General features: G+C 32.7%; 3 protein-coding genes across 5 annotated transcripts; all 3 read left to right on the top strand.

Moving 5' to 3' along the window:
- Positions 1-29,829: 29,829 nt before the first annotated feature.
- On the top strand, positions 29,830-31,429 carry LOC142234977 (lipase 3-like). Its single transcript, XM_075306184.1, has 3 exons — positions 29,830-29,984; positions 30,064-30,798; positions 30,879-31,429. The coding sequence occupies exons 1-3, from the start codon at positions 29,913-29,915 to the stop codon at positions 31,314-31,316; spliced, it is 1,245 nt and encodes a 414-aa protein (XP_075162299.1). The 5' UTR covers positions 29,830-29,912; the 3' UTR covers positions 31,317-31,429.
- Positions 31,430-39,129: 7,700 nt separating this feature from the next.
- On the top strand, positions 39,130-40,561 carry LOC142236308 (lipase 3-like). Its single transcript, XM_075307570.1, has 3 exons — positions 39,130-39,270; positions 39,333-40,058; positions 40,122-40,561. Exons 1-3 carry the CDS (start codon positions 39,181-39,183, stop codon positions 40,557-40,559), a joined length of 1,254 nt encoding a protein of 417 aa, XP_075163685.1. The 5' UTR covers positions 39,130-39,180; the 3' UTR covers positions 40,560-40,561.
- Positions 40,562-46,622: 6,061 nt separating this feature from the next.
- LOC142233053 (lipase 3-like) lies at positions 46,623-67,626 on the top strand. Of its 3 annotated transcripts, none has more exons than XM_075303838.1 (3): positions 46,623-46,778; positions 46,845-47,570; positions 54,630-55,077. In XM_075303838.1, exons 1-3 carry the CDS (start codon positions 46,692-46,694, stop codon positions 55,065-55,067), a joined length of 1,251 nt encoding a protein of 416 aa, XP_075159953.1. In that variant the 5' UTR covers positions 46,623-46,691; the 3' UTR covers positions 55,068-55,077. The 3 variants fall into 3 exon arrangements, with proteins under 3 accessions (XP_075159953.1, XP_075159952.1, XP_075159951.1); XM_075303837.1 differs by lacking the exons at positions 46,845-47,570; positions 54,630-55,077 and adding exons at positions 59,522-60,247; positions 67,179-67,626 and having other exon boundaries at positions 46,666-46,778; XM_075303836.1 differs by lacking the exons at positions 46,623-46,778; positions 46,845-47,570; positions 54,630-55,077 and adding exons at positions 59,290-59,447; positions 59,522-60,247; positions 67,179-67,626.
- Positions 67,627-72,089: the final 4,463 nt, after the last annotated feature.

Here is a 72,089-nt window from a genome sequence, read left to right as displayed (position 1 = left end):
GACGATCGGACTTAAACTGCGAAATGTACTTTGCGCACAAAAATACATGAACAGACAGACAGACAGACGGACGGACAGCCAGACAGACAGCCAGACAGACAGACGGACATCGCTAAATCGACTCAGAATTTAATTCTAAGACGATCGGTATACTAAACGATGGTTCTCAGACTTTTCCTTCTTGGCGTTACATACAAATTCACAAACTTATTATACCCCGTACCACAGTAGTGGTGAAGGGTATAAATATGGGAAACATTTAAAACTGAAGCAATTTGTAGGAAACTTTATGATTAGAGTCATTTTTACAACTTTTTGACAAAGCAGTGGCGATTTTACTAGGAAAATGTTGGTATTTTGACCATTATTGTCGAAATCAGAAAACAATTATATATGGGAGCTATATCTAAATCTGAACCGATTTCTATCAAATTTGGCACACATGACTATATTACTAATTGTACTCCTAATGCAAAATTTCAACCAAATTGGGCCCAAACTCTGGCTTCTGGGACCAAATAAGTCCATATCGGGCGAAAAATATATATGGAAGCTATATCTAAATCTGAACCGATTTTAGTAAAATTTGGCACACATGACTATACTACCAATTGTACTCCTTGTGCAAAATTTCAAGCAAATCGGGATAAAACTCTGGCTGCTGGGTCCATATTAGTGTATATCGGGCGAAAGATATATATGGGAGCTATATCTAAATCTGAACCGATTTCTTTCAAAATCAATAGCGTTCTATTCTGACCCAAATTAGAAACATGTGCCAAATTTGAAGGCGATTGGACTTAAATTGCGACCTAGACTTTGATCACAAAAATGTGTTCACAGACAGACGGACGGACGGACGGATGGACAGATGGACGGATGGACGGACGGACAGACGGACATGGTTATATCGACTCAGGGACCCACCCTGAGCATTATTGCCAAAGACAACATGTGTCTATCTCGTCTCCTTCTGGGTGTTACATACAAATGCACAAACTTATTATACCCTGTACCACAGTAGTGGTGATGGGTATAAATATGGGAAACATTTAAAACTGAAGCAATTTGTAGGAAACTTCGCAAAAATTTATTTATGATTTATCGCTCGATATATATGTATTAGTAGTTTAGGAAAATTAGAGTCATTTTTACAACTTTTTGACAAAGCAGTGGCGATTTTACAAGGAAAATGTTGGTATTTTGACAATTTTTGTCGAAATCAGAAAACAATTATATATGGGAGCTATATCTAAATCTAACCCGATTTCAACCAAATTCGGCACGCATAGCTACAATGCTAATTCTACTCTCTGTGCAAATTTTCAATTAAATCGGAGTAAAAGATTGGCCACTGTGGTCATATGAGTATAAATCGGGCGAACGATATATATGGGAGCTATATCTAAATCTGAACCGCTTTCAACCAAATTTGGCACGCATAGTTACAATGCTAATTCTACCCCCTGTGCAAAATTTCAACTAAATCGGAGCAAAAAATTGGCCTCTGTGGTCATATGAGTGTAAATCGGTCGAAAGCTATATATGGGAGCTATATCTAAATCTGAACCGATTTCAACAAAATTTGGCACACTTGACTGCGATACTAATTGTACTCCTAGTGCAAAATTTCAACCAAATTGGGGTAAAACTCTGGCTTCTGGGACCGCATTAGTCCATATCGGGCGAAAGATATATATGGGAGCTATATCTAAATCTGAACCGATTTCAATAAAATTTGGCACACTTGACTATAGTACTAATTGTTCTTCTTGTGCAAAATTTTAAGAAAATTAGGGAAAACTCTGGCTTCTGGGGCCATATAAGTCCATATCGGGCGAAATATATACACGCAAAAAAATAATTCTTTCCTCACAAACGAAATTTTAGACAAGCAAAGCTCGTTTCTCATTTGCTTTTCGCTGTAAGGAAGTGTATTTGGAAGAAAAGTATATACTTTTTGTGATAAACGTTTATTCTTTTCCAGGATGTAAAAACAATTTCATAAAGACAAACTCAAAAAAAAAAAAAACATTGTTTTCTTGCTAATTGCATTTTCCCTCACATCTTTCTCACATCCACGAGGTTTTTTAGTTCTTAACACCTTTTTCTTGTAATACAAACAATGTAGAAGAAATTATACGATTTTATAAATTTTTAAAATTTTTTTACCTTTCGCCTGGACGGAGAATCGAACCGCGGACCATGCACTTTGTAAGCCAACACACTAACCACTGAGCTATGTACCTGTTATGGTCATCAATAGATAAATATCCATATAAGTTATATTTATATAGCATAGCTTGCGGCGCCCACGAACCGAATAAACAAAGTTTATTTAACAGAAACAAACATTTAGTTTGGCACCGTGGAGCAGTGGTTGCTACGTCCGACTTGCATGCCAAGGGTCGTGGGTTCGATCCCTGCTACGGCCAAAGTTTTTTTTTTTTTATACCCTCCATCATAGGATGGGGGTATATTAACTTTGTCATTCCGTTTGTAACACATCGAAATATTGCTCTAAGACCCCATAAAGTATATATATTCTGGGTCGTGGTGAAATTCTGAGTCGATCTAAGCATGTCCGTCCGTCCGTCCGTCCGTCCGTCCGTCCGTCTGTTGAAATCACGCTAACTTCCGAACGAAACAAGCTATCGACTTGAAACTTGGCACAAGTAGTTGTTATCGATGTAGGTCGGATGGTATTGAAAATGGGCCATATCGGTACACTTTTACGTATAGCCCCCATATAAAGGGACCCTCAGATTTGGCTTGTAGAGCCTCTAACAGAAGCATATTTCATCCGATCCGGCTGAAATTTGGTATATGGTGTTGGTATATGGTCTCTAACAACCATGCAAAAATTGGTCCACATCGGTCCATAATTATATATAGCCCCCATATAAACCGATCCCCAGATTTGGCTTGCGGAGCCTAAAAGAGAAGCAAATTTCATCCGATCCGGCTGAAATTTGGTACATGGTGTTGGTATATGGTCTTTAATAACCGTGCAAAAATTGGTCCACATCGGTCCATAATTATATACAGCGCCCATATAGACCGATCCCCAGATTTGGGTTGCGGAGCCTCAAAGAGAAACAAATTTCATCCGATCCGCCTGAAATTTGGTACATGAAATTGGTATATGGTCTCTAACAACCATGCAAAAATTGGTCCACATCGGTTCATAATTATATATAGCCCCCATATAAACCGATCCCCAGATTTGGCTTGCGAAGTCTCCAAGAGAAGCAAATTTCATCCAATCCGGTTCTAATTTGGAACATGGTGTTAGTATATGATCTTTAGCAACCGTGCCAGAATTGGTCCATATCGGTCCATAATTATATATAGCCCCCATACAAAACGTTCTCCAGATTTGACCTCCGGAGCCTCTTGGAGGAGCAAAATTCATCGGATCCGGTTCAAATTAGGAACGTGGTGTTAGTATATGGTCGCTAACAACCATACCAAAATTGGTCCAATCACACAAAAATTGGTCCATATCGGTTCATAATCATGGTTGCCACTAGAGCCAAAAATAATCTACCAAAATTTTATTTCTATAGAAAGTTTTGTCAAAATTTTATTTCTAGAGAAAATTTTATTAAAATTTTATTCGGTTCATAATAAAATTTTCATCATTGTCAAAATTTTATTTCTATAGAAAATTTTGTTCAAATTTTATTCGGTTCATAGTCATGGTTACCACTCGAACCAAAAATAATCTACCAAGATTTTATTTCTATAGAAAATTTTGTCAAAAGTTTATTTCTATAGAAAATTTTGTTAAAACTTTATTTCTGTAGACATTTTTGTCAAAATTTTCTTTCTATAGAAAATTTTGTCAAAATTTTTATTTCTATAGAAAATTTTGTGAAAATTTTATTTCTGTAGAAAATGTTGTCAAAATTTTATGTCTACTTTGTCAAACTGAATTATATACGTATTGGATCGATCTTTTTTTATTTAATATATACCACGTATGGACTTACATACAATTTAGAAGATGGTGTTAGGAGGTTTTAAGATACCTTGCCATCGGCAAGCGTTACCGCAACTTAAGTAATTCGATTGTGGATGGCAGTGTTTACAAAAAGTTTCTACGCAATCCATGATGGAGGGTACATAAGCTTCGGCCTGGCCGAACTTACGGCCGTATATACTTGTTTTTTTTTTACATATATTCCAGATATGTTCGGAAGATTCCGAAAAAAATGTTCAACATTACATTGTACTATATTAAATTTTGAACTGTAAAATGTGTCTTATTAAAGACCTAAAGTCAGAAAAGAACAGTGTTTGATATAAACGAAATGGACTGTGTTGTTGTTTCAAAAATAACTCTTTTTATTGAAAAAATAAAAATTTTGTAACAAACGAATTTTTTTGGTGATAAAAGTATAAAATTTTCGAAGCAATTCAAAAAACTCTGACAAAAGAAAAATGTTTTCGGTACACGTTTTCCAAACGTTTTTTTTCTGTTCGTGTAGTGAATAGCACCAAGGTTAGGCTTCCCTGAAAATTCTTGAAACTTTCCTTCAAGTGTGGGGCAAGGAAGGTTGCCTCTTCGTTCATAACCTTCCCCCACTGCCTTTATAAATTTCAAGAAAACTTAAGAATTGTTGTGGTTTTTAGCAGTTTTAGAGGAGGACCTCCTCCCCGACTAAATACCGAAAAGTGATGTAGCGTATCATTTGTAAACGTCCCAGAAAATGTCAAGCAAATTATAAGCCTAAAAGGGCGGCCTCTCTTCCGTCCAAATATCACAAAATCAGGTATCAACTACTAATATCGTAACCTCTCCCCAGTCCTCTGTTAATTTCAAGTAACTCGGTAAAAGTTTAATTGTTTCTCTGTATGTACTTAAGAGAAGCGGATGTCTCCCTATGCCCTATGCCCAATGTAGCGGATTTTTGTCTAGATGCCAACCCCAACATTCAATGAAAATTTCAAGCAAATGGCATAATTTTGTTCCAAGTTTCAAAAAGTAGGGCAAGGGGGAGGTCCCCCTCCCCATCCACATATGAAGTCATCGGGTACCCCATATTAATTCCATAACCTCACCACATATTCTCTGTAAATCTCAGATAATTTAGAGAAATTTAGTTTTTTCACTGTACTTAAAAAAAAAGTCTAACAAAGGGGAGGCCCCCTCCGCCACAAAATATCGAAATAAAAAGTAGCGGATCGTTGTCTAGATGCCAACCCCAATCTTCAATGAAAATTTCAAGCAAATCGGTCAACTTTGGTCCAATTTTCAAAAAGTCCGACGAAGGGGAGGTCCCCCTCCGCGCCAAGGTGTCAAAAAATGAGGTACCATATTTTCACCACATGAACGCCCCCTACGATCTCTGAAAGTTTCAAGTAAATCAGTTCAGCCGTTTCGGAGCCAACTCGGAACATACAAACAAACAAACAAATATACAAACATAAATTATTTTTTTATTTTTTTGAAACTTTTATTTATCCATTACAGGGACGAAATGTATGTTTTTAGAATATAATAATAAAAAAAAAAAAAAATATTTCCATATTCCTCTATAATAATCTGCACTTGGAAAGGGCACGTATCCAAGGAGTGGACAAGTTCATTACTGATTGGTGATAATCAACCCTAAAAAGATTTTTGGTGTTCGGTCGAAACAGAGATTGATTCCATGATCCTTTGTATGCAAGACTTATGGCGATTTCGATTGGGAAAAAAGGTGCAACATTCTCGAAATTGATTGCAAAATATCAAGGACACTATCTTAGATTTTGGATCCGGTATCCCTTACAATATTGTGAATTAACAATAACTTTGGATTGACAATATCATTTGGGCGAAGAAACAATGAGGGAAAAAGTAGTGTAACACCAAGGCAACATATTTTTTGCGAAACGAAAACGCCCATAATGAACTAAAATATAATTAAATTGTCTTTAGTGTAATATAGAGTCCAATTTTTTTGAGTATTCTGATTTCATTAAAAACTCCAGAGTTTCTTCCTTTCTGGCGATGACTTTCCCATCTCCCGCATAAGTGTACCACTGAAAAATAATAAAATTCGACCTTGAATTACTAAAATTTATTTTTTACCCCATTGTACATTATTGATAATGATAATGATAACGCCAATTAATCTCGTTTATATGCAGATTTATTTATATCAATCAATTGCTCAGCGACCTTAAATTACTTGATTGAAAAGTGGCTAAAAGTAGATTCAAAGTGGTCTGTGAAATTTATAATTTCTACCGGTATACAGGGCAGCAATTAAAAATAACTTGACATGAAACCATTTGATCCACTTAGGTTTAATAGCTGATGAGATAATTTCATTATTACCAGTCATAAAATGTAATTGCTACAACAAAAACAAAATCATAAATAAATTAATTAATAAAGTATACGAGTTGTTTTCATATTTATACGTTGTACTAATTGGTGTCTCAAAACTTGATAGGGTGAAATTATATCGTCTGTCAGATTAATGGCTACACTACAGAAAAAAAGTAAACTATATTGTGGAAAAAATGAACTATCTCGTGCGAAAATTAAACTAAATTGTATATCAAATTTTGAGATTCATTAAATTAACGAAAATTTTTTGCCATTTTTGGATTTTTAACTACCCTATACGAAATGCAAAAATTAACTAAAAATATTGAAAAAAATCTTAGGTGCCAGGTCATTTCCATTTTAACCATAAATACGTATAAAGAAAATTTTGACAAAATTTTCTGTAGAAAAAAAGTTTTGACAAAATTTTCTATAGAAAACAAATTTTGATAAAATTTTCCATAAAAATAAAATTTAAAAAAAAAATCTATAGAAATAAAATTTTGACAAAATTTTCTATAGAAAAATTTTTGACATAATTTTGTATAGAAATTAAATTTTGACAGAAATTAAATTTTGACATAATTTTCTATAGAAATAAAATGTTAACAAAATTTTCTATAGAAACGAAATTTTGAAAAATTTTTCTATAAAAATAAAATTTGGAAAACATTTTCTATAGAAGTAAGATTTTGAAAAAAAAATTCTATAGAAATAACATTTTGTCAAAATTTTCTATAGAAATAAAATTTTGACAAAATTTTCTGTAGAAATAAAATTTTGACAAAATTTTCTATAGAAGTAAAATTTTGACAAAATTTCTATAGAAGTAAAATTTTGACAAAATTTTCTATAGAAGTAAATTTTTGACAAAATTTTCTATAGAAGTAAAATTTTGACAAAATTTTCTATAGAAGTAAAATTTTGACAAAATTTTCTATAGAAATGAAATTTTGAAAAAAAAAAAATCATTTCAATTAAAAAGTAATTGGATCAATTGATTTCGTGATTGAATCCAAAAATTATTATTATTTTTTTGTGTTAGTTTGATTGAAAAAGAAGCATATACGGCCGTAAGTTCGGCCAGGCCGAAGCTTATGTACCCTCCACCATGGATTGCGTAGAAACTTCTTCTAAACACTGCCATCCACAATCGAATTACTTGGGTTGCGGTAATGCTTGCCGATGGCAGGGTATCTTAAAACCTCCTAACACTGCCTTCTAAATTGTATGTAAGTCCATACGTGGTATACACGCAAAGAAAAAAAAAAACGTTTGGAAAACGTGTACCGAAAACGTTTTTCTTTTGTTAGAGTTTTTTGAATTGCTTCGAAAAGTATACACTTTTATCACCAAATTATCAAAAATCGTTTGTTACAAAATGTTTATTTTTTTAATAAAAAAAGTTATTTTTGAACCAACAACACAGTCCATTTCGTTTATATCAAACACTGTTCTTTTCTGACTTTAGGTTTTTAATAAGACACACTTTACCGCTCATAGTAAAAATTGTATATAGTAGAACGTAATGTTGAACATTTTTGCGGAATCTTCCGACCATATCTGGAATATATGTAAAAAAAAAAACTTTGGTCGGAGCAGGGATCGAACCCACGACCCTTGGCATGCAAGTCGGACGTAGCAACCACTGCTCCACGGCGCCCAACTAAATGTATTTTTCTGTTAAATAAACTTTGTTTAATCGGCTCGTGGGCGCCGCAAGCTATGCTATATAAATATAACTTATATGGGTAATTGTCTATTGATGACAATAACGGCTACATACAGTATGTCAAGAAAGTGTTTTTACAATAGGATAAAAATTATGTTTTGTTCCAAAATTAAATATAATGAAATTTTAAAAAATATTTTATTATGTATTTTGCAAAGTATACATACGTACACAGCATTGCTGCAAAAAAATAAAATATTTAATATTTCAATTTATCTGGAATTTGAAATATTTGGCAATGTCAAAAAACTTCCTTGACATACTGTAGCTCAGTGGATAGTGTATTGGCTTACAAATTGCATGGTCCACGGTTCGATTCTCCGTCCAGGCGAAAGGTAAAAAAATTTTAAAAAATTATAAAATCGTATAATTTCTTCGACATTGTTTGTATTGCAGAAAAAGGTGCTAAGAACTAAAAACTTCGTGGAAGTAAGAAAAATGTGAGGGAAAATGCAATTAGCCAGAAAAAATTTTTTTTGAGTTAGTCTTTATGAAATTGTTTTTACATCCTGGAAAAGAATAAACGTTTATCACAAAAAGTATATACTTTTCTTCCAAATACACTTCCTTTCAACGAAAAGCAAATGAGAAACGAACTTTGTTTGTCTAAAATTTCGTTTGGGAGGAAAGAATTATTTTTTTGCGTGTATATTAAATTAAACAAGTACATAAAGCAGTAAGTGCGGCCGGTCCGAATCTTAAATACCCACCACCATGAATCAAATATTATAGTTTCCTGGGAAAATTTCAGGGGGATTTGGTGACAAGCAGATCAAGTCAACCAGTACACTTCCCGAAGATAAATTCAAAGATTTTTACCTATGAAGACTAGATCAGATTCTGGATTTATAAGAACCATATTTGTTTGAGTTTTAGAGGAATCATAAACATCGTGTGCAAGAAAATGAAATAACGCCTTTATTTAAAATCTAACATCTGTAGCTTTTTACCACCATTATTTAAATGATTACCAGAAGTAAAATCTGGAAACTATAATACAGTTTCAAGCAATTTTCATTATCAGTGCACGTGGACTGATATTCACTATATTCGGTACACCTCTTTATGTTCCTAAAATACTTCTAGATTTAAAATTTCATGCAAATTTGATAAAAACTACACGCAAAGAAAAAAAAAAACGTTTGGAAAACGTGTACCGAAAACGTTTTTCTTTTGTTAGAGTTTTTTGAATTGCTTCGAAAATTTTAAACTTTTATCACCAAAAAAATTCGTTTGTTACAAAATTTTTATTTTTTCAATAAAAAAAAGTTATTTTTGAAACAACAACACAGTCCATTTCGTTTATATCAAACACTGTTCTTTTCTGACTTTAGGTCTTTAATAAGACACATTTTACAGTTCAAAATTTAATATACTACAATGTAATGTTGAACATTTTTTCGGAATATTCCGAACATATCTGGAATATATGTAAAAAAAAAATTTGGCCGAAGCAGGGATCGATCCCACGACCCTTGACATGCAAGTCGGACGTAGCAACCACTGCTCCACGGTCCCAAACTAAATGTTTGTTTCTGTTAAATAAACTTTGTTTATTCGGTTCGTGGGCGCCGCAAGCTATGCTATATAAATATAACTTATATGGATATTTATCTATTGATGACCATAACAGGTACATAGCTCAGTGGTTAGTGTGTTGGCTTACAAAGTGCATGGTCCGCGGTTCGATTCTCCGTCCAGGCGAAAGGTAAAAAAATTTTAAAAATTTATAAAATCGTATAATTTCTTCTACATTGTTTGTATTACAAGAAAAAGGTGTTAAGAACTAAAAAACCTCGTGGATGTGAGAAAGATGTGAGGGAAAATGCAATTAGCAAGAAAACAATGTTTTTTTTTTTTGAGTTTGTCTTTATGAAATTGTTTTTACATCCTGGAAAAGAATAAACGTTTATCACAAAAAGTATATACTTTTCTTCCAAATACACTTCCTTACAGCGAAAAGCAAATGAGAAACGAACTTTGCTTGTCTAAAATTTCGTTTGGGAGTAAAGAATTATTTTTTTGCGTGTATGGTTTCTAAAAGCCTAAGAAGTAAAATCCGGAGATCGGTCTATATGGGGGCTATATAAAAACGTGGTCCGATATCCGGCTATAGCAAAACACGGACCGATACTCACCATTTTCGGCACACCTCTTTATTGTTCTAAAATACCTCTAGATTTCCAATTGCAGGCAAATTGGATAAAAACTACGGATTCTATAAGCCCAAGACCCCAAATCGGGAGATCGGTCTATATGGGGGATGTAGCAAAACCTGGACCGATACTCACCATTTTTAGCACACCTCTTTATTGTTTTAAAATACCTCTAGATTTTCAAATTTCTACCAAATTTGATAATAACTATGGATTCTAAAAGCCCAAGAACTAAAATCGGGAAATCGGTCTATATGGGGGCTATACCTAAACATCAACCGAAAGTCACCATTTTTGGCACACCTCTTTATGGTGCTAAAATACCTCTAGATTTCCCAATTTCAGGCGAATTGGATAGAAGCTATCGATTCTAGAAGCCCTAGAAATATAATCGGGTGATCGGTCTATACGGGGGCTATATAAAAACATGGACGGATACTCACCATTTTTGGTACACCTCTTTGTGGTCATAAAATACCTCTAGATTTCAAATTTCAGGCAAATTGGATAGACACTAAGGTTTTTATAAGCCCACGACCACAAATCGGTAGGTCGGTTTATATGAGGACTATATCAAAACTTGGTCCGATATAAAGACGAGTTTGTGCGAAATTTCAGCACGATTGCTTTATAATTGAAGACTGTAGCGTGATTACAACAGACAGACAGCCAGAGAGACAGACGGACATGGCTATATCGTTTTAGAATTTCTCCCTGATCAAGAATATATATACTTTATATAGTCGGAAATCGATATTTCGATGTGTTACAAACGGAATGACAAACTTATTACACCCCCGTCACCATTCTATGGTGGTGGGTATAAAAAGACCGATTAAATGCGTATATAATTCAGTTTGACAAAATTTTCTATAGAAATACAATTTTGACAAAATTCTTTATAGAAATAAAATTTTTACAAAATTTTCTATAGAAATAATATTTTGACAAAATTTACTGTAGAAATAAAATTTTGACAAAATTTTCTATAGAAATTAATTTTAACAAATTTTCTATAAAAATAAAATTTTAACAAAAATTTTCTATAGAAATAAAATTTTGACATAACTTTCTATAGAAATAAAAATTTGACAAAATTTTCTATAGAAATAAAATTTTGGTAGATTATTTTTGGCTCGAGTGGCAACCATTATTATGAACCGATATGGACCAATTTTTGTGTGATTGGGGATCGGCTATATATAACAAATGACTGAATAGTCTAAGTGAGCCTGAAACTTAATCGGACAGCCACTTAACCTAACTATAGACCGATATGGACCAATTTTGGTATGGTTGTTAGCGGCCATATACTAACACCATGTTCCAAGTTGCAACCGGATCGGATGAATTGTGCTGCTCCAAGAGGCTCCGGAGGTCAAATCTGGAGAACGGTTTATATGGGGGCTATATATAATTATGAACCGATATGGACCAATTATGGCATGGTTGTTAAAGACCATATACTAATACCATGTTCCAAATTGCAACCGGATCGGATGAAATTTGCTTCCCTTAGAGGCTCCGCAAGCCAAATCTGGGGATCGGTTTATATAGGGGCTATATATAATTATGGACCGATGTGGACCAATTTTTGCATGGTTGTTAGATACCATATACCAACACCATGTACCAAATTTCAGGCGGATCGGATGAAATATGCCTCTCTTAGAGGCTCCGCAAGTCAAATCTGGGGGTCCGTTTATATGGGGGCTATACGTAAAAGTGGACCGATATGGCCCATTTGCAATACCATCCGACCTACATCAATAACAACTACTTGTGCCAAGTTTCAAGTCGATAGCTTGTTTCGTTCGGAAGTTAGAGTGATTTCAACAGACGGACGGACGGACATGCTCAGATCGACTCAGAATTTCACCACGACCCAGAATATATATACTTTATGGGGTCTTAGAGCAATATATTGCGATGTGTTACAAACGGAATGACGAAGTTAATATACCCCCCCATCCTATGGTGGAGGGTATAATTATTGTAACAATTGATTTTTTTCAATTAAGGCGTACTATTTTCAATAAATTTCTTAATTGACTTTGTGTTTTCATTTTGATTAAAAAATTGATTGTGTCAATTGATTTTATTATTGAAAATATAAAAAAATCCAAACATGTTTTAACTTATTTTTTTACACTTACGAGCTCAAACATTTTCAATTATTTACATAATTGAATTAATGTGTCTACTTTGATTAAAAATTTAATTGCATCAATTATTTTTTTAATTAAAAATTTAAAAATTGGCCATCGATTAGCTCAATGACTTAATGCTTCTAGCTTGGTGAAAATATTTGATTGTATCAAGTATCATTTTAATTTTAAATTGTTTGGTGATATTTTTTCTGTGTAGAGCTACCATATAAATCGATCAGATTTGCCTTAGTCCTCTTCACACAAAAAACAAATTTTCTGATTCAATCATGAAATTAATTGATCCAATTAATATTTTAATTGAAATGTCTTCTATCATTGAAATTATAGTATAAATTAAAAAATTAATTGATGATTAATTAAAGAATTAATTGATACTATTAATTTTTGTGATTGATTTTTGTTTCAATTAAAAAAATTGTTGGTAAATTAAATTTTTAATTAAATATTTTTTAAAACTCAATTAAAATGTTAATAGGAAAAAATTTCGTGAAATTTTGTTCTGTGTAACAACCATGAAAAAAAATGTTTCCTTATCCATAATTACACATAGCCTCCATATAAACCGATCCCCTGTTTTGACCTATGGAGCCTCTTGCAAGAGCAAATTTCATTCGCACCGGTTGAAAATTCTGTACGTGATATTTTCCTATGGCCTCTAACAACGCTTTAAATTTCTCCATATCAGTTCATAATTATATATTGCCTTTAATTCAAATCGATCTTCGAACTTGAGTGTAGAAATTCTTTAGTTGCGATCCTCATTACGCAGTCAATATTATGTAGAGAAACTGTCTGTCAACATCAATAAGCAGCGTTAACATTTAATTGCTAATTAAGTGCTCATAATTTTTATTGGCAAAAAACAACAAAAAAATCTACAACAACATCGTTGTCGTGATATATTCATAACAGCTAAAACTCAAATAAACTATAAACAAATAAAGGTGAAGTAGCTCTACTCTGTTCATGTCATTAGCAGCTACTGAATGAATTTCTGTGCTGCAACACCGCAAAAAATAAACAAGTATATACGGCCGTAAGTTCGGCCAGGCCGAAGCTTATGTACCCTCCATCATGGATTGCGTAGAAACTTCTTCTAAACACTGCCATCCACAATCGAATTACTTAAGTTGCGGTAACGCTTGCCGATGGCAAGGTATCTTAAAACCTCCTAACACCATCTTCTAAATTGTATGTAAGTCCATACGTGGTATATATTAAATCAAAAAAGATAATTATGAACCGAATAAAATTTGAACAAAATTTTCTATAGAAATAAAATTTTGACAAAATTTTCTATAGAAATAAAATTTTGACAAAATTTTCTATAGAAATAAAATGTTGAAAATGATGAAAATTTTATTATGAACCGAATAAAATTTTAACAAAATTTTCTCTAGAAATAAAATTTTGACAACATTTTCTATAGAAATAAAATTTTGACAAAATTTTCTATAGAAATAAAATTTTGGTAGATTATTTTTGGCCCTAGTGGCAACCATGATTATGAACCGATATGGACCAATTTTTGTGTGATTGGACCAATTTTGGTATGGTTGTTAGCGACCATATACTAACACCACGTTCCTACTTTGAACCGGATCGGATGAATTTTGCTCCTCCAAGAGGCTCCGGAGGTCAAATCTGGAGAACGTTTTATATGGGAGCTATATATAATTAATGACCGTTATGGACCATGTTCCAAAAATTACAACCTGATTGGATGAAATTTGCTTCTCTTGGAGACTTCGCAAGCCAAATCTGGGGATCGGTTTATATGGGGGCTATATATAATTATGAACCGATGTGGACCAATTTTTGCACGGTTGTTAGAGACCATATACCAATATCATGTACCAAATTTCAGGCGGATCGGATAAAATTTGCTTCTCTTTGAGGCTCCGCAACCCAAATCTGGTGATCGGTTTATATGGGGGCTATATATAATTATGGACCGATGTGGACCAATTTTTGCACGGTTGTTAGAGACCATATACCAATATCATGTACCAAATTTCAGGCGGATCGGATAAAATTTGCTTCTCTTTGAGGCTCCGCAACCCAAATCTGGGGATCGGTTTATATGGGCGCTATATATAATTATGAACCGATGTGGACCAATTTTTGCACGGTTGTTAGAGACCATATACCAATACCATGTACCAAATTTCAGCCGGATCGGATGCAATTTGCTTCTCTTTGAGGCTCCGCAAGCCAAAATCTGGGGATCGGTTTATATGGGGGCTATATATAATTATGGACCACTGTGGACCAATTTTTGCATGATTGTTAGAGACCATATACCAACACCATATACCAAATTTCAGCCGGATCGGATGAAATATGCTTCTTTTAGAGGTTCCACAAGCCAAATCTGAGGGTCCCTTTATATGGGGGCTATACGTAAAAGTGGACCGATATGGCCCATTTTCAATACCATCCGACCTACATCGCTAACAACTACTTGTGCCAAGTTTCAAGTCGATAGCTTGTTTCGTTCGGAAGTTAGCGTGATTTCAACAGACGGACGGACGGACGGACATGCTTAGATCGACTCAGAATTTCACCACGACCCAGCAATATTTCGATGTGTTACAAACGGAATGACAAAGTTAATATACCCCCATCCTATGATGGAGGGTATAATAATATACCCCCATCCTATGATGGAGGGTATAACAAGTATATACGACCGTAAGTTCGGCCAGGCCGAATCTTATGTACCCTCCACCATGGATTGCATAGAAACTTCTACTAAAGACGGTCATCCACAATTAAATTACTTGGGTTTCGGCCAATGGCAAGGCATTTTAAAACTTCTTAACATCATCTACTAAATTGTAAGTTAGTCTGTGCGGGACATATATTAGACAAAAGAAAGGTCGATTAAATACGTATATATTCAGTTCTTGACCTGTATATAGGGAAGAAATAATTACGAACCGATATGAAATTTTTTGTGGTAATTATAAAATTATGAACCAATAATGGCAGATTTTGTACTGTTTGGTAGATTGGTAGAATTCTTGATGTTTTGGAAGATTTTGCAAAATATCCCGCACAAACTATGAAATACTTCATAAATTTTCTATAGAAATAACATTTTGACAAAATTTTCTACAGAAATAAAATGTTGACAACATTTTCTATAGAAATAAAATTTTGACAAAATTTTCTATAGAAATAAAATTTTGATAAAATGTTGTATAGAAATTATATTTTGACAAAATTTCGTAAAGACATAAAATGTTGACAAAATCTTCTATAAAAATAAAATTTTGACAAAATTTTCTATTGCAATAAAATTTTGTTAGATAATTTCTGGCTCAAGTGGCAATCGTGATTTTTCTGTGATTGGTTAGGTTAGGTTAGGTGGCAGCCCGATGTATCAGGCTCACTTAGACTATTCAGTGCATTGTGATACCACATTGGTGAACTTCTCTCTTATCACTGAGTGCTGCCCGATTCGATGTTAAGCTCAATGACAAGGGACCTCCTTTTTATAGCCGGGACCGAACGGCGTTCCACCTTGCAGTGAAACCACTTAGAGAAACTTTGAAACCCTCAAAAATGTCACCAGCACTACTGAGGTGGGATAATCCACCGCTGAAAAACTTTTTGGTGTTCGGTCGAAGCAGGAATCGAACCCACGACCTTGTGTATGCAAGGCGGGCATGATAACCATTGCACCACGATGGCTCCCTTTCTGTGATTGGGGATCGGTTTATTTGGGGGCTATATATAATATAGATAGATACGGATCAATTTTGGCATGGTTGTTATCGGCCATACACTTGCGAAATATACCAAATTTCAACCGGGTCGGATGAATTTAGCTCCTTCAAAAGGCTCCGGAGGTCAAATCTGGGGATCGGTATATATGGGGGCTATATAATTATGAACCGATATGGACCAATTTTTGCATGGTTGTTAGAGACCATATAAAGGGTGATTCTTTTGAGGTTAGGATTTTCATGCATTAGTATTTGACAGATCACGTGGGATTTCAGACATGGTGTCAAAGAGAAAGATGCTCAGTATGCTTTGACATTTCATCATGAATAGACTTACTAACGAGGAACGCTTGCAAATCATTGAATTTTATTACCAAAATCAGTGTTCGGTTCGAAATGTGTTTCGCGCTTTACGTCCGATTTATGGTCTACATAATCGACCAAGTGAGCAAACAATTAATGCGATTGTGACCAAGTTTCGCACTCAGTTTACTTTATTGGACATTAAACCAACCACACGAATGCGTACAGTGCGTACAGAAGAGAATATTGCGTCTGTTTCTGAGAGTGTTGCTGAAGACCGTGAAATGTCGATTCGTCGCCGTTCGCAGCAATTGGGTTTGTGTTATTCGACAACATGGAAGATTTTACGCAAAGATCTTGGTGTAAAACCGTATAAAATACAGCTCGTGCAAGAACTGAAGCCGAACGATCTGCCACAACGTCGAATTTTCAGTGAATGGGCCCTAGAAAAGTTGGCAGAAAATCCGCTTTTTTATCGACAAATTTTGTTCAGCGATGAGGCTCATTTCTGGTTGAATGGCTACGTAAATAAGCAAAATTGCCGCATTTGGAGTGAAGAGCAACCAGAAGCCGTTCAAGAACTGCCCATGCATCCCGAAAAATGCACTGTTTGGTGTGGTTTGTACGCTGGTGGAATCATTGGACCGTATTTTTTCAAAGATGCTGTTGGACGCAACGTTACGGTGAATGGCGATCGCTATCGTTCGATGCTAACAAACTTTTTGTTGCCAAAAATGGAAGAACTGAACTTGGTTGACATGTGGTTTCAACAAGATGGCGCTACATGCCACACAGCTCGCGATTCTATGGCCATTTTGAGGGAAAACTTCGGAGAACAATTCATCTCAAGAAATGGACCGGTAAGTTGGCCACCAAGATCATGCGATTTGACGCCTTTAGACTATTTTTTGTGGGGCTACGTCAAGTCTAAAGTCTACACAAATAAGCCAGCAACTATTCCAGCTTTGGAAGACAACATTTCCGAAGAAATTCGGGCTATTCCGGCCGAAATGCTCGAAAAAGTTGCCCAAAATTGGACTTTCCGAATGGACCACCTAAGACGCAGCCGCGGTCAACATTTAAATGAAATTATCTTCAAAAAGTAAATGTCATGGACCAATCTAACGTTTCAAATAAAGAACCGATGAGATTTTGCAAATTTTATGCGTTTTTTTTTTTTTTTAAAGTTATCAAGCTCTTAACAAATCACCCTTTACTAGTGCAGTGTATCAAATTTTCACCGGATCGGATGAATTTTGATCCTCCAAGAGGCTACGGAGGTCAAATATGGGGAATGGTTTATATAAGGGCTATATATAATTATGGACCGATATGGACCAATTCTGGCATGCTCGTTAGAGACCATGTACCAAATTACAGCCGGATAGGATGAAATATGCTTCTCTTTGAGGCTCCGCAAGCAAATTCTGGAGATCGGTTTATATCGGGGGATATATATAATTATGGACCGATGTGAACCAATGTTTGCACGGTTGTTACAGACCATGTTGGCATACCATGTACCAAATTACAGCCGGATCGGATGAAATATGCTTCTCTTAGATGCTCCGCAAGCCAAATCTGGGGACCCGTTTATATGGGGGCTATACGTAAAAGTCATCCGAAATGGCCCATTTGCAATACCATCCGACCTACATCAATAACAACTGCATGTGCCAAGTTTCAAGTCGATAGCTTGTTTCGTTCAGAAGTTAGCGTGATTTCAACAGATGGACGGACATACTTAGATCGATGTGTTACAAACCTATGGTGGAGGGTATAAAAAAATCATTCGTCTTTGTGGTGATGGTAAACATAAATAATTTTTATACCCTGCGCCACACTGTGGAACAGGGTATTATAAGTTAGTGCATATGTTTGTAACACCCAGAAGGAGACGAGATAGACACATGGTGTCTTTGCAAATAATGCTCAGGGTGTGTCCCTGATTCGATATAACCATGTCCGTCTGTCCGTCCGTCCGTACCTCGCAATTTAAGTCCAATCGCCTTCAAATTTGGCACATGTTCCTAACTTGGGCCAGAATAGAACCCTATTGATTTTGGAGGAAATCGCTTCAGATTTAGATATAGCTCCCATATATATCTTTCGCCCGATATGCACTAATATAGACCCAGCAGCCAGAGTTTTCTACCGATTTGCTTGAAATTTTCTACAAACATAACACTTAGTCGTATAGTCAAGTGTGCAAAATTTGATTGAAATCGGTCCAGATTTAGTATAGCTCCCATATATATCTTTCGCCCGATATGGACTTATATGGCACCAGAAGCCAGATTTTTGGCCGAATTTGGTTTGCACTAGGAGTACAATTAGTAGTATAGTCAAGTGTGCAAAATTTGATTGAAATCGGTTACGGGGAGCCACCGTGGTGCAATGGTTAGCATGCCCGCTTTGCATACACAAGGTCGTGGGTGCGATTCCTGCTACGACCGAACACCAAAAAGTTTTTCGGCGGTGGATTATCCCACCTCAGTAATGCTGGTGACATTTCTGAGGGTTTCAAAGCTTCTCTAAGTGGTTTCACTGGAATGTGGAACTCCGTTCGGACTCGGCTATAAAAAGGAGGTCCCTTGTCATTGAGCTTAACATGGAATCGGGCAGCACTCAGTGATAAGAGAGAAGTTCACCACTGTGGTATCACAATGGACTGAATAGTCTAAGTGAGCCTGATACATCGGGCTACCACATAACCTAACCTAACCTAGATATAGCTCTCATATATATCTTTCGCCCGATATGCACGACCCAGAAGCCAGAGTTTTATCCCGATTAGCTTGAAATTTTGCAGAAGGAGTACAATTGGTAGTATAGTCATGTGTGCCAAATTTGATTGAAATCGGTTCAGATTTAGATATAGCTTCCATATAAATTTTGCGCCCGATATGGACTTATATGGCCCCAGAAGCCAGAGTTTTGGCCCAATTTGGTTAAAATTTTGCACTAGGAGTACAATTAGTAATTAATAGTATGTGTGCCAAATTTGATTGAAACCGGTTCAGATTTAGATGTAGCTCCCATATATATGTTTTTCTGATTTCGACAAAAAAAAAATGGTAAAAATTCCAACATTTTCCTTGTAAAATCGCCACTGCTTAGTCGAAAAGTTGTAAAAATGACTCTAATTTTCCTAAACTTCTAATACATATATATCGAGCGATAAATCATAAATAAACTTTTGCGAAGTTTCCTTAAAATTGCTTCAGAGTTAAATGTTTCCCATATTTATGCCCTGCGCCACACTGTGGAACAGGGTATTATAAGTTAGTGCATATGTTTGTAACACCCAGAAGGAGACGAGATAGACACATGGTGTCTTTGGCAATAATGCTCAGGGTGGGTCCCTGAGTCGATATAACGATGTCCGTCCGTCCGTCCATCCGTCCGGTTCAGATTTAGATATAGCTCCTATATATATCTTTCGCCCGATATGAACTTATATGGCCCCAGAAGCCAGATTTTTTGCCGAATTTGGTTGAAATTTTGCACTAGTAGTACAATTAGTAGTATAGTCAAGAGTGCAAAATTTTATTGAAATCGGTTCAGATTAAATATAGCTCCCATATATATCTTTCGCCCGATATGGACTAATATGGTCCTAAAAGTTAGAGTTTTGGCCCAATTTGGTTGAAATTTTGCACAGGGAGTAGTTTTAGCATTGTAGCTATGCGTGCCAAATTCGGTTGAAATCGATTCAGATTTAGATATAGCTCCCATATATATCTTTCGCCGATATGCACTTATATGGACCCAGAAGCCAGAGTTTTATCCCGATTAGCTTGAAATTTTGCACGAGGAGTACAATTGGTAGTATAGTCATGTGTGCCAAATTTGATTGAAATCGGTTCAGATTTAGATATAGCTTCCATATATATTTTTCGCCCGATATGGACTTATATGTCCCCAGAAGCCAGAGTTTTAGCCCAATTTGGTTGAAATTTTGCACTAGGAGTACAATTAGTAATATAGTCATGTGTGCCAAAGTTTATTGAAATCGGTTCAGATTTAGATATAGCTCCCATATATATGTTTTTCTGATGTCGACAAAAATGGTCAAAATACCAACATTGTCCTTGTTAAATCGCCACTGCTTAGTCGAAAAGTTGTAAAAATTACTCTAATTTTCCTAAACATCTAATACATATATATAGAGCGATAAATCATAAATAAACTTTTGCGAAGTTTCCTTAAAATTGCTTCAGATTTAAATGTTTACTATATTTTTTTTTACTAAAATTGTGTTCCACCCTAGTGCATTAGCCAACTTAAATTTTGAGTCTATAGAGTTTGTAAAAAACCATGAAATTCTGTCCAAATCGAGTGATATTTAAATGTATGTATTTGGGACAAACCTTTATGAGTTTCCGGACTCTGCCCCAGGGAAATCAACAATAATTGATTGCTCGTGGTGAAATGAGCACGGAAGACGGTGAACGCAGTGGACGCCCGAAAGAGGTGGTTACCGACGAAAACATCAAAAAAATCCACAAAATGATTTTGAATGACCGTAAAATGAAGTTGATCGAGATAGCAGAGGCCTTAAAGATATTTGGATATGCGGAAGCTCTGTGCAAAATGGTTGCCGCGCGAGCTCACATTTGACCAAAAACAACAACGTGTTGATGATTCTGAGCGGTGTTTGCAGCTGTTAACTCGTAATACACCCGAGTTTTTCCGTCGATATATGACAATGGATGAAACATGGCTCCATCACTACACTCCTGAGTCCAATCGACAGTCGGCTGAGTGGACAGCGACCGGTGAACCGTCTCCGAAGCGTGGAAAGACGCAAAAGTCCGCTGGCAAAGTAATGGCCTCTGTTTTTTGGGATGCGCATGGAATAATTTTTATCGATTATCTTGAGAAGGGAAAAACTATCAACAGTGACTATTATATGGCGTTATTGGAGCATTTGACGGTCGAAATCGCGGCAAAACGGCCCCATATGAAGAAGAAAAAAGTGTTGTTCCACCAAGACAACGCACCGTGCCACAAGTCATTGCGAACGATGGCAAAAAATCATGAATTGGGCTTCGAATTGCTTCCCCACCCACCGTATTCTCCAGATCTGACCCCCAGCGACTTTTTCTTGTTCTCAGACCTCAAAAGGATGCTCGCAGGGAAACAATTTGGCTGCAACGAAGAGGTGATCGCCGAAACTGAGGCCTATTTTGAGGCAAAACCGAAGGAGTACTACCAAAATGGTATCAAAAAATTGGAAGGTCGTTGTAATCATTGTATCGCTCTTGAAGGGAACTATGTTGGATAATAAAAACGAATTTTGACAAAAAAATGTGTTTTTCTTTGTTAGACCGGGGACTTATCAGCCAACCTGTTATGGTGGAAGGTATAAAAAAATCATTCGTCTTTGTGGTGATGGTAAATATAAATAATTTTTATAATATAATATTATAATTTTTATTGAACCTTAGAAAGCATTAGAAATCATAACAAAATTAAAAATTATTTCTTTGGCCAAATATTACCAAATTTTTTAATTCACATCCAAAACTCTAAATTCGGATCACACCTTAGGAAGTGACGCAAATTCAGTGCAACGGTTATTGAAATGGTGGACATCCGTTAAATTCATCGCTTCTGCGCCAACTTTGCCCTACGTCCGGATCCAAAAAGGACATTTCCACAACTTTTTCATATTACTTCTCTGGGTGTGGGGGCTATACATATATAATTTTGGGTCGCTATGGACCAATCATCGATTGATTGTTAGAGGCCCTAGACTCTATCACCATGTATCAAATTTCAACTCGATCGGATTTTAACAGACGAACGGACATCGCTACACGCAAAGAAAAAAAACGTTTGGAAAACGTGGACCGAAAACGTTTTTCTTTCGTTAGAGTTTTTTGAATTGCTTCGAAAATTTTAAACTTTTATCACCAACAAAATTCGTTTGTTACAAAATTTTTATTTTTTCAATAAAAAAAGTTATTTTTGAAATAACAGCACAGTCCATTTCGTTTATATCAAACACTGTTCTTTTCTGACTTTAGGTCTTTAGTAAGACACATTTTACAGTTCAAAATTTAATATAGTACAATGTAATGTTGAACATTTTTTCGGAATCTTCCGAATATATCTGGAATATATGTAAAAAAAAAACAAAAGCAAAAAAAAAACTTTGGCCGAAGCAGGGATCGAACCCACGACCTTTGGCATGAGAGTCGGACGTAGCTACCACTGCTCCACGGTGCCAAACTAAATGTTTTTTCCGGTAAATAAACTTTGTTTATTCGGTTCGTGGGCGCCGCAAGCTATGCTATATAAATATAACTTATATGGATATTTATCTATTGATGACCATAACAGGTACATAGCTCAGTGGTTAGTGTGTTGGCTTACAATGTGCATGGTCCGCGGTTCGATTCTCCGTCCAGGCGAAAGGTAAAAAAAATTTTAAAAATTTATAAAATCGTATAATTTCTTCAACTTTGTTGGTATTACAGGAAAAGGTGTTAAGAACTAAAAATCCTCGTGGATGTGAGAAAGATGTGGGGGACAATGCAATTAGCAAGAAAATAATGTTTTTTTTTTGAGCTAGTCTTTATGAAATTGTTTTTACATCCTGGAAAAGAATAAACGTTTATCACAAAAAGTATATACTTTTCTTCCAAATACACTTCCTTACAGCGAAAAGCAAATGAGAAACGAACTTTGTTTGTCTAAAATTTCGTTTGGGAGGAAAGAATTATTTTTTTGCGTGTAGACTGACTCAGAATTCCACCTCGACGCAAAATATATATACATTATGGGGTTTGCATTTTTCAATCAATATCAATTAAATTTTTAATTGAATCACTTAAAAAATTTATTGAAATTTTCTAATGATATCTATTAATAGTTTAATCAAGTATTTTATCATTTTTGTGATTGAAGACATTTCAATTTAAAACTTAATTGGATCAATCCATTTCGTTAGCCTAGCTGTGTGAGCTAGGCTAAAGTTTTGCAATCATATACTTTAGGTCACATGATTCTTTTTTTTTCAGTGTGGCCATTACCGTTTTAATATGATTATAATAATCAACACAAGACTCTTCCAACGCAATGAGCTAATAAAAAAAGTCAGTTAATGTCAATATTAAGTGATCGTTAGTAGAGTTTATTGTGGCTAATATTATTACTATATGTATTAATTATATGCATTATTATTATATGCATTAATGCCAAAGGGGGAATGATATTTGAGAGCACCATTATTTTTATACCATCCACCATAGTGTACCCTCTAAGTTTGTGTTGGTATATGGCCTCTAACAACCATGCCAAAATTGGTAACTATCGGTCCAGAATTCGTATCCTAATTTTGATTTTGTAGATCCTAGATTTAAAGCCAGATAGGTCGCAAAACAATTTCCTTATTTTAAAGAACCCTCATCTTTGGCTCGGAATCAATACCAAAATCCTTAAAGGAAGGTCAACATTTTTTTGATCCAAGTAAACTTTTGTTGAGTGCATGGACAGACGGACGGAGGGACGGACACCAAGACTCAGGAGGTGATTCTGAGTCGATCGGTATATATTTTATGGGGTCTAAAATCAATATTTCTGGTAGACACATTTTTATACCCTTCACCACTACTGTGGTACAGGGTATAATAAGTTTGTGCATTTGTATGTAACGCCAAGAAGGAAAAGTCTGAGATCGTTTAGTATACCGATCGTCTTGGAATTAAATTCTGAGTCGATTTAGCGATGTCCGTCTGTCTGTCTGTCCGTCGGTCTGTATGTCTGTCCGTCTGTCTGTCTGTCTGTCTGTCTGTCTGTCTGTCTGTCTGTCTGTCTGTCTGTCTGTCTGTCCGTCTGTCCGTCTGTCTGTCTGTCTGTTGGTGTATTTTTGTGTGCAAAGTACAGCTCGCAGTTTTAGTCCGATTGTCCTAAAATTTGGTTCAGGGTCCTGTTTCGGCTCAAAGACGATCCCTATTGATTTTGGAAAAAATCGGTTCAGATTTAGATATAGCTGCCATATATATTTTTCACCGATCAGTTCATAATTGGCGTGTATATCAACCGATCTTCCTCAAATTCCGTACATCCGAATATTTTATGAGTCTCGAAAAAATTGCAAAATATCAGCCAAATCGGTTCAAGAGCTCCGGAGGTCAAATCGGGGGATCGGTTTATATGGGGGGCTATATATAATTATGGACCGATGTAGACCAATTTTTGCATAGTTGTTAGAGACCATATACCAACACCATGTATCAAATTTCAACCGGGTCGGATGAATTTTGCTCTTCCCATCAGGGCTGTGGAGTCGAGCCCATTTTGCTCGACTCCGACTCCGACTCCAGCATTTTTCATCAGCTCGACTCCGACTCCGGAGTCGACTCCGGGTAATATAACAAAATCTCATTTTAATACCACTAATTCGTAGTTCTATTGTGTGGGTACCGTAAGTGGATCGATATAAAGTATCGTATTTATTTATGTGTGCAAACAAAAGGTCTTAATTTCACATTAGATGCCAATTGAACTCTATATTTCAAATTTAGGGCAATATTTAATAAATAAAATAATGATATAAATACCCATCACAATATGAGAAGATACCAACAGTATATCTATTTGTGGACCAAAATTATTGATACTATTTCAAATCCTTTAAATTTGTTGCGAGCTATATAAAGCTTTATATTCCCATATGCATGAATTTGAATCTGAATCGATTTAGACAAAATTGTATATACTTCTACAAAATCTATGTACTTAAAATTTAAATCTAACGTTATGGGACGTAACACAATTTTAACAAAAAATAAAAATGCAAGGAAAGTCGGGCGGGCCGATTATAATATACTCTGCACAACTTTGTATTTAGATCTACATTTTGATAAAATCTCAAATCAGACTTCTACAAAATCTCAGACAATATTTGGGAAATATTTATAATTGTTTAGACAATTTCGCAAAAATGCATTTATGATTCATTCATTGAAAAATTTGAAAATTTGAGTCATTTCTACAAGTTTTCGATTTAGCAGTGAGTGAGTATCAGTGAGCATACAATTTTGGAAAAATTGTTGTCTAGTAAATAAAATTTTGCAAAATTTTCTATAGAAATAAAATTTTGGCAAAATTTTTTATAGAAATCAAATTTTGACCAAATATATAGAAATAAAATTTTGAATAAAATTTTTATAGAAATAAAATTTGGCAAAAATTTTTATAGAAATAAAAGTTTGAAAAAGTTACCAATAGAAATACAATTAAAAAAAAATGTGTAGCAAATAAAATTTTGCAAAATTTTCTATAGAAACAAAATTTTGCCTAAATAGGAAAAACATATATATGGAATCTATATCGGGATCTGAACCGATTGCAATCAAATTTCACATGCATAGTTACTATGTTGAATCTACTCCCTGTGCAAAATTTCACGTAAATCGGATAACAACTTTGACCTCTGTGGTCATATGACGGAAAATCGGGCGAAAGATATATATGGGAGCTATATCAAATTCTGAACCGATTTCAACCAAAATAAACACGCATATGCAGAACCTTAAGTCTACTGCCTGTGCAAAGATTCAAGTTCAATTCTACTCCCTCTGCAAAATTTCACGTAAACCAGAGTAGCACTTTTGCCTCTGTGGGCATATTAGTCCAAATCGGGCGAATGATATATATGGGAGCTATATCTAAATCTGAACCGACTTCAACTAAATTTTGCACAATTAACGATATTAAAAAACGTACTCCTTTTGCAAAATTTCAAGCAACTCAGGGCAAAACTCTGGCTTTTGAGTCCTTATAAATCCAAATCGGACGAAAGATATATATGGGAGCTAGATCTAAATCGGAACTGATTTTAACCAAATTAAGCACACTTAACGATACTATTAAACGTACTTGTTGTGCAAAATGTGAAGCAAATCAGGGCAAAACTCTGGCTTTTGAAGCCATATAAGTCAAAATCGGACAAAAGTTATATAGGGGAGCTATATCTAAATCTGAACCGATATCAACTAAATTTGGCACAATTAACGATACTTATAAACGTACTCGTTGTGCAAAATTTGAAGCAAATCAGGGCAACACTCTCGCTTTTGGGGCCATATAAGCCCAAATCGGAAGAAAGATATATATGGGAGCTATATATAAATCTGAACCGATTTAGCTGATATTTGGCAGTTTTTACGGGACTAAGAAAACATTCAGATGTGCAAAATTTGAAGAACGTCGGTTTATAAATACGTGGATTATGATCAAATCGGTGATAACTATATATGGCAGCTATATCTAAATCTGAACCGATTTTTTCCAAAATCAATAGCGATTGTCCTCTACCCGAAGAAAGACGTTATGTCAAATTTGAAGACGATCGGACTTAAACTGCGACCTGTACTTTGTGCACAAAATTACATATACAGACAGACGGACGGACGGACAGACAGACAGAAGGACATCGCTAAATCGACTCAGAATTTAATTCTAAGCCGATCGCTATACTAAAAGATGGGTCTCAGACTTTTCCTTCTTGGCGTTACATACAAATGCACAAACTTATTATACCCTGTACCACAGTAGTGGCGAAGGGTATAAATATGGGAAACATTTAAATCTGAAGCAATTTTAAGGAAATTTCGCAAAAGTTTATTTATGATTTATCGCTCGATATATATGTATTAGAAGTTTAGAAAAATTAGAGTCATTTTTACAACTTTTCGACTAAGCAGTGGCGATTTTACAAGGAAAATGTTGGTATTTTGACCATTTTTGTCGAAATCAGAAAAACATATATATGAGAGCTATATCTAAATCTGAACCGATTTCAACCTAATTTGGCACGCATAGCAACAATGCTAATTCTACTCTCTGTGCAAAATTTCAACTAAATCTGAGCAAAAAATTAGCCTCTGTGGTCATATGAGTGTAAATCGGGCGAAAGCTATATATGGGAGATATATCTAAATCTGAACCGATTTGAACCAAATTTGGCACGCATAGCTACAATGCGAATTCTACTCCCTGTGCAAAATTTCAATTAAATCGGAGTAAAAGATTGGCCACTGTGGTCATATGAGTGTAAATCGGGCGAAAGCTATATATGGGAGCTATATCTAAATCTGAACCGATTTCAACCAAATTTGGCACACATAGCTACAACGCTAATTCTACTCCCTGTGCAAAATTTCAACTAAATCGGGGCAAAAAATTGGCCTCTGTGGTCATTTCAGTGTAAATCGGGCGTAAGCTATATATGGGAGCTATATCTGAAACTGAACCGATTTTCACCAAATTTGACACGCATAACTATAATGCTAATTCTACACCCTGTTCAAAATTTCAACTAAATCGGAGCAAAAAATTGGCCTCTGTGGGCAAATGAGTGTAAATCGGGTGAAAGCTATATATGGGAGCTATATCTAAATCTGAACCGATTTGGCTGGAATTTTGCAAGTTTTTCGAGACCCATAAAATATTCGGATGTACGGAATTTGAGGAAGATCGGTTGATATACACGCCAATTATGACCAGATCGGCGAAAAATATATATGGCAGCTATATCTAAATCTGAACCGATTTTTTCCAAAATCAATAGGGATCGTCTTTGAGCCGAAACAGGACCCTATACCAAATTTTAGGACAATCGGACTAAAACTGCGAGCTGTACTTTGCACACAAAAATACATCAACAGACAGACAGACAGACGGACAGACAGACGGACAGACAGACGGACAGACAGACGGACAGACAGACGGACAGACAGACGGACAGACAGACGGACAGACAGACGGACAGACAGACAGACGGACATCGCTAAATGGACTCAGAATTTAATTCTAAGCCGATCCGTATACTAAAAGGTTGGTCTATGATTACTCCTTCTTGGCGTTACATACAAATGCACAAACTTATTGTACCCTGTACCACAGTAGTGGTGAAGGGTATAAATATCAATAGGAATAAAATATCAATAGAAATAAAATTTAAAAAAAAAAATTGTGTAACAAACAAACTTGCAAAATTTTCTATAGAAATAAAATTTTCTATAAAAAAAAATATTTCTATAGTAAAAAAATTTTGAATAAATTTTTTATAGAAATAAAATTTTGACAAAATTTGCTATAGAAATAAAATTTTGACAAAACTTTTTATAGAAATAACATTTTGACAAAATTTTCTATAAAAAGCAACTTTGAAAAAATTTTCTGTCAATATTCTACATATGTATATGGACTTAAAATAAAATTAAAAAAAAAAATAATAATAATAATTTCGGGTACTAAAATGGATCGATCCAGCCCATCTGCTAGTCTAACATTCTAGAAAACATCAAAAGATAGCCGTAATTGGAAGTTGATTTTCATTTACAATCATGCTGTACATTGATCGAATGAATAACGCAATGGAAACTAATTTGCGTAAAAACTTGCTTAGTTACAAAAATGTGAAGTGTTTTAAAAAATTTGGTTTAGCCGGAGTCGGAGTCGAGCAAAATTTTTACGACTCCAGCAAAATCTTCAGACTCCGACTCCGATTCCGGCTCCACAGCCCTGCTTCCCATAGCTCCGGAGGTCAAATCTGGACATCGGTTTAAATGGGGGTTATATATAATTAAGACCGGTATGGATCAATTTTTGCATGATTGTTAGAGACCATATACTAACACCACGTACCAAATTTCAACCGGATCGGATGAAATGTGCTTCTCTTAGAGGCTCCGCAAGCCAAATCTGGGGATCGGTTTATATGGGGGCTATATATAATTATGGACAGATGTGGACCAATTTTGTGCATGCATGGTTGTGAGAGACCATATACTAAAACCATGTACTAAATTTCAACCGGATCGGAAGAATTTTGCTCCTCCAAGAGGCTCCGCAAGCCAAATCTGAGCGTCGGTTTATATGGGGGCTATACGTAAAAGTGGTCCGATATGGCTCATTTACAATACCATCCGACCTATATCAATAACAACTACTTGTGCCAAGTTTCAAGTCGACAGCTTGCTTGTTTCGTTCGGAAGTTAGCGTGATTTCAACAGACGGACGGACATGCTTAGATCGACTCAGAATTTTACCACGACCCAGAATATATATATACTCTATGGGGTCTGAGAGCAATATTTCCATGTGTTACAAACGGAATGACAAAGTTAATATACCCCCATCCTATGGTGGAAGGTATAAAAATTAAAGATCTCATGGTGATTTCGTTTGTGAGAAAAGTGAAATTTCAATAGAAATGGAATTAAATCCAATTATCTTCTCTATTGACTAGGATAACTTCGCTCTTGTCATGTATGGAGAGTCATTGGACTTTTCATTCCCATTGACATGATAATCGGTGGCGATAACTTTAAAATTAATAAATGCAATTAAAATCCTAAGATAACGAACAAGTTTTGTGCATATTTTACAGCTTTAAAGCTGTTGATATTTTACCTGCAGGGCCATAGTACTGAAATCTGACAGTTAGTTGTAAAAATTACGTTTGCCAGTATGCAATCATTTCTCGTATTCGTTATCGCTTTCGCATTACTTTTCGTCAATGTAATAATAGCAGTTGACACTGTAGGTATGCCGGTGTATGGACAGGGGGTTATGTGAAAATATGGGCCCATGCTAATCTCATCATCTCATCTCTCAAAAGTGTGATCGCATTCTACAGCATGGTTATCCCTGTGAAAGGCATAAAATAACGACAAAAGATGGTTATATTCTGACAATATTTCGTATACCCTATTCCCACCATCGAGAAGGGGCCAAATCAAATGGATCCTTGGAAGAAAGGCCCAATGTTTTGTTAACCCATTGTTTGGAATGCTCTTCGGATATATGGATATTGAGTGGCCCTGAAAATGGTCTACCATTTATGTTAGCCGATGCGGGCTATGATGTCTGGTTGGCCAATGCCCGTGGCAATGAATATTGTGAGCAGCATATTAAGCTAAAGACGTCATCACCTGCCTTTTGGGAATTTGCCTTGGATGAAATTGGCTCCATTGATTTACCAGCCACTATTGATTTTATTCTTGAGACAACCAAAGCCCGGGATCTGCATTATGTTGGATATTCTCAAGGTACCATGGCCTTTATGATTGCCCTTGGCACAGATCCCACTTATAATGAAAAGATCAGAACTTCCCATTTGGTGGGTCCAGCAATTTTTGTGTGTCATGTAAAAGGACCCTTTCCAGCCTTGGGTATACCCTGGATCGGATCGTATAATCCCTTATCCGTTATCTTGGGTACAATACCCTTCCATGAAATCACAGGACTTTCGAGAAATGTGTCACCGCTTCTATGCCAGCGGCCAGAATTCAATGAATTGTGTATACAGATATTGGGCCTTATAGTAGGTTGGGGTTCGCCTTATCTAAATCGTGTAAGTATTTTGTTTTTTTTTTGTTTTTGCTCCACATCCTCGAAAAGCATCTCAATTTTAACCCATTTCCTTTGATATAGACTTTACTGCCTGAATTATTAAGTACCCATCCTGCGGGTGGTTCTTTACGTCAAGTAAATCATTTTGCCCAAATGGCTTTGTCGTGCAAATTTCGAGCCTATGATTTTGGTCCTCAAGAAAATCTACTAAAATATGGAAGTACCCAATCGCCCGACTATAATCTAGCCAATGTTCATCCGAATTCACCTATCGACATGTATTTTAGTGATAATGATTATTTGGCCACACCCGAAGATGTCTTCACTCTATATAAAATCTTGGGAAACAAAGCAACTTGGAATCGTGTTAAATATCCAAAATTTAATCATTTCGATTTTACAGTTTCGCTTAAGGCCAAGAGCTGTATTAACGATTGTATATTGGATCGTATGCAAAAATATGAGAAACGTTCATTTAGTGGACTAAAGTGTAAATGTTTTAGAAAACGTCCTTTCTAAAGAGAAAATAAAATTTAAATAAGTAAAAATTTACTAGAAATTAATAAACAATGTGAATAGTGCCAAAGTTACTTCAATTAATAAGACCAAATAAATATTTTTAAACCGAAAAACATATGTACTTAACGATAGTATATTGGATGGATATATTGCTTAAATACAAAGTCCTTTTGAAATAGTATAGAAATTAATTAAATAAAAATTTACTAACAATTAAGATAGAATGTTAGTCAAAGGTAACAAAGACACATTTGCCACAGTTGATACAATTCTTTCAAAAATGGTAGATCTTGCAAAACATTACTCTTCAACTGAGAGGTTTTTCCATTTTCTATATAAATTTTTTTTTTGACAAAATTTCCTGTAGAAATAAATTTTTGAGAAAATTTTCCGTAGAAAGAAAATTTTGACCAAATTTTCTATAGAAATAAATTGTTGACAAAATGTTCTATAGAAATAAATTTTTGACAAAACTTCCTGTAGAAGATTTTTGAGATAATTTTCTGTAGTAATAAAATTCCATTCAAGTTTTCTATAGAAATACATTTTTGAGAATTTTTTTTTTTATGGAAATAAAATTTTGACCAAATTTTCTATAGAAATATAGTTTTGACCAAATTTTTTTTTAGAAATAAAATATTAACAAAATTTTATATAAAAATAAATTTTTAACAAAATTTCCTGTAAAACACGTTTACGCAAATTTTCTATAGAAATGAAATTTTGATCAAATCTACTATAGAAATAAAATTTTAATCAAATTTTCTGTAGAAATAAATTTTTAACCCTTTCGACCCTAAAGTTGCCTGCGGGCAACTTTTTGTGTTTTGAGACTCACTGTCAGCGTTGTTTTTGTTTTTGTTCATAAAACTGTAACGGTATCGAAAGCTACAAGTGTTTTCTTCATGTTGAATGAAAAATCAGATAATTTGGTTACGCACGTACCTCAAGAAAAAAATAATTGCGAATTTAAAAAGAGGTTTTTATACATGTGACTTTTTTCAAAAATTACAACTAAAATGTTGAAAGTTTTTAGCAAAAAAAAAAAAAACAACATATGGGAAATTTTTAAAATTGAAAAGTTGCCTGTGGCCAACTTTGGGCAATTGTGGTAGTAAAATTACATATTTTTGAACATAAGACCTGGAGAAAAAAGTTTTGAAAAACAATGATTTTGAAAAAATTTTGAACTTCAATTGGGATGTCCCAGTGACGAGAAATGCGGCGATGATGTCGAAAACATATCTGCAGTGCAGTGGGAATTTGGAAGGAATCGTTAAAAGGGAGGAAGCCACTTCTTGGCAACATACTAGTGGATTAGCAAGAATATTGACGCTTTATAATACTTTGGTTTTGTACACCGCCAGTTAAATTGACATGGGTTAAAAACAAACAAAAAAAAAACAAAACATTTTCGTGAGTCACGCGTGATTCACGCGAAGCCATGAATGAAATTTAAACGAAATCTCGTGAATGAAATTTAAACGAAACCTCGTAAATGTGCGTGAACGGGATTAAAGAAAAATGTGTGGCGCGTGAGCGTGAGTAAGAATCAAATTGTGTTCGTGATTGTGAGTAAGTAAACTTTCTCCGAAATCACGCTCCCGATAAAAATTTACTTTCACGATCCAACACACGCTCAAGATAAAATTCACGTTAACAATAAAATTCATATTCACGATAAAATTCGCACTCACGGCGAAACAGACACAAAAAGTCACAATCACGAACAAATTCACGTTCACGATTAAATTCAAGCTCACCGATTTTAATCACCTTTATATATTTAATCACGCTTAAGATTTCAATAGCGTGAGTCACGAGAAATTTCGTTAATTACCAGAATTTTATTGAGCCACGAAAATTGTCGTGTTCCGAAAATATTCGTGACTTACGAGATTTGTCGTGAATTACGAAAATTGTCGTGAATCGTGCGAAAGTGTGAGACATAAACATTGTTCATGTGTGAGCATGTGCGAGTATGACTTTTCATTTCGTGACCGTGAATTCCTAACCACATGGCATGCGTGAGTACAAATATTTCTTCGTGAATGTGTTTGAGCGTGATTGAAATTCCACTTACGCGCGCATCTAAGTATATATTTACTGTAAAATAACAAAAAACTTAACAAAAATCCAATAAAACGTAATACGTCTATCATTACAAAACAAAATAGTTTGTAGTCACAATTGCCCAAAGTTGCCCACAGGCAACATTCTCTACCGCCTAAACGAATGGGCGTGGCGACGTGAAATTTTGGCTAGACGCCCCTTAAATGACTTCAACATGATTAAAAGTAAAAAAAAAAATTAGCGATACCTATAAAAATTCGGGGTCGAAAGGGTTAAACAAGTAAATACGCCCGTAAGTTCGGCCAGGCCGAATCTTATGTACCCTCCACTATGGATTGCGTAGAAACTTCTACGAAAGACTGTCATTCACAATCGAATTACTTGGGTTGCGGTAGCAATTGTCGATGGCAAGGTATCTTAAAACTTCTTAACACCGTCTTCTCAATTGTAAGTTAGTCCATACGGGCTATATATTAAACACAAAAAGGCCGATTAAATACGTATATAATTCAGTTTGAAAAAAATTTCTATAGAAATAAAATCTTGACAAAATTTTGTATAGTAATAAAATTTTGAAAAATTTCGATAGCAATAAAATTTTGACAAAATTTTCTATTAAAATAAAATTTTGACAAAATTTTGTACAGTAATAAAATTTTGACAAAATTTTTTATAGTAATAAAATGTTGGTAGATTATTTTTACTATAGAACGATATGGACCATGGTTGGCATGGTTGTTAGCGGCCATATACTAGCGCAATATACCTAATTTCCCCACGTACCAAATTTCAACCGTATCGGATGAATTTTGCTCCTCCAAGATCCCCAGATTTGATTGGGAGTTATATATAATTAGGACCGGCATGGAGCAATTTTTGCATGGTTGTTAGAGACCATATACTAACACCATGTCCCAAATTTGAACCAGATCGGATGAATTTTTCTCCTCCAAGAGGCTCCGCAAGCCATATCTGAGCGTCGGTTTATATGGGGGCTATACGTAAAAGTGGTCCGATATGGCCCATTTGCAATACCATCCGACCTACATCAATAACAACTATTTGTGCCAAGTTTCAAGTCCATAGCTTGTTTCGTTCGGAAGTTAGCGAGATTTCAACAGACGGACGGACATGCTTAGATCGAATCAGAATTTCACCACGACCCGTAATATAAATACTTTATGGGGTCTAAGAAGAATATTTCGATGTGTTACAAACGGAACGACAAATTTAATATACAACCCATCCTATGGTGGAGGGTGTAAAAAGTATCCTGTAAAACATTTTTGAGAAAATTTTCTATAGAAAAACATTTTTTTGAGACAAATTTCTATAGAAATAAAATTTTGATTAAATTTTCTATAGAAATAAATTTTTGACAAAATTTTCGGTAGAAATAAAATGTTGACTAAATTCCATATAGAAATAAAATTTTTGGGAAAATTTTCTGTAGAAATAAAACGTTAATTTTCTATAAAAATATATTTTTGAGAAAAGTTTCTGTAGAAATAAAACTTTGAACAAATTTTCTATAAAAGAATATTTCTACCAAATTTTCTATAAAACTAACATTTTGATCAAATTTTCTATATAAAAAAAGTTTTAATAAAATTTTTTATAGAAATAAAATTTTAACAAAATTTTATATAAAATTAAATTTGTGGCAAAATTTCCTGTAAAACACTTTTGAGAAAATGTTCAATAGAAATACATTTTTGATCAAATCTTCTATAGAAATAAATTTTTGATCAAATTTTCTATATAAATAAATTTTTGACAAAATTTTCTATAGACATACAATTTTTTACAGAAATAAAATTTTGACAAAATTTTTTATAGATATAAAATTTTAACAAAAGTTTCTATCGAAATAAAATTTTGAAAAAATTTTCTATAGAAATAAAGTTTTGAGAAAACTTTCTGTAGAAACAAAATGTTGACCAAATTCTCTATAGAAATAAAATTTTTGGGAAAATTTACTGTAGAAATAAAACTTTAATTTTCTATAGAAATATATTTTTGAGAAAAGAAAAGAAATTTTCTACCAAATTTTCTATAAAACTAAAATTTTGATCAAATTTTGTATAGAAAAAAAGTTTTGACCAAATTTTTATAGAAATAAAATTTTAACAAAATTTTATATAAAACAAGTAAGGAAAGTCTAAAGTCGGGCGGGGCCGACTATATTATACCCTGCACCACTCTGTAGATCTAAATTTTCGATACCATATCACATCCGTCAAATGTGTTGGGTGCTATATATAAAGGTTTGTCCCAAATACATACATTTAAATATCACTCGATTTGAACAGAATTTGATAGTCTTTTACAAAATCTATAGAATTTAAGTTGGCTAATGCACTAGGGTGGAACACAATTTTAGTAAAAAAAAAAATATGGGAAACGTTTAAATCTGAAGCAATTTTAAGGAAACTTCGCAAAAGTTTATTTATGATTTATCGCTCGATATATATGTATTAGAAGCTTGGGAAAATTAGAGTCATTTTTACAATTTTTCAACTAAGCAGTGGCGATTTAATAAGGAAAATGTTGGCCATTTTTGTCGAAATCAGAAAAACACAGTGTTGCACAGGGTATAAATAGATTTGTGATAAAATTTCCTGTAAAACACTTTTGAGAAAATGTTCAATAGAAATACAATTTTGATCAAATCTTCTATAGAAATAAATTTTTGATCAAATTTTCTATATAAATAAATTTTTTACAAAATTTTCTGTGGATATATAATTTGGACCAAGTTCTCTATACCAATAAAGCTTTGAACTTTCTGTAGAAATAAAATATTGATCAAATTTTCTATAGAAATAAACTTTTGGCGAAATTTTCTATAGAAATATATTTTTGGGAAATTTTTATATAAAAATATAAGGTTGGCCAAATTTTCTATAGAAAGAAAATTTCAACCAAATTTTCTATTAAACTAAAATGATGACCAAATTTTCTATAGAAATAGAATTCTGACCAAATATTCTTTCTATATAAATATACATTTGACAAAATTTTTTGTGGAACATTTTTGAGAAAATTTTCTGCAGAAATAAAATTTTGACAAAATTTTCTATAAAAATTAAATTTAGAGTAGAAATAAAATTCTGACCAAATTTTATATATAAATACATTTTAGAAAAAATTTCCTGTAGATCATTTTTTACAAATTTTCTCAAAAATGTTCTACAGGACCATTTTTGAGAAAATTTTCTATAGAAATAAAATTTTGACCAAATTTTCTATAGAAATAAAATTTTGACCAAATTTTCTATAGAAATAAAATTTTGACCAAACTGTCTATATGAATAAATTTTTAAAAAATATCTAATAAAACATTTTTGAGAAAATTTTCTATAGAAACCAATATTTTAAAAAAATTTTCTATATAAATAAAATTTTTACAAAATTTCCTGTAGAGCAGTTTTTAGAAAATTTTGTATAGAAATAAATTTGTGACCAAATTTTCTATAGAAACAAGTAAGGAAAGTCTAAAGTCGGGCGGGGCCGACTATCTTATACCCTGCACCACTTTGTAGATCTAAATTTTCGATATCATATGACATCCGTCTAATGTGTTGGGTGTTATATTTAAAGGTTTGTCCCAAATACATACATTTAAATATCACTCGATTTGGACAGAATTTGATAGACTTTTACAAAATCTATAGACTCAAAATTTAAGTTGGCTAATGCACTAGGGTGGAACACAATTTTAGTAAAAAACCAGTAAGGAAAGTCTAAAGTCGGGCGGGGCCGACTATATTATACCCTGCACCACTTTGTAGATCTAAATTTTCGATACCATATCACATCCGTCAAATGTGTTGGGGGCTATATATAAAGGTTTGTCCCAATTACATACATTTAAATATCACTCGATTTGGACAGAATTTGATAGACTTCTACAAAATCTATAGACTCAAAATGTAAGTCGGCTAATGCACTAGGGTGGAACACAATGTTAGTAAAAAAAATATGGGAAACGTTTAAATCTGAAGCAATTTTAAGGAAACTTTGCAAAAGTTTATTTATGATTTATCGCTCGATATATATGTATTAGAAGTTTAGGAAAATTAGAGTCATTTTTACAACTTTGCGACTAAGCAGTGGCGATTTTACAAGGAAATTGTTGGTTTTTTGACCATTTTTGTCGAAATCAGAAAAACATATATATGGGAGCTATATCTAAATCTGAACCGATTTCAACCAAATTTGGCACGCATAGCAACAATGCTAATTCAACCCCTTGTGCAAAATTTCAACTAAATCGGAGTTAAAAATTGGCCTCTGTGGTCATATGAGTGTAAATCGGGCGAAAGCTATATATGGGAGATATATCTAAATCTGAACCGATTTCAACCAAATTTGGCACGCATAGCTACAATGCTAATTCTACTCCCTGTGCAAAATTTCAACTAAATCGGAGCAAAAAATTGGCCTCTGTGATCATATGAGTGTAAATCGGGCGAAAGCTCCCTGTGCAATTTCAATTTCAACCAAATTGGGCCAAAACTCTGGATTTTAGGACCATATTAGTCCATATCGGGCGAAAGATATATATGGGAGCTATATCTAAATCTGAACCGATTTCAATCAAATTTGGCACACATGATTATACTACTAATTGTACTCCTAGTGCAAAATTTCATCCAAATTCGGCCAAAAATCTGGCCTCTGGGGCCATATGAGTCCATATCGGGCGAAAGATATATATGGGAGCTCTATCTAAATCTGAACCGATTTCAACCAAATTTTTCGCACTTGACTATACGACTAAATGTTATGTTTGTACAAAATTTCAAGCAAATCGGTATAAAACTCTGGCTGCTGTGTCCATATTAGTGCATATCGGGCGAAAGATATATATGGGAGCTATATATAAATCTGAACCGATTTCTTCCAAAATCAATAGGGTTCTATTCTGACCCAAATTAGGAACATGTGCCAAATTTGAAGGCGATTGGACTTAAATTGCGATCTAGACTTTGATCACAAAAATGGGTGCAGACCGACGGACGGACGTACGGACGGACGGACGGACGGACATGGTTATATCGACTCACGGACCCACCCTGAGCATTATTGCCAAAGACACCATGTGTCTATCTCGTCTCCTTCTGGGTGTTACAAACATATGCACTAACTTATAATACCCTGTTCCACAGTGTGGCGCAGGGTATAATAATATTTTGACGAAATTTTCTATGGAAATAAAATTTTGACAAAAAATTTCAAAGAAATAAAATGTTGACAAAAATTTTCTATAGAAATAAAATTTTTGTGTGTTAAATTAACTACTTTTTATTCTACTTTATCTCAAAATTTTCTAAATGAGAAAAATTATTCAAACTTATAATAAAACCTCTATGTTAGATAGTCATCATTGGATTGGTTAATGTGGTTATCGTTTATTCCTCGCATTTTCGCAGTTAATGGTCTAAAAAAAATTCTGTAAATTCCCATGTTCTCTTTTAGATTATTATATTTTCTTTGTGATTACTTTGTGGGCGTACAAATTCGTCTCAGACCAAATGCCTGAACTCAGATCAAATGTCTACAAACTTTCCCCACACAAATCGCCCACTGTGCCTTGATGACACCATTATGATTTTTCCCCACTCATTTTATTTTCCTTAACCTGTACCCCGTTGTTGATGTTGTGTTAAATTAATTACAGTTAAATATTAAAAACATTTAGATGAAGTGATTTAAAAGGTCTTTCATTAAGTTCCTATTAGCTATTTAAGATCATGATATTCTGAATTGCATTATAACAACTGTTATGTCTTTATTCGTGAAAATAGTCTCCATAATTAGTTTTGTTGTGATAATTTATTATGAAGGTGGTGTTTTAGCGGATGATGATGACACTGTGGGTATTGAAGAAAAGAAAAAAAAAACGATTTGTAAAAAAACTCTAGCCCTTTATTCTAGTGTGATAAGGCCACTGAATATGGATATCCTTGTGAGAGACATTCGGTTACTACAAGGGATGGTTATATATTGACCTTGTTCCATGTGCCTCAAGGTCGCCAGACGGTATCAAATGAAAGTGTAAAAGTAAAACCTCCAGTATTTTTTATGCACTGCATAGAGTGTTCATCGGATATATGGATTGTCAATGGTTGGGAAAATAGCTTACCGTTCATGTTGGCCGATGCTGAGTATGATGTGTGGTTAGGTAATGCCAGGGGAAATACCTATTGCATGAAGCATACCATTATGGAGCGTTCTTCAACGAAATTTTGGGAATTTTCCGTAGATGAAATTAGCACCATTGATGTTCCTGCTCATATCGATTACATTTTAGAGAAAACAAAATTTCCATCTCTCCATTATGTGGCATACTCTCAAGGTACCACAAATTTAGTGATGGCCTTGGCCAATGATCCCAGCTATAATCAGAAGCTACGTAGTACCCATTTAATAGGACCAGCTGTATTTTTTTGTCACTTTGGTGGATTTTATGCAGCAATTGGTGCACCTCTTGTGGGAACCAATAATCCCATAGCGACAATCTTGGGAACCTTACCCACATATGAACTTCATTCATTGGTACGGTTGATCTTGAGGACACAGTGTACCCAGCCAGTAATCCAGGATTTGTGTGTCCAATTGTGTAACTTTGTATTTGGTTCGGACGGCACTTATTTGAATCGTGTAAGTATGCCCACCCATGTGGGAATCCCTAAGAAATCATTAACTCTCTTTCTCTTTTCTTAGACTTCATTGCCAGAATTACTGCGTACCCATCCTTCAGTTGGATCTATTCGTCAAATTAATCATTTTTCTCAGATGGTATTGACCTGTCAGTTAAGGGCTTATGACTTTGGTCCCATCGACAATATGCGAAGATATGGCCGATCATTGCCACCATCCTATAATGTGGCAAATGTTCATCCCGAAACTCCCATAGAAATGTATTTCAGTGATAGTGATTTTATGTCCACCATTCCAGATCTTGCACGATTGTATAAAATAATAGGTAGAAGGGCTAGATGGCATGAATTCAAATACAAATACAGCCATTTGGATTTAGCTATGGGCTTATATATAAAGAAATGCCTCTACGATTGTATATTGGATAAAATCCAGGAATACGAGGGTCGTTTGTTTAAAGGCAATCAATGTAAATGTTTTAAAAATAAAAATTCCTTTTGAAATTGCGAATGTTTTAGTTAACCAAGAGGTCACAAATATAGAAATAAAATTTTGATAAAATTTTCTATTGAAATAAAGTTTTGAAAAAAATTTCTGTAGTAATAAAATTTTGACAAAATTTTCTGTAGTAATAACATTTTGAGGAAATTTTCAATAGAAATAAAATTTTGAGGAAATTTTCTATAGAAACAAAATTTTGAAAAAATTTTCTATAGAAATAAAATTATGACCAAATTTTCTATAGCAATAAAATTTTAACAAAAATTTCTATAAAAGTAAAATTTTGAAAAAGTTTTCTATAAAAGTAAAATTTTGACAAAATTTTCTATAGAAATAAAATTTTTTTCTATAGAACAAAAAAAAAACTGACAAAATGTTCTATAGAAATAAAATTTTGACAACATATTTCAATAGAAAATACATATTGAGAAAATTTTCTATAGAAATACAATTTTGAAAAAATTGTCTATAGAAATACAATTTTGAAAAAAATTTCTAGAGAAATAAAATTTTGACAAAATTTTCTATATAAATAAAATTTTGAGAAAATTTTCTATAGAAATAAAATTTTGACACAATTTTCAATAGAAATAAAATTTTGACAAAATTTTCTGTAGAAATAAAATTTTGACAGAATTTTCTATAGAAATAAAACTTTGACAAAATTTTCTATAGAAATAAAACATTGACAAAATTTTCTATAGAAATAAAACTTTGACAAAATTTTCTATAGAAATAAAATTTAGACAAAATTTTCTAAAGAAGTAAAATTTTGACAAAATTTGCCATAGAAATAAAATGTTGAAAAATTTTTCTATAGAAATAAAACTTTGCAAAATTTTCTGTAGGAATAAAATTTTGACAACATTTTCTATAGAACTAAAACTTTTCTATAGAAATAAAAGCTTAACAAAATTTTCTATAGAAATAAAATTTTGACAAAATTTCTATAGAATTAATATTTTGATAAAATTTTCAATAAAAATAATATTTTGATAAAATTTTCCATAGAAATAAAATTTTGATAAAATTTCTATAGAAATAAAATTTTGACAAAATTTTCTATAGAAATAAAATTTTGACAAAATTTTCTATAGAAATAAAATTTTGAGAAAACATTCTATAGAAATAAAAATTTGACCAAATTTTCAATAGAAATAACATTTTATACAAAATTTTCTATAGAAATAAAATTTTATACAAAATTTTCTATAGAAGTAGAATTTTGACGGGATTTTCTATAGAAATAAAACTTTGACAAAATTTTCTATAGAAATAAAATTTTGACAAAATTTTCTGTAGAAATAAAATTTTTACAAAATTTTCTGTAGTAATAACATTTTGAGGAAATTTTCTATAGAAATAAAATTTTGAGGAAATTTTCTATATAAAATTTTGACAACATTTTCTATAGAAATAAAATTTGCAGGAAATTTTCTATAGAAATAAAATTTTGAGAAAACATTCTATAGAAATAAAAATTTGACAAAATTTTCAATAGAAATAACATTTTATACAAAATTTTCTATAGAAATAAAATTTTGACAGGATTTTCTATAGAAATAAAACTTTGACAAAATTTTCTATAGAAATAAAATTTAGACCAAATTTTCTAAAGAAGTAAAATTTTGACAAAATTTGCCATAGAAATAAAATGTTGAAAAATTTTTCTATAGAAATAAAACTTTGCAAAATTTTCTGTAGGAATAAAATTTTGACAACATTTTCTATAGAACTAAAACTTTGACAAATTTTTCTATAGGAATAAAAATTTGACAAACTTTTCTATAGAAATAAAAGCTTAACAAAATTTTCTATAGAAATAAAATTTTGACAAAATTTCTATAGAATTAATATTTTGATAAAATTTTCAATAAAAATAATATTTTGATAAAATTTTCCATAGAAATAAAATTTTGATAAAATTTCTATAGAAATAAAATTTTGACAAAATTTTCTATAGAAATAAAATTTTGAGAAAACATTCTATAGAAATAAAAATTTGACAAAATTTTCAATAGAAATAACATTTTATACAAAATTTTCTATAGAAATAAAATTTTATACAAAATTTTCTATAGAAATAAAATTTTGACAGGATTTTCTATAGTAATAAAACTTTGACAAAATTTTCTATAGAAATAAAATTTTGAGGAAATTTTCTGTAGAAATAAAATTTTTAAAAAATTTTCTGTAGTAATAACATTTTGAGGAAATTTTCTATAGAAATAAAATTTTGAGGAAATTTTCTATAGAAACAAAATTTTGAGGAAATTTTCTATAGAAATAAAACTTTGACAAAATTTTCTGTAGGAATAAAATTTTGACAACATTTTCTATAGAACTAAAACTTTGACAAATTTTTCTATAGAAATAAAAATTTGACAAACTTTTCTATAGAAATAAAAGCTTAACAAAATTTTCTATAGAAATAAAATTTTGTCAAAAATTTCTATAGAATTAATATTTTGATACAATTTTCAATAAAAAAAATATTTTGATAAAATTTTCCATAGAAATAAAATCTTGATAAAATTTTCTATAGAAATAAAATTTTGACAAAATTTTCTATAGAAATAAAATTTTGAGAAAATATTCTATAGAAATAAAAATTTGACCAAATTTTCAATAGAAATAACATTTTATACAAAATTTTCTATAGAAATAAAATTTTATACAAAATTTTCTATAGAAATAAAATTTTGACAGGATTTTCTATAGAAATAAAACTTTGACAAAATTTTCTATAGAAATAAAATTTAGACAAAATTTTCTAGAGAAATAAAAACTTGACAAAATTTTCTATAGAAATAAAATTTTGACAACATTTTCTATAGAAATAAAATTTGGAGGAAATTTTCTATAGAAATAAAATTTTGAGAAAACATTCTATAGAAATAAAAATTTGACAAAATTTTCAATAGAAATAACATTTTATACAAAATTTTCTATAGAAATAAAATTTTGACAGGATTTTCTATAGAAATAAAACTTTGACAAAATTTTCTATAGAAATAAAATTTAGACAAAATTTTCTGTAGTAATAACATTTTGAGGAAATTTTCTATAGAAATAAAATTTGAGGAAATTTTCTATAGAAACAAAATTTTGAGGAAATTTTCTATATAAAATTTTGACAACATTTTCTATAGAAATAAAATTTGGAGGAAATTTTCTATAGAAATAAAATTTTGAGAAAACATTCTATAGAAATAAAAATTTGACAAAATTTTCAATAGAAATAACATTTTATACAAAATTTTCTATAGAAATAAAATTTTGTCAAAAATTTCTATAGAATTAATATTTTGATAAAATTTTCAATAAAAATGATATTTTGATAAAATTTTCCATAGAAATAAAATCTTGATAAAATTTTCTATAGAAATAAAATTTTGACAAAATTTTCTATAGAAATAAAATTTTGAGAAAACATTCTATAGAAATAAAAATTTGACCAAATTTTCAATAGAAATAACATTTTATACAAAATTTTCTATAGAAATAAAATTTTATACAAAATTTTCTATAGAAATAGAATTTTGACGGGATTTTCTATAGAAATAAAACTTTGACAAAATTTTCTATAGAAATAAAATTTTGACAAAATTTTCTGTAGAAATAAAATTTTTACAAAATTTTCTGTAGTAATAACATTTTGAGGAAATTTTCTATAGAAATAAAATTTTGAGGAAATTTTCTATATAAAATTTTGACAACATTTTCTATAGAAATAAAATTTGGAGGAAATTTTCTATAGAAATAAAATTATGAGAAAACATTCTATAGAAATAAAAATTTGACAAAATTTTCAATAGAAATAACATTTTATACAAAATTTTCTATAGAAATAAAATTTTGACAGGATTTTCTATAGAAATAAAACTTTGACAAAATTTTCTATAGAAATAAAATTTAGACAAAATTTTCTATAGAAATAAAATTTTTACAAAATTTTCTGTAGTAATAACATTTTGAGGAAATTTTCTATAGAAATAAAATTTGAGGAAATTTTCTATAGAAACAAAATTTTGAGGAAATTTTCTATAGAAATAAAACTTTGACAAAATTTTCTGTAGGAATAAAATTTAGACCAAATTTTCTATAGAACTAAAACTTTGACAAATTTTTCTATAGGAATAAAAATTTGACAAACTTTTCTATAGAAATAAAAGATTAACAAAATTTTCTATAGAAATAAAATTTTGTCAAAAATTTCTATAGAATTAAATAAATTTGATAAAATTTAAATTAAATAAATTTGATAAAATTTTCAATAAAAATAATATTTTGATAAAATTTTCCATAGAAATAAAATCTTCATAAAATTTTCTATAGAAATAAAATTTTGACAAAATTTTCTATAGCAATAAAATTTTGAGAAAACATTCTATAGAAATAAAAATTTGACCAAATTTTCAATAGAAATAACATTTTATACAAAATTTTCTATAGAAATAAAATTTTATACAAAATTTTCTATAGAAATAAAATTATGACAGGATTTTCTATAGAAATAAAACTTTGACAAAATTTTCTATAGAAATAAAATTTAGACAAAATTTTCTAGAGAAATAAAAACTTGACAAAATTTTCTATAGAAATAAAATTTTGACAACATTTTCTATAGAAGTACAATTTTGACAAAATTTTAAGAAAATTTTCTAAAAAAAATAAAATTTTCTATAGAAATAAAATTTTTATAGAACTAAAATTTACAATTTTTTCAATCATTATATGGAAATCTACGTCCTATCTGAATTCAGACTGTGAAATAAAATTTTGACAAAATTTTCTATTGAAATAACATTTTGATAAAATTTTGATAAAATTTTCAATAGAAAAAATATTTGCTAAAATTTTCGATAGAAATAAAATTTTGATCAAATTTTCTATTGAAATAAAAAATAAAAAAAAAATTTAACAAAATTTTCAATAGAAATAAAATTTTGACAAAATTTTCTATAGAAATAACATTTTAACAAAATTTTTTATAGAAATGAAACTTTGACAAAACTTTCTATGGAAATAAAATTTAGACAAAATTTTCTAGAGAAATAAAAGCTTGACAAAATTTTCTATAGAAACAAAATTTTGACAAAATTTTCTATAGAAATAATATTTTGATAAAATTTTCAATAAAAATAATATTTTGATAAAATTTTCTATAGAAATAAAATTTTGATAAAATTTTGACAAAATTTTCTGTAGAAATGAAATTTTGACAAAATTTTCTATAGAAATAAAATTTTGAGAAAATTTTCTATAGAAATAAAATTTTGGCAGTATTTTCTATAGAAATAAAACTTTGACAAAATTTTCTATAGAAATAAAATTTAGATAAAATTTTCTAGAGAAATAAAATTTTGACAAAATTTGCCATAGAAATAAAATTTTGACAAAATTTTCTATGGAAATAAAATGTGGACAAAATTTTCCATAGGAATAACATTTTGACAACATTTTCTATAGAAATAAAAGCTTGACAAAATTTTTTATAGAAATAAAATTTTGACAAAATTTTCTATAGAAATAATATTTTGATAAAATTTTCAATAGAAATAATATTTTGATAAAATTTTCTATAGAAATAAAATTTTGATAAAATTTTCTATAGAAATAAAATTTTGACAAAAATTTCCATAGAAATAAAATTTTGACAAAATTTTCTATTGAAATAAAATTTCGATAAAATTTTCTATAAAAATAAAAATTTGACAAAATTTTCTATAGAAATAAAATTTTGAGAAAATTTTCTATAGAAATAAAATTTTCTATTGAAATAAAATTTCGACAAAATTTTCTATTGAAATAAAATTTCGACAAAATATTCTATAGAACTAAAATTTACAATTTTTTCATTCATTATATGCCAATCTAAGTCCTATCTGAATTCAGACTGTCGCCAGACCAATCGCTCTCTGTACCTAGATGACACAATTATAATTTTTGCTTACTCACTGTTTTTTTATTTTCACGTGTGACATGTGTAACATTGTTGTTTTTTATTTATTACATTTAAAGCTTCAAATCAATAAGGTAGAATGATCTAAACCAATAAGGTAGAATGATATAAGTTTGTGTTAAACTATTTAAGATCATAATATTCAATAGTGCATATTATCATTTGCCATGGCATTCTTCCAGAAAGTAGTCTCTATCATCAGTTTTGTGGTGTTAATTCAATATGAAGGTGGTGTTCTAGCGGATGATGATACTGTGGGTATTGAGGAAGAGAAAAAAAACAACGAATTAAGAAAACTCTAACCTTTTATGTTATTTTAGTGTGACAAAGCCATTGAATATGGATATCCTTGTGAAAGACATTGGATTACTACAAAGGATGGTTATATATTGACTATGTTCCATGTGCCTTACGGTCGCCAGGGAGTCTCAAATGAAAGTGTGTCAGAAAGGCCTCCAGTACTTTTTATGCATTGCGTGGGATGTTCATCGGATATATGGATTGTCAATGGTTGGGAAAATAGCTTACCATTCATGTTGGCCGATGCTGATTATGATGTGTGGTTGGGTAATACTCGTGGAAATACCTATGGCATGAATCATACCACCATAAAGCGTTCTTCAACGAAATTTTGGGCATATGCCCTGGATGAAATCAGTACCATTGATGTTCCTGCCAAAATCGATTACATTTTAGAGAAAACGAAATTTTCATCACTCCATTATATAGCCTACTCTCAAGGTACCACAAATTTAATGATGGCTTTGTCCAAAGATCCCAGCTATAATCAAAAGCTACGCAGCACCCATTTAATAGGACCAGCTGTATTTGTTTGTCATGTGGCGGGATTTTTTCCAGCAATTGGTGCACCATTTGTGGGCACAAGTAATCCCATATCGAGAATTTTGGGAACTTTACCCACATATGAAGTTTTTTCTTTTTTGCGAGTACTCTTCAGAACCCAGTGTATGCGGCCAGTGATTCAGGAGTTGTGTGTCCAAGTAATTAATATTATATTTGGTTCGGATGCTACCTATTTGAATCGTGTAAGTATGGCAATTTAAGGGTTTTCCAAGAGGAGGTGTAATTTTGATATCTAGACATGTATATACGGCCGTAAGTTCGGCCAGGCCGAATCTTATGTACCCTCCACCATGGATTGCGTAGAAACTTCTACGAAAGACTGTCATACACAATCGAATTACTTGGGTTGTGGTATCTTAAAACTTGTTAACATCGTTTTCTAAATTATGATTTAGTTCATACGTGGTCTATATTAGACACAAAACAAGTATATACAGCAGTAAATTCGGCCGGGCCGAATCTCAAATACCCACCACCATGAACCAAATATTAGGGTTTCCTTTGAAATTTCAGGAGGGCTTGAGGACACTTCGCGAAGATAAATTTAAAGATTTCACCTATGAGGACTATATCAGATTCTGGATTTATAAGAACCATTTTTGTTTGAGTTTTAGAGGAATCATTAACATCTCTTGCAAGTGTGCAAGAACATTATAAAATAACATCTTGATTTGAAATCTTAAATCTGTAGAAGTAAAATCTGGATATTTTACATTGAGTTTCACGCAATTTTCATGATCAGTGGGCCTTCTACACCCTCAAGAAGTGAAGTCGGTCTATATGGAGGCATTACCAAATGGACCGATACAAAACTTAATCCGATACACGTGAGCCTAAAATACCAGAATATTTACAATTTCAGGCAAATCTGATAAAAACTACGGTTTCTAGAAACCCAAGGAGTTAAATCGGGAGATCGTTCTTTTAGGGACTATACTAAAATATGGACCGATACTCACCGTTTTCGGCACACCTCTTTATGACCCGAAAATACCTCTAGATTTCCAATTTCAGGCAAGTAGGATAAAAACTTCGGATTCTAGAAGCCCAAGAAGTAAAATTGGGAGATCGGTCTATATGGGGGCTATACCAAAATATGGACCCATACTCACCATTTTTTGCACACCTCTTTATGGTCCTAAAATACCTCTAGATTTCCAATTTCAGACAAATTGGATAAAAACTACGGTTTCTATAAGCCCAAGACCCCAAATCGGGAGGTCGTTTTATATGGGGACCATACCAAAACATGGACCGATACTCACAATTTTTGGCACACGTATATGTGGTCCTACAATACCTCTATATTTCCAATTTCAGGTAAATTGAATAAAAACTGCGGTTTCTATAAGCCCAAGACCACAAATCGGGAGATCGGTCTATATGGGGGCTATACCAAAATATGGACCTATACTCACAATTTTTGGCACACGTATTTGTGGTCCTACAATACCTCTAGATTTCCGATTTCAGGTAAATTGAATAAAAACTTCGGATTCTATAAGCCCAAGAAGTAAAATCGGGAGATCGGTCTATATGGGGGCTATACCAAAATATGGACCGATGCTCACCATTTTTTGCACACCTCTTTATGGTCATAAAATATCCCTAGATTTCAAATTTCAGGCAAATTGCATAAAAACTTCGATTTCTGTAAGCCCAAGACCCCAAATCGGCAGGTCGGTTTATATAGGGACTATATCAAATCCTGGACCGATATAGCCCATATTCGAACTTGACCTGCCTGCTTCATTATTGAAGACTGTAGCGTGATTACAACAGACAGACAGACAGACGGACATCATTATATCGTCTTAGAATTTCTCCCTGATCAAGAATATATATACTTTATATAGTCGGATATCGATATTTCGATGTGTTACAAACGGAATGACAAACTTATTATACCCCCGTCACTATTATATGGTGGTGGGTATAAAAAAGGTATGCATACGTAAGTCTACAAATAATTACGAATCGATACACGGTACGTAGAAAGCCAGAATTGAAATATGAGGGTCGCGTATATGGGATGAACTTGATATGGACCAATTTTTGTGTGATTGGGGACCGATTTATCTGAGGGCTAAAGGGTGATACGGTCAAAATTTGGTCAATATAAACTTGATGTATTTCTTTCAATTTTGCATTTAAAAAACATGAACACCCCTCATTTTGAAGGCGTGTGTGTGTAGATTTTGGGATTCACTCTTCAGTTGTCAAAATGCCGTCCAAGCAAGAAGAACAGCGTATCAAAATTTTGCTCCCGCATCGCGAAAATCCGAGCTACTCGCACGCAAAGCTGGCAAAATCGCTAAAAGTTGCCAAATCAACCGTTACAAATGTAATTAAAGTGTTTGGGGAACGTTTGTCGTCAGCCAGGAAGTCTGGATCGGGGGGAAATCGAAAACCGGAAGCCGCTGAGACGGCAAAGAGAGTTGCCGATAGTTTCAAGCGAAACCCTAACCTCTCTCTCCGAGATGCCGCAAATAAGCTGGGTGTATCGTCTACAACCGTGCATCGAGCCAATAAACGAGCCGGAATATCGACTTACAAGAAGGTAGTGACTCCAAATCGCGATGATAAACAAAATACGACAGCCAAAGCTCGATCCCGGAGGCTGTACACGACGATGCTGACGAAGTTTGACTGCGTGGTAATGGACGACGAAACCTACGTCAAAGCCAACAACAAGCAGCTTCCGGGACAGGCGTTTTATACGGCAAAAGGAAGGGGAAAGGTAGCAGATATTTTCAAGCACATAAAACTGTCAAAGAAATATTTGGTTTGGCAAGCCATCTGTATCTGTGGCTTGAAAAGCAGCATTTTCATAGCTTCCGGGACTGTCAACCAAGAAATTTACGTGAAACAGTGTTTGAGTAAACGTCTGCTGCCTTTCCTGAAGAAACACGGTTGTTCCGTACTGTTTTGGCCGGATTTGGCATCTTGCCATTACGGTAAAAAGGCCATGGAGTGGTACGCCGCCAACAACGTGCAGGTGGTTCCCAAGGACAAGAACCCTCCCAACACGCCAGAGCTCCGCCCAATTGAGAAATACTGGGCTATTGTCAAGCGGAACCTAAATAAGACCAAAAAAACTGCTAAGGACGAACAGCAGTTCATGGCAAACTGGCTTTCTGCGGCGAAGAAGGTGGACAAGGTGGCTGTACAAAATCTGATGGCAGGTGTCAAGCGTAAGGCCCGGCAATTCGGATTTGGAAAAGCAAAAGCCTAACTGAATATTTTCCCTGAATTTTATACTAATTGAACTTGAAAAAGAAATTTAATTTGATTTTTTAAATAAACGATTTCACCGATTTACACGACCAAATTTTGACCGTATCACCCTTTATATATAACTATAGACCGATATGGACCTAGTTAGGAATGGTTGTTAACGGCCATATACTAGCACAATGTACCAAATTTCAACAGACTCGGATGATATTTGCTCTTCCAAGAGGCTCCAAAACCAAATCTCGGGATCGGTTTATATGGGGGCTATATATAATTATGGACTGATATGAACTAATTCCTGCATGGTTGTTGGATACCATATACTAACATCACGTACCAAATGTCAACCGGATCGGATGAATTTTGCTCCTCTAAGAGGCTCCGGAGTTCAAATCTGGGGATCGATTTATATGGGGGCTATATATAATTATGGCACCAACCGTATCATATACTTTTCATGAAATTTTCCATAATCAAATATCCTTCATCTTTGAGTTATAAAATCTATACCAGACTTTTGATATAGATCTCATCTTTCATACAACCCGAAAGGAGGATGCTGGAAAATGGGTAAACATAAGATTTCTGTGGCCAATTGTGATGATATTTTCGAGAGATAAAACAGTGCGAAGATTTTTCCTTCAAAAAAAGTAATGGTTACATTGCTGGTGTGGCACTTAGCTTTGTTCATTCAACTTTGTCCTCAAGAAATCGTTATTCATTTCGCAATTCTATCTAATCACCGTAGTAGTTGATGGAACTTCATTTCGATAATGCAAGGTCCAGCCGACCCAACTTAATAAACCATTCTGTATTGAGAATGACGAGAGGGTTTTCAACAATAGCTCCTGTAATTTCCAGAGATGAGATAATTGTAGTTGTTGACGTGCACCATGGAATTGAAATGGGCTTCATTAGTTAATATTTCTATAACAATTAAATTACGGTAAGACAAAAAAAAAAACGTCCTATGACATCAAAATTGCTAATGTCAGTAGCAAGCAAAAATTAAAAAAAGATTCGGAAAATCTTCCTACTAACACACGAACAGTAAATGTCGATCTTAATGATTTTCACTTGAAATTTGTCAGTATACTAACCATGAGTCGAGAAGTACCTTTGGCGTATAGCACTGTGCCAAAGCCTGAATTTGGTAGCGCAAGCAAAATTTCCAATTAATATTTTAATTTTAAATTGTAAAGCATATTCAATTAAAAATGTAATTGGTTCAAAAAATTTTTTTAATTGAAAAAAAAAAAAACAAAGAAGTATATACGGCCGTAAGTTCGGCCAGGCCGAATCTTATGTACCCTCCACCATGGATTGCGTAAAAACTTCTACGAAAGACTGTCATCCACAATCAAAATACTTTTGTTGTGGTATCTTAAAACTTCTTAACATCGTTTTCTAAATTGTAAGTTAGTCCATACGTGGTATATATTAGACAAAAAAGTTATGTATAGTTAAGTCTACAAATAATTACGAATCGATATGGACTTTTGCACGGTACGTAGGGAGCCAGAATTGAAATATAGGGGTCGCTTATAAGGGGGCTATATACAATTATGAACTTGATATGGACCAATTTTTGTGTGATTGGGGACCGATTTATCTGAGGGCTATATATAACTATAGACCGATATGGACCTAGTTAGGCATGGTTGTTAACGGCCATATACTAGCGCAATGTACCAAATTTCATCTGGCTCGGATGAAATTTGCTCCTCCAAGAGGCTCCAAAACCAAATATCGGGATCGAGCCTCCAAGAGGCTGCGGAGATTAAATCTGGGGATCGATTTATATGGGGGCTATATATAATTATAGACCGATATGGGCCAATCTTTGCATGGTTGGTGGAGACCATATACTAATATCACGTACCGAATTTCAACCGAATGGGAGGAATTTTGCTCTTCCAAGGGGCTCTGGAGGTCAAATCTAGGGATCGGCTTATATGGGGCCTATATATAATTATGGACCGATTTCGACCAATTTTTCCATGGGAGTTTGAGGCCATATATTAACACCACGTACCAAATTTCAACTGAATCAGATGAATTTGGGTCTTCCAAGAGGCTCCGGAGGTCAAATCTGGTGATCGGTTTATATGGGGACTATATATAATTATGGACCGATGTGGACCAATTTTTGCATGTTTGTTCTAAGAGAAGCATATTTCATCCGATCAGGCTGAAATTTGGGACATGGTGTTGGTATATGGTCTCTAACAAACATGCAAAAATTGGTTCATATCGGCCCATAATTATATATAGCCCCCATATAAACCGATCCCCAGATTTGGCTTGCGGATCCTCTAAGAGAAGCAAATTTCATCCGATCCGGCTGAAATTTGGTACGTGGTGTTAGTATATGGTCTCCAGCAACCATGCAAAGATTGGCCCATATCGGTCTATAATTATATATAGCCCTCATATAAATCGATCCCCTGATTTGATCTCCGCAGCCTCTTGGAGGAGCAAAATTCATCCGACCCGATTGAAATTTGGTGCGTGGTGTTAGTATGTGGTTTCTAACAATCGTGCAAAAATTGGTCATTATCGGTCCATAATTATATATAGCCCCCATATAAACCGATCCCCAGATTTGATCTCCGCAGCCTCTTGGAGGAGCAAATTTCATCCGATCTGATTGAAATTTGATGCGTGGCGTTAGTTTATGGTCTCCAACAACCATGCAAAAATTGGCCCATATCGGTCTATAATTATATATAGCCCCCATATAAACCGATCCCCAGATTTGATCTCCGCAGCCTCTTGGGGGAGCAAAATTCATCCCATTCGGTTGAAATTTGGTACATTGCACTAGTATATGGCTGCTAACAGCCATGCAAAAATTGGTCCATATCGGTCTATAGTTATATATAGCCGATCGCCAATCACACAAAGTTTGGTCCATATCGCCAAAAGTAATCTACCAAAATTTTATTTCTACAGAAAATTTTGTCAAACTGAATTATATACGTACACACAAAAAAATATTTTTTTGATTCAATCACGAAATTAATTGATCCAATTAATTTTTTAATTGAAATGTCTTCAATCACAGAAATGATAGTATCAATTAAAAAATTAATTGATCCAATTAAAAAATTAATTGATACTATTAATTTGTGTGATTGAATTTTGTTTCAATTACAAAATGTTTTGATTCAATTACATTTTTAATTGAATATTTTTTAAAACTCAATTAAGATTTTAATTGGAAAAATTTTCGTGAAGTTTTTTCTGTGTATTCAATCGGTTTTTTTGTTGTTTGTTTAATATATACTACGTATGGACTAACTTACAATTGAGAAGATAGTGTTAAGAATATTTAAGATACCTTGCCATCGGCAAGTGTTACCGCAACCCAAGTAATTCGATTGAGGATGACAGTCTTTAGTACAAGTTTCTATGCAATCCATGGTGGAGGGTACATAAGATTCGGCCTGGCCGAACTTACGGCCGTATATACATGTTTTTTTAATAAAATTTAAATGAAAATATAGAACTAATGTGGTATGAATGTAGCGGATGTTTAAAAAGGTTACTTACGCCCTATGGCAAGCCCATGTAAAACTTATTGCTTCTGACCCAATCACTTCCGGATTGTAAAAGAACGTTTTAATTGGTTTTTTGGTGGGCGGGTGTTTTACGACCTCTATTGCGAAAACCCTTTATATGGTTGGTATAATTAAAAAATCATTAACCCTCTAATGCCCAATCACGCCTTTAGGCCGGCTTCATTAAATAAGGAAGTTTTTAGTAAAATACACCTTAAGACAACAAAAATGGGTAAAATAAAAAGAAAACTTAGTTGAAACTGTTCAAGAGGCTTTGCAGTATATACCGAATTTTACCGTAGTAAAAAGTTTCTTGTTTAGTTTTCTTGCTTTTGCTTCGTTAACATTAAATACTTAATCAGCTGGCCAAAAAATTGGGGCATTAGAGGATTAAATATGGTATATAACTAATTTATTCTCCCTCTCTCTCTTTTCTCTTAGACTTCTCTGCCAGAATTATTGCGAACACATCCTGCAGTTGCATCTATTCGCCAAGCCAATCATTTCGCTCAAATGGCATTGACCTGTAAGTTCAGGGCCTATGATTTTGGTCTAACGGGTAATATACGAAAGTATGGTAAACCTTTGCCACCATCTTATAATCTGGCAAATGTTCATCCCGAAACTCCCATAGAGATGTATTTCAGTGATAGTGATACTATGTCAACCATTCCAGATCTTGCACTTTTGTATAAGATAATCGGCAGAAGGGCTAGATGGCATGAATTCAAATACAAATACAGTCATTTGGATTTATCTGTGGGCTTATATATAAAGAAATGCCTTTACGATTGTATATTGGATAAAATGCAAGAATACGAGGGTCGCGTGTTCACAGGCAATCAATGTAAATGTTTCAAAAATAAAAATTCCTTTTGAAATTTTGAAATGGTTTTAGTTAATCAAGAGGTCACAATTGCCGCAGTTGGTAGAATTCTAGCGAAAGTGGTAGATTTTTATTGTTTGGTAGATTGGTAAAATTTCGCCAAAATTGTGTATAGAAATAAAAGTTTGACAAAAATTTCTATAGAAATAAAAATTTTCGAAAATTTTCTATAGAAATAATATTGTGCGAAAATTTTCTGTAGAAATAAAGTTTTGACAACATTTTCTAGAGAAATAAATTTTTCCGACAATTTTCTATAGAAATAAAATTTTGACAAATTTTTGTATAGAAATAAAATTGTTCGAACATTTTCTATAGAAATAAAATGTTTCTGTGGTCATATGTCGGAAAATCGGGCGAAAGATATATGTGGGAGCTATATCAAAATCTGAACCGATTTCAACCAAAATTAGCACGCATATCCAGAACCTTAATTCTACGCCCTGTGCAAAATTTCAAGTCCAGTTCTATATATATATATATATATATATATATATATATATATATATATATATATATATGTTCAAGAGGCTTTGCAGTATATACCGAATTTTACCGTAGTAAAAAGTTTCTTGTTTAGTTTTCTTGCTTTTGCTTCGTTAACATTAAATACTTAATCAGCTGGCCAAAAAATTGGGGCATTAGAGGATTAAATATGGTATATAACTAATTTATTCTCCCTCTCTCTCTTTTCTCTTAGACTTCTCTGCCAGAATTATTGCGAACACATCCTGCAGTTGCATCTATTCGCCAAGCCAATCATTTCGCTCAAATGGCATTGACCTGTAAGTTCAGGGCCTATGATTTTGGTCTAACGGGTAATATACGAAAGTATGGTAAACCTTTGCCACCATCTTATAATCTGGCAAATGTTCATCCCGAAACTCCCATAGAGATGTATTTCAGTGATAGTGATACTATGTCAACCATTCCAGATCTTGCACTTTTGTATAAGATAATCGGCAGAAGGGCTAGATGGCATGAATTCAAATACAAATACAGTCATTTGGATTTATCTGTGGGCTTATATATAAAGAAATGCCTTTACGATTGTATATTGGATAAAATGCAAGAATACGAGGGTCGCGTGTTCACAGGCAATCAATGTAAATGTTTCAAAAATAAAAATTCCTTTTGAAATTTTGAAATGGTTTTAGTTAATCAAGAGGTCACAATTGCCGCAGTTGGTAGAATTCTAGCGAAAGTGGTAGATTTTTATTGTTTGGTAGATTGGTAAAATTTCGCCAAAATTGTGTATAGAAATAAAAGTTTGACAAAAATTTCTATAGAAATAAAAATTTTCGAAAATTTTCTATAGAAATAATATTGTGCGAAAATTTTCTGTAGAAATAAAATTTTGACAACATTTTCTAGAGAAATAAATTTTTCCGACAATTTTCTATAGAAATAAAATTTTGACAAATTTTTGTATAGAAATAAAATTGTTCGAACATTTTCTATAGAAATAAAATGTTTCTGTGGTCATATGTCGGAAAATCGGGCGAAAGATATATGTGGGAGCTATATCAAAATCTGAACCGATTTCAACCAAAATTAGCACGCATATCCAGAACCTTAATTCTACGCCCTGTGCAAAATTTCAAGTCCAGTTCTATATATATATATATATATATATATATATATATATATATATATATATATATATATATATATATATATATATATATATATATATATATATATATATATATATATATATATATATATATATATATATATATATATATATATATATATATATATATATATATATATATATATATATATATATATATATATATATATATTGTATTTTTTTCCCCCCGATTTAGGTAAAACTGGCCGAAATACCCATATTTTCCTAATCAAATCTCCACTGCTAAGTCGAGAACTTATCAAAATGACTCAAATTTTCCTATTGCTCTAATACACATCTATCGTCCGATAAATCATAAATACAGTTTTGCGAAGTTGCCTCAAAATTGGTTCAGATTTAAATATTTTCCATATTTATACCCAGGGAGAAATTCTAAGACGGTATGACCATGTCCGTCTATCTGGCTGTCTGTCTGTCTGTTGTAATCACGCTACAGTCTTCAATAATGAAGCAATCGTCCTGAAATTTTACACAAACTCGTCTTTTGTCTGCAGGCAGGTCAAGTTCGAAGATGGGCTATATCGGTCAAGGTTTTGATATAGTCTTCATATAAACCGACCTCCCGATTTGGGGTCTTGGGCTTATAGAAATCGTAGTTTTTATCCAATTTGCCTGAAATTGGAAATCTAGAGGTATTTTAGGACTATAAAGAGGTGTGCCAAAAATGGTGAGTACCGGTCCATGTTTTGGTATAGCCCCCATATAGACCGATCTCCCGATTTTACTACTTGGGCTTATACAAATCGTAGGTTTTATTCAATTTGCCTGAAATTGGAAATCTAGAGGTATTTTAGGACCATAAAGGGGTGTGCCAAAAATTGTGAGTATCGGTCCATATTTTGGTATAGCCTCCATTTAGACCGATCTCCCCATTTTACTTTTTGGGCTTATAGAAAGCGCAGTTTTTATCCAATTTACCTGAAATTGGATATCGAGAGGTACTTGAGAACCGTAAAGAGGTGTGCCAAAAATGGTGAGCATCGGTCCATGTTTTGGTATTGTCCCCATATAAACCGACCTCCCGATTTGAGGTCTTGGGCTTATAGAAACCGTAGTTTTTTTCCAATTTGCCTGAAATTAAAAATCTAGAGGTACTTGAGGACCATCAAAAGGTGTGCCGAAAATGGTCCGTATCGTTCCATGTTTTGGTATAGCCCCCATATAGACCGATCTCCCGATTTTACATCTTGATTTATAGAATCCGTAATTTACATAAAATTTGCCTGAAATTGGAAATTTATACGTATTTTAGGACCGTAAAGAGGTGTGACAAAAATAGTGAGTATCGGTCCATGTTTTGGTATAGCCCCCATATAGACCGATCTCCCGATTTTACTTCTTGGACTTATAGAAACCGTAGTTTTTATCCTATTTGCATGAAATTGGAAATGTAGAGGTATTTTCGGGCCATAAAGAGGTGTGCCGAAAACGGTGAGTATCAGTCCATATTTTAGTATAGCCCCCATAAGAAACAATTTCCCGATTTAACTCCTTATGTTTCTAGAAACCGTAGTTTTTATCCGATTTGCCTGAAATTGTAAACTTTCTGGTATTTAAGGCTCACAAAAACGTGTATTGGATTAAGTTTATCGGTCCATTTGGTAATGCCTCCATATGGACCGATTTCTCTTCTTGAGAGTATAGAAGGCGAACTGATCATGAAAATTGCTTGAAACTCAATGTAAAATTTCCAGATTTTATTTCTCGGGTGTAAATCTACAGATCTAAGATTTCAAATCAAGAGGTTATTTTATAATGTTCTTGCACACTTGCAAGAGATGTTAATGATTCCTCTAAAACTCAAACAAAAATGGTTCTTATAAATCCAGAATCTGATATAGTCTTCATAGGTAAAATCTTTAAATTTATCTTCGTGAAGTGTACTGGTTGAACTGCTCTGCTTGATCTGTCCTCAAACCCTCTGAAATTTCAAAGGAAACCCTAATATTTGATTCATGGTGGTGGGTGTTTAAGATTCGGCCCGACCGAACTTACTTCTGTATATACTTGTTTTTTAGTAACATTGTGCTTCATCCCAGGGCATTAGCCGATTTAAACTTTAATTCTTGAGATTTTGTGGAAGTAAAAAAAATTGTCTCCAAATCGGTTAAGATATAACTATTTGTATATGTAATATAAACCTTCATAAAGAAGTTAAGATGGTAACACAAATTGTGGTCTACAAAGTGGTGAAGGGTATAATATAGTCGGCCCCGTCTGACTTTAGACTTTACTTACTTGTTTTAAAAGAAATTTGCCCTTAACATTATTAAGATTAGCTTCGTAAAGTTTGGGTGGCATAATCTTATGGTAAATGCAAATACATGATGAAGCCTATATGAGATTTATTTTGACTGAACTCAGACAAACTGTGTAGTTAACTTTTTCCAGATAAATCGCCCACTGTGCTTTGGTGACATAATTATAATTTTTCCACACTTATATCGTTTTTCTTATCTCAGACACTTTATGCAATTCACGTGCGGCAATTGTGGTAGTTATTTAAATTAATTACAATTAAAGGTTGCAAAACAATACAATAGAACGATTTAGACGGCAGGGTCTCTCATTAAGTTTGTGTTAAGCTATTTAAGATCACAATATTCAATATTGCATATTATCATTTGTCATGCCATTCCTCGTGAAAGTAGCCTCTATCATTAGTTTTGCGCTGTTAATTCAATATGAAGGTGGTGCTCTTGCGGATGATGACACTGTGGGTATTGAGGAAGAGAAAAAAAAAAACAACCGAAAAAAAACCCCTTTTAATTGTGCAAATTTATTTTTTAGTGTGACAAAGCCATTGAATTTGGATATCCTTGTGAAAGACATTGGATTACTACAAAGGATGGTTATATATTGACCATGTTCCATATACCTCATGGCCGCCAGAGAGCCTCAAATGAAAGTGTGACAGAAAGACCTCCAGTACTTTTTATGCATTGCGTGTCATGTTCATCGGATATATGGATTGTCAATGGTAGGGAAAGTAGCTTACCATTCATGATGGCCGATGCTGAGTATGATGTGTGGTTGGGTAATACTCGTGGAAATACCTATGGCATGAATCATACCACCATAAAGCGTTCTTCAACGAAATTTTGGGCATATGCCCTGGATGAAATCAGTACCATTGATGTTCCTGCCAAAATCGATTACATTTTAGAAAAAACGAAATTTCCCAATCTCCATTATGTGGCATACTCTCAAGGTACCACAAATCTAGTGATTGCCTTGGCCAATGATGCCAGCTATAATCAGAAGCTACGCAGTACCCATTTTATAGGACCAACTATATTTGTTTGTAATGTTGGTGGATTTTTTCCAACAATTGGTATACCATTTGTGGGCACAAGTAATCCCATATCGAGAATTGTGGGAACTATACCCACATACGAAGTTTATTCATTTTTGCGAGTATTCTTACAAACCCAGTGCACGCGGCCAGTAATTCAGGATTTGTGTATCCTAGGGGTTAACATGATATTTGGTTCGGATGCCACATATTTGAATCGTGTAAGTATAACATCTTAAGGGCTTTTCCAATAGGAGGTGTTATTTTGATATCTAAGGGAAAAAATATCATATTTCGTGATAAAAGATCGAATAATAAAGGGGGAAAGATAACATATGTCGTTAATAATGAAAGATCATATCAGCCCAATGGCTTCCAGGACTATGCTAATGTATGAAATTTTCCATAACCGTTAGCCGTTTTATCTTTGAGAATTACCTGAATTTATTCCTAGTTTCTTATGGCGATTTCGATTGGAAAAAAAAGGTGCAACATTCTCGAAATTGATTTCAAAATATGAGGGTTATTCTCATTGCTTTTGGGTCCTGTATTCCTCACAATATTACTAATTAACAATAACTTTGGAATGACGGTAACATTCGGGCGAAAATACATTGAGGGAAAAAGTAGTGTAACACCAAGGCAACATATTTGTGCGAAACGAAAACGTCCTTAGATAGTTTTGCTGCAAATAGAGAATACTGATAAGGGATGTGGTAATTCCGAAACAGCTGTCCATCAAACCGTCTGTGCCCAAATAAATTTGACAATCATACTTTTCCTCTGTTGGTTAAGCTACCCTTGTAGTTTAATCAATCATGGTTTTTGAGCTGAAATCAAAACAACAATAAAAATTTTATTTCTATAAAAAAAATTGTCAAAATTTAATTTCTATAGAAAATTGTGCCAAAATATTATTTCAATTTTGTCAAAATTTTACTTCTATAGAACATTTTGTCCAAATTTTATTTTATAGACAATTCCACCAAAATCCAAAAAAAGATTTTATTTTTATAGAAAATTTTTTCAAAAATTTTATTTCTATAGAAAATTTTCTTAAAATTTTATTTCTATTGAAAATTTTGTCAAGTTTGTTTTTTTGCTAGAGTTAAATTTTCTACTTCTGTAGAAAATAGAAATTTTAATTTCTATAGACTTTGTACTTCTATATCAAATAGAAAATTTTGTCAAAAATTTATTTCTATATATTTTTTTTAATTTATTTTATAGAAAATTTGCTTCAAATTTTATTTTTATAGAAAATTTCTTTTACTTTGATTTCTATAGAAAATGGTCTTAAAATTAGATTTCTATCAAAATGTTGTTTTTAGAAAAAATTGTGTCAAAATTTTATTTCCATAGAAAATTTTGTAGAAAATTGTGTCAAATTTTTATTTCCATAAAATTTTTTGTTTTCAAAATTTTATTTCTATAGAAAATATTCTTCAGATTTTATTCCTATAGAAAATTTTCTTAAAATTTTATTTCTATTGAAAATTTTGTCAAGTTTGTTTTTTGCTAAAGTTAAATTTTCTACTTCTGTAGAAAATAGAAATTTTAATTTCTATAGACTTTGTACTTCTATATCAAATAGAAAATGTTGTCAAAAATTTAGTTCTATATATTTTTTTTAAATTTATTTTAGAGAAAATTTGCTTCAAATTTTATTTCTATAGAAATTTTTCTTTTAATTTTATTTCTATAGAAAATGTTCTTTTGGTTTTATTTCTATAGAAAATTGTCTTAAAATTTGATTTCTACCAAAATGTTGTTTTTATAAAAAATTGTGTCAAAATTTTATTTCCATAAACAATTTTTTCAAAATTTTATTTCTATAGAAAATATTCTTCAGATTTTATTCCTATAGAAAATTTTCTTCAAATTTTATTTCTATTGAAAATTTTGTCAAGTTTGTATTTTGCTAAAGTTAAATTTTCTACTTCTGTAGAAAATAAAAATTTTAATTTCTATAGGTTTTGTACTTCTATATCAGATATAAAATTTTGTCAAAAATTTATTTTTATATATTTTTTTTAATTTATTTTATAGAAAATTTGCTTCTAATTTTATTTCTATAAAAATTTTTCTTTTAATTTTATTTCTATATAAAATTCTCTTTTGGTTTTATTTCTATAGAAAATTGTCTTAAAATTTGATTTCTATCAAAATGTTGTTTTTATAAAAAATTGTGTCAAAATTTTATTTCCATAGAAAATTTTGTCGAATTTTTTTTTTTGATAAAGTTAAATTTTCTACTTCTATAGAAACAATTTTGTTTGAAATTTGTCTTAAAATTTTATTTCTAAAGAAAATTTTTTCAAAATTTTATTTCTATAGAAAATTGTCTTAAAATTTTTATTTCTATATAGAAAATTTTCTTCAAATTTTATTTTTATGAAAATATTCTTTAAAATTGTATTTCCATCAAAATTTTGTTTCTATAGAAAATTGTGTCAAAATTTTATTTGCATAAAATTTTTTTTCAAAATTTTATTTCTATGGAAAATATTCTTCAGATTTTATTCCTATAGAAAATTTTCTTCAAATTTTATTTCTTTTGAAAATTTTGTCAAGTTTGTTTTTTGCTAAAGTTATTTTTTTACTTCTGTAGAAAATAAAAATTTTAATTTATATAGGCTTTGTACTTCTATATCAAATAGAAAATTTTATCAATAATTTATTTCTATATATATATTTTTTTTTTAAATTTATTTTATAGAAAATTTGCTTCAAATTTTATTTCTACAGAAACATTTCTTTTAATTTTATTTCTATAGAAATTTTTCTTTTAATTTTATTTCTATATAAAATTGTCTAAAAATTTGATTTCTATCAAAATGTTGTTTTTATAAAAAATTATGTCAAGATTTTATTTCCATAGACAATTTTGTTGAAATTTTGTTTCGATAAAGTTAAATTTTCTACTTCTATAGAAACAATTTTGTTTGAAAATTGTTTTAAAATTTTATTTCTCTAGAAAATTTTTTGAAAATTTAATTTCTATAGAAAATTGTCTTAAAATTTTATTTCTATAGAAAATTTTCTTCAAATTTTGTATTTATGAAAATATTCTTTAAAATTGTATTTCCATCATTTTGTTTCTATAGAAAATTGTGTCAAGATTTTATTTCCATAAAAAATTTTTTTCAAAATTTTATTTCCATAAACAATTTTCTCAAAATTTTATTTCTATAGAAAATATTCTTCAGATTTTATTCCTATAGAAAATTTTCTTAAAATTTTGTTTCAGTAGAATATTTTCTTAAAATTTTATTTCTATAGAAAATTTTGTCAATGTGTTTTTGCTAAAATTAAATTTTCTACTTCTATAGAAAATAAAAATTTTTGTCAAAATTTTATTTCTATAGAAAATTTTTTTCAAAATTTTATTTCTTTAGAAAATTGTCTTAACGCATTTGCCGTCATTGTACTCGCTGGAGCACAGAAAATTGGCAACATTTAATATGGCAGAACTTTGTTTATAAATGACATTAGGCAACATTTCTTTTTTTTTTGTTTTTTTTTTAATGTTTTTTATATTTTTTAACTGATTTTTATACCCTCCACCATAGGATGGGGGTATACTAACTTTGTCATTCCATTTGTAACACATGGAAATATTGCTCTAAGACCCCATAAAGTATATATATTCTGGGACGTGGTGAAATTCTGAGTCGATCTGAGCATGTCCGTCCGTCCGTCCGTCTGTTGCAATCACGCTAACTTCCGAACAACCACGCTATCGACTTGAAACTTGGCACAAGTAGTTGTTATTGATGTAGGTCGGATGGTATTGCAAATGGGCCATATCGGTTTACTTTTACGTATAGCCCCCATATAAACGGACCCCCAAATTTGGTTTGCAGACCCTCTAAGAGAAGCAAATTTCATCCGGTCCAGCTGAAATTTTGTACATGGTCTTAGTATATGGTCCTTAACAACCATGCAAAAATCGGTCCACATCGGTCCATAATTATATATAGCTCCCATATAAACCGATCACCAGATTAGACCTCCGGAGCCTCTTGGACGACCAAAATTCATCTGATTCAATTGATATTTGGTACATGGTGTTAATATATGGCCTCAAACACCCATGCAAAAATTGGTCGAAATCGGTCCATAATTATATATAGCCTCCATATAAACCGATCCCCAGATTTGACCTCCGCTGCCCCTTGGAAGAGCAAAATTCATCCGATTCGGTTGATATTTGGTACGTGATGTTAGTATATGGTATCCAATAACCGTGCAGGAATTGGTTCATATCAGTCCATAATTATATATAGGTCCCATATAAAGCGATCCCCAGATTTGACCTCCGGTGCCTTTTGGAGAAGCAAAATTCATCCGATCTGGTTGAAATTTGGTACGTGGTTGTAATATATAATATTTAACAACAATGCCAAAAGTGGTTCATATCAGTCCATAATCATATATAGCCCCCATAAAAAACGATCCCGATATTTGGTTTTGGAGCCTCTTAGAGGAGCAAATTTCATCCGAGTCAGTTGAAATTTGGTACATTGAGCTAGTATATGGCCGTTAGCAACCATGCCTAACTAGGTCCATATCGGTCTATAGTTATATATAGCCCTCAGATAAATCGGTCCCCAATCACACAAAAATTGGTCTATATCAAGTTCATAATTGTATATAGCCCCCTTATAAGCGACCCCTATATTTCAATTCTGGCTCTCTACGTACCGTGCAAAAGTTAATGTCGATTCGTAATTTTTTGTAGACTTACCTATACATATCTTTTTTGTCTAATATATACCACGTATGGACTAACTAACAATTTAGAAAACGATGTTAAGCAGTTTTTAAGATACCACAACCCAATTAATTCGATAGTGGATGACAGTCTTTCGTAGAAGTTTCTACGCAATCCTTGGTGGAGGGTACATAAGATTCGGCCTGACCGATCTTACGGCCATATATATTTGTTTATTTTAAATTATTTTATCTAATTTTATTTTTATAGGAAAATGTCTTAAAATTTTATTACTATCAAAAATATTTTCCCGATTTTATTTCCATAGAAAATTTTGTTAGAATTTTTTTGATAAAGTTTCCTATAGAAAACATAAAATTTTGTCAAAACTTTATTCCTATAGAAAATGTTTTCAAAATTTTATTTCTATAGGAAATTTTCATCAAAATTTATTTCTATAGAAAATTGTGTCTGCATTTTATTTCTATAGACAATTTTGTCTATAGAAAATTTTCTCAAAATTGTATTTCAATAGAAAATTTTGTTAAAATTTTATTTCTATTGAACATTTTCTCAATTTTTTTTTCAAAAAAAAATTTACAAAAAATTTTATGTTCATAAAGAAAATATTTTAAAGAACATTTTTTGCAAATTTAATTTCTATAGGAAATAATTTGGTTTATATTTTGGTTCTATAGAAAAGTTCTCTCAAAATTTATTTCTATAGAAAAACTTTTTAAAAATTTCATTTCTTTTAAAAACTCTTGTTATTTCTATAGAAAAATGTTCTCAAAATTTTATTTCTAGGGAAAATTTTCTTAAATAAAATTGTATTTCTGTAGCAAACATTTCTCAAAATTTTAGTTCTCAAAGAAATTTCTTCAAAATTTTATTTGTTTAGCAAATTTTTGTTTTTAATTTATTTTTATAACAAGATTTTCTGAACATTTTATTTCTATAGAAAGTTGTGCCAAAATTGTATTTCCATTGAAAATTTTCTCAACATTTTTTTCTATAGAAAGTTGTGCCAAATTTTTTTATAGAATCCAATTAAAATTTTAATTGATTTTTAAAAAATATTCAATTAAAAATTTAATTGATTCAACAAATTTTTTAATTGAAACAAAAATCAATCACAAAAATTAATAGTATCAATTAATTTTTTAATTGGATCAATTAATTTTTTAAATTGATACTATCATTTCTGTGATTGAAGACATTTCAATTAAAAAATTAATTGGATCAATTAATTTCGTGATTGAACCAGAAAAAAAAAATTTTGTGTGTGCAATACATCTTATACGCCCAGAGAAGGAATATGATCACCTCAAACATGTTTTAAGAGCAAAATGTTATTTTTGGGTCGTGACCATGTAACATGGTTTTTGCAGCCATGTTATTTTATCGTAAATCATATATCTGATTTCGGCAAGCAGGTTATATTTGACGTGAAAATAACATTTTAGTGACAAACATGTTACATGGTCACCATACAAAAATAACATTTTGCTCTTAAAACATGTTTGAGGTGATCATATTCCTTCTCTGCGTGTATGGAGAGGAATATTGAAAAACGTAAAAAATCTACCGTTTTTGTTGAATTCTACCAGATATGGCAATCTTGGTTACAGGTCGTCAGCCTCAGAGGGCCGGCATTTAGAAATAGACCCTACTCATAACTCTGCTAGGTCATGGTAAGTATGTTGATCGAAGTGAAGAAAAATTACCCTTAATCCATGATGGAATTGCATGGTCAAGAACGTATTTGGTCTATAGTACTATGCGGATTCTGGGTACCTTTTGACGTCCAGTTTTAAAAGGACTTGCCGGGGTACAATGGATCCATGCCTAAGTGGACAAAAATTATGCATCACTCGTGGCGTTGGACGGACATGAGAAATGAGATAGAGGCCCGAATTGTATCTCGCTCGCATGACTAAAAACAGAGGAAGAGATAGCACAATTACTGAAACGAAAAACATCCACAAGCGATCAAGCTTTACCAACAACCACGTGGTCCATGATAGAAATAGCGTGGAGACAAACGACAGGGAATCACAGACAGAAAATTACACTGGCGCATAGCTAACACATGAGAAGGAGAAAGCAAATAAAAAAGTAAGAATGACACTCCACTCTACCATCGAAAATATATACCAATGGTCTACGGTAGAAAATAAACTACGAAAGAGATACTGGTGACGTCATAGTCATTAAGAACCAAGCTTCAGATTGAAAGCTACCGTAACATCAAGTGTTTCAAAATTACACCTCTTGTTGGAGCCCATTGTATAATAATCCCCTAGAAATATGTATCTCTCTCACTCTCTCTTTTCTTGTAGACTTCTTTAGCCGATTTATTGTCTTTATATAGCCGATTTATTGTCTTTAATATCTCTTTTTCTCTTGCTCTCACTCTCTCTCTTTTCTCTTAGACTTCCCTACCCGAATTAACGCGGACACATCCTTCACCAGCATCTATTCGGCAAATTAATCATTTTGCCCAAATGTCTTTAGCCGGTAAACTACAAGCGTATGACTTTGGTCATGAGGGCAATATACGGAAATATGGTAGACCTTTGCCACCATCCTATAATCTGGCAAATGTTCATCCCGAAACTCCCATAGAAATGTATTTCAGTGATAGTGATTTTATGTCAAACATTCCAGATCTAGCACGCACATATAAGATAATCGGCAGAAGGGCTAGATGGCATGAATTCAAATACAAATACAGTCATTTGGATTTATCTGTGGGCTTGTATATAAAGGAGTGTCTCTACGATTGTATACTGGATAAAATACAAGAATACGAGGGTCGTTTGTTTAAAGGCAATCAATGTAAATGTTTCAAAAAGAAAAACTCATTTTGAAATTGTGAAACGTGTATTTTATTTTATAAAAGGAGGTGATAAGACAGTATACAGGTGGTGTGATGATACTAACGTAAACAGAAATTTTCCAGATTTCTGAAAGACTATGAATATTTATGTTAGGTATGCATATTTATAAAGGTTTGCATTTCCAGATGTATATACTTTTAATGGAGACAATTTTTTCCACTTTTACAAAAACTCTAGAATTAAAATTTAAATCGTCTAACGCCCTGGGATGAAACACAATGTTAGTAAAAAAACAAGTATATACGGCCGTAAGTTCGGCCAGGCCGAATCTTATGTACCCTCCACCATGGATTGCGTAGGAACTTCTACTAAAGGCTGTCATCCACAATCGAATTACTTGGGTTGCGATAACACTTGCCGATGGCAAGGTATCGTAAATTTTTTAGCACTGTCTTCTAAATTGTAAGTTAGCCCATACGGGGTATATATTAAACAAAAAAAGGCCGATTAAATACGTATATAATCTAGTTTGACAAAATTTTCTATAGAAATAAAATTTTGACAAAATTTTCTATAGAAATGAAACCTTGACAAAATTTTCTATAGAAATAAAATTTTGACAAAATTTTCTATAGAAATGAAAATTTGACAAAATTTTCTATAGAAATAAAAACTTGACAAAATTTTCTATAGAAATAAAATGTTGACAATATTTTCTATGGAAGTAAAAGTTGACAAAATTTTCTATAGCAATACAATTTTGACAAAAATTTCTATAGAAATAAAATGTTGTTGTATAGCAATGAAATTTTGACAAAATTTTGTATAGAAATAAAATGTTGACAAAATTTTCTACAGAAATAAATTTTTTACAAAATTTTCTATAGAAATAAAATTTGGACAAACATTTCTATAGAAATAAATTTTGACAAAACTTTCTATAGAAATGAAATTTTAACAAAACTTTCTATAGTAATAAAATTTGACAAAATTTTCTATGGAAATAAAGTTTTGGTAGATTATTTTTGGCGATATGGACCAATTTTTGTGTAATAAGTCATCGGCTATATAAAACTAAAGACCGATATGGACCAATTTTTGCATGGTTGTTAGAGACCACATACTAACATCAGGTACCAATTTTCAACCGGATCGGATGAATTTTGCCCCTCCAAGAGGCTCCGGAGGTCAAATCTGGGGATCGGTTTATATGGGGGCTATATATAATTATGGACCGATATGGACCAATTTTTGCATGGTTGTTAAAAACCGTATACTAAGACCACGTACTAAATTTCAACCGGATCGGATAAATTTTGCTCCTCCAAGAGGCTCCGGTGGTCAAATCTGGGGATCGGTTTATATGGGAGCTATATATAATTATGGACCGATATGGACCAATTTTTGCATGGTTGTTAGAGGCCGTATACTAACATCAGGTACCAAATTTCAATCGGATCGGATGAATTTTGCCCCTCCAAGAGGCTCCGGAGGTCAAATCTGGGGATCGGTATATGGGGGCTATATATAATTATGGACCGATATGGACCAATTTTTGCATGGTTGTTAGAGACCGTATACTAAGACCACGTACCAAATTTCAACCGGATCGGATGAATTTTGCTGCTCCGGGAGGCTCCCCAAGCCAAATTTGGGGATCGGTTTATATGGGGGCTATACGTAAACGTGGTCCGATATGGCCCATTTTCAATACCATCCGACCTACATCAATAACAACTACTTGTGCCAAGTTTCAAGTCGATAGCTTGCTTCGTTCGGAAGTTAGCGTGATTTCCACAGACGGACGGACAGCCGGACAGACGGACAGACGGACAGACGGACGGACGGACGGACATGCTTAGATCGACTCAGAATTTCACCACGACCCAGAATATATATACTTTATGGGGTCTTAGAGCAATATTTCGATGTGTTACAAACGGAATGACAAAGTTAATACCCCCATCCTATGGTGGAGGGTATAACAAGTGAGTAAAGTAGAAAGTCGGGCGGGGCCGACTTTCTAACTAAATGCAGAACAGAAAACAGTACATTTTTATACCCTTCACCACTACTGTGGTACAGGGTATAATAAGTTTGTGCATTCGTATGTAACGCCAAGAAGGAAAAGTCTGAGACCCATCGTTTAGTATACCGATCGTCTTAGAATTAAATTCTGAGTCGATTTAGCGATGTCTGTCTGTCTGTCTGTCTGTCCGTCTGTCTGTCTGTCTGTCTGTCTGTTGATGTATTTTTGTGTGCAAAGTACAGCTCGCAGTTTTAGTCCGATTGTTGGTATAGGGTCCTGTTTCGGCTCAAAGACGATCCCTATTGATTTTGGAAAAAATCGGTTCAGATTTAGATATAGCTGCCATATATATTTTTCACCGATCTGGTCATAATTGGCGTGTATATCAACCGATCTTCCTCAAATTCCGTACATCCAAATATTTTATGAGTCTCGAAAAACTTGCAAAATATCAATTTTTTGCTCCGATTTAGTTGAAATTTTGCACAGGGAGTAGAATTAGCATTGTAGCTATGCGTGCCAAATTTGGTTGAAATCGATTCAGATTTAGATATAGCTCCCATATATAGCTTTCGCCCGATTTACACTCATATGACCACAGAGGCCAATTTTTTGCTCCGATTTAGTTGAAATTTTGCACAGGGAGTAGAATTAGCATTGTAGCTATGCGTGCCAAATTTGGTTGAAATCGGTTCAGATTTAGATATAGCTCCCATATATAGCTTTCGCCCGATTTACACTCATATGACCGTGGATGCCAATTTTTAACTCCGATATAGTTGAAATTTTACACAGGGAGTAGAATGATCATTGTAGCTATGCGTGCCAAATTTGGTTGAAATCGGTTCAGATTTAGATATAGCTCCCATATATATGTTTTTCTGATTTCGACAAAAATGGTCAAAAAACCAACAATTTCCTCGTAAAATCGCCACTGCTTAGTCGCAAAGTTGTAAAAATGACTCTAATTTTCCTAAACTTCTAATACATATATATCGAGCGATAAATCATAAATAAACTTTTGCAAAGTTTCCTTAAAATTGCTTCAGATTTAAACGTTTCCCATATTTTTATACCCTTCACCACTACTGTGGTACAGGGTATAATAAGTTTGTGCATTTGTATGTAACGCCAAGAAGGAGTAATCATAGACCAACCTTTTAGTATACGGATCGGCTTAGAATTAAATTCTGAGTCGATTTAGCGATGTCCGTCTGTCTGTCTGTCTGTCCGTCTGTCTGTCTGTCTGTTGATGTATTTTTGTGTGCAAAGTACAGCTCGCAGTTTTAGTCCGATTGTCCTAAAATTTGGTATAGGGTCCTGTTTCGGCTCAAAGACGATCCCTATTGATTTTGGAAAAAATCGGTTCAGATTTAGATATAGCTGCCATATATATTTTTCACCGATCTGGTCATAATTGGCGTGTATATCAACCGATCTTCCTCAAATTCCGTACATCCGAATATTTTATGCGTCTCGAAAAACTTGCAAAATATCAGCAAAATCGGTTCAGATTTAGATATAGCTCCCATATATAGCTTTCGCCCGATTTACACTCATTTGCCCACAGAGGCCAATTTTTTGCTCCGATTTAGTTGAAATTTTGCATAGGGAGTAGAATTAGCGTTGTAACTATGCGTGCCAAATTTGCTTGAAATCGGTTCAGATTTGGATATATCTCCCATATAAAGCTTTCGACCGATTTACACTCATATGACCACAGAGGCCAATTTTTAACTCCGATTTAGTTGAAATTTTGCACAGGGAGTAGAATTAGCATTGTAGCTATGCGTGCCAAATTTGGTTGAAATCGGTTCAGATTTAGATATAGCTCCCATATATATGTTTTTCTGATTTCGACAAAAATGGTTAAAATACCAACATTTTCCTTGTAAAATCGCCACTGCTTAGTCGAAAAGTTGTAAAAATGACTCTAATTTTCCTAAACTTCTAATACATATATATCGAGTGATAAATCATAAATAAACTTTTTCGAAGTTTCCTTAAAATTGCTTCATATTTAAACGTTTCCCATATTTTTTTACTAACATTGTGTTCCACCCTAGTGCATTAGCCGACTTAAATTTTGAGTCTATAGATTTTGTAGAAGTCTATAAAATTCTTCCAGATCGAGTGATATTTAAATTTATGTATTTGGGACAAATCCTTGTATATAGCACCCAACACATTTGACGGATGTGATATGGTATCGAAAATTTAGATCTACAAAGTGGTGCAGGGTATAATATAGTCGGCCCCGCCAGACTTTAGACTTTCCTTACTGGTTTTTTACTAACATTGTGTTCCACCCTAGTGCATTAGCCGACTTAAATTTTGAGTCTATAGATTTTGTAGAAGTCTATCAAATTCTGTCCAGATCGAGTGATATTTAAATGTATGTATTTGGGACAAACCTTTATATATAGCCCCAACACATTTGACGTATGTGATATGGTATCGAAAATTTAGATCTA

The sequence above is a fragment of the Haematobia irritans genome, chromosome 4, assembly GCF_050003625.1.
Source record: "Haematobia irritans isolate KBUSLIRL chromosome 4, ASM5000362v1, whole genome shotgun sequence".
Taxonomy (NCBI): Eukaryota; Metazoa; Arthropoda; class Insecta; order Diptera; family Muscidae; genus Haematobia; species Haematobia irritans.
This window is presented reverse-complemented; position numbering and strand designations above follow the sequence as displayed.

Bases quoted from the DNA above. Each gene is read 5' to 3' on its own strand.
- LOC142236308 (XM_075307570.1), top strand. From the start codon at position 39,181: ATGTCTTTATTCGTGAAAATAGTCTCCATAATTAGTTTTGTTGTGATA. The intron at 39,271-39,332 runs GTGGGTATTGAA...CCTTTATTCTAG, and splicing joins TAGCGGATGATGATGACACT to TGTGATAAGGCCACTGAATA. The intron at 40,059-40,121 runs GTAAGTATGCCC...CTCTTTTCTTAG, and splicing joins ACGGCACTTATTTGAATCGT to ACTTCATTGCCAGAATTACT.
- LOC142233053 (XM_075303837.1), top strand. From the start codon at position 46,692: ATGGCATTCTTCCAGAAAGTAGTCTCTATCATCAGTTTTGTGGTGTTA. The intron at 46,779-59,521 runs GTGGGTATTGAG...TTTATTTTTTAG, and splicing joins TTCTAGCGGATGATGATACT to TGTGACAAAGCCATTGAATT. The intron at 60,248-67,178 runs GTAAGTATAACA...CTTTTCTCTTAG, and splicing joins ATGCCACATATTTGAATCGT to ACTTCCCTACCCGAATTAAC.
- LOC142234977 (XM_075306184.1), top strand. From the start codon at position 29,913: ATGCAATCATTTCTCGTATTCGTTATCGCTTTCGCATTACTTTTCGTC. The intron at 29,985-30,063 runs GTAGGTATGCCG...ATCTCTCAAAAG, and splicing joins TAATAATAGCAGTTGACACT to TGTGATCGCATTCTACAGCA. The intron at 30,799-30,878 runs GTAAGTATTTTG...CCTTTGATATAG, and splicing joins GTTCGCCTTATCTAAATCGT to ACTTTACTGCCTGAATTATT.